This window comes from Ascaphus truei, chromosome 5, assembly GCF_040206685.1.
Source record: "Ascaphus truei isolate aAscTru1 chromosome 5, aAscTru1.hap1, whole genome shotgun sequence".
In the NCBI taxonomy this organism is placed as follows: Eukaryota; Metazoa; Chordata; class Amphibia; order Anura; family Ascaphidae; genus Ascaphus; species Ascaphus truei.
In genome coordinates this window covers 249,793,616-249,865,704 of record NC_134487.1, presented here as the reverse complement: position 1 = coordinate 249,865,704, position 72,089 = coordinate 249,793,616, and the positions used below count along the sequence as shown (strand labels likewise).

At 37.5% G+C, this 72,089-nt stretch overlaps 1 protein-coding gene and 1 long non-coding RNA gene across 3 annotated transcripts in view; both read right to left on the bottom strand.

Moving 5' to 3' along the window:
* Nucleotides 1-28,642: 28,642 nt before the first annotated feature.
* On the bottom strand, nt 28,643-48,726 carry LOC142495857 (uncharacterized). 2 transcript variants are annotated; one of them, XR_012801837.1, is made up of 5 exons: nt 48,583-48,726; nt 43,580-43,745; nt 38,574-38,739; nt 33,571-33,736; nt 28,643-28,733 (listed from the first exon to the last, which is right to left on the bottom strand). XR_012801837.1 is itself a non-coding variant. In XM_075601900.1 (3 exons), exon 3 carries the CDS (start codon nt 37,880-37,882, stop codon nt 36,935-36,937), a length of 948 nt encoding a protein of 315 aa, XP_075458015.1. In that variant the 5' UTR covers nt 37,883-38,739; nt 43,580-43,745; nt 48,583-48,726; the 3' UTR covers nt 36,225-36,934. The 2 variants fall into 2 exon arrangements, 1 of the variants encoding a protein (XP_075458015.1); XM_075601900.1 differs by lacking the exons at nt 28,643-28,733; nt 33,571-33,736 and having other exon boundaries at nt 36,225-38,739.
* Nucleotides 48,727-63,188: 14,462 nt separating this feature from the next.
* Nucleotides 63,189-72,089, bottom strand: part of LOC142494555 (uncharacterized) — a 14,218-nt gene continuing 5,317 nt past the window's right edge. The window contains exons 2-3 of the long non-coding RNA XR_012801528.1: nt 68,598-68,763; nt 63,189-63,760 (exon numbers count right to left, since the gene is read on the bottom strand). This is a non-coding gene — a long non-coding RNA (uncharacterized LOC142494555). The remainder of the gene's footprint in view (nt 63,761-68,597; nt 68,764-72,089) is intronic.

The following is a 72,089-nucleotide window of genomic DNA, read 5'->3' as shown; positions in this document are numbered from 1 at the left end:
GTGGCTGTTAAACATTTTGAGGCTAAATGTGACGTCACAAGCCCTATTTAAGGCCGTGACGCCTCATTTGAGCCCAAGAAGATGACAAGACAACATCGGTTGGGATTTAACATGGGGTTTTTTGGATTGACAGATGAAGATAGACGATAAAGAAGATCAAGAAATGGGGACATATGAAGTTAGAAGAAGGTGATTAAAGAAAGAAAAAAGAAGATTTGGGTACCTGATCCGGATCTTCATGGCAGATGGCATCGGATGCTGTTGGAGGCCTTCAAGGTACGTGAGCTTCCTGTTACCCCGGGAGTCGGAGGGCCACCTCTTCTAATGGTAAGTAATATATTGAATGTTTGTAAATGTCTCTTTTTACAGGTTTCTTCATTGGATGTGTTTTTTGATTTTTTGGGGGAGGCACATTGACTGATAATATATTAATCTGTACCACTTTAGGGTACAGATTAATACATTATTATGACAATATTTGGGGGCATTTGTGGCTTTGTATTGCTGTTGGTTTTTTTAAAGTCAGTTTCTTATGTGGATGTGATTGTTTGTATTTTTCCTGCTTAATGTAATAAAATGTTTGCGATTGGTGTTCGTTTGTAATGTTGTATTATGTTAGCTAATGCGTTTTATGGTTATTTCAGATATTGTTTGAATGTATTTCTTTGTCTTTTAATGATTACATTCATTAATGTTGTAATAATTCATTGGTTTGATTGGTTAGTGTTACTATTCATTTTGAGTTGGTTTAGGAATTATTTGGTTTCATTGGTTAATGGTTTAATTAATTCATTGTTGATGTTGTTACTACTTGTATTCATTGGATTAGCTGGCTACTGTATTTATTTACTTTATTTATGTATGCTAATGCAGTGTTTAATAATGGGCAAATAATCTGTTATCCATATCTGGATAGTAGTTATTTTGCACATTATTGTACTGTATGTGTTAGAGGGGTGTATTTAGTTAGAAATAATGTTTAGTATTTTTGTATGCACAACATTGGTACCGCAGGCCCGCAGGTACCCCGGGACTCCCATGAGGACCCCGGGACGGCCGCAGGGTTATCTGGGGACACCCGCGCGACCCCTGGCCTCCCTTGGGACCTCGCGGGGTCAGCCGGGAACACCCGCTGGCCTGTTGTATGGGTTTTGCGCGTGCCAAAAGGTAAACAAAGAATTTTTTCAAAGTCCTGCTTTTTTTATCACCTGCCTTTAGCTGGTGAGCTGTATTCAGCGCAACTTTCATGTATGATAAGTTTGAGTTGCTTACTGAATCCCGCAGAAGGGCAGGATTCAGCGCAAACAGCTCATCATACGAGCAAAGTTGGACTTTGAAAAATTTCCAGTAAAAAGTCCATTTTAGAGAGCAAAGTGCCTGTTTGCGCGGCTTAATGAATAGTGCTCGGCGGAACTTCACGTTCTAACAGCACTTTGCGCTCTTAAAACGACTTATAACTGCTTAGTGAATAGCCCCCATAGCCTTCAAATTAACACCTTTGTGAAGACTCATGCCATTGATTTACTTGTTTAAATTATGAAATAAGTTTGTTGGCCTGTACTCTAAAAAAAAAAATGTTTTATTAATTAACTAATATACTGTACAAGATTAATATTGTATCTTATGTTGATCTTCCTCAGCAGACCAATTAAGTGATACATCTTTAGCAATACTCACTATCTGTCGCAGCAGTCGGAAAAGCAAATGTCAGAGATAATGTCTGCCACAGTCACACTGGTAATGCTTTGGTGCCATTGCAGCCGCGTTCGTGTGACCGCAGATTTCTGCGGTGCAGGAGAAAATCTCTCTTGCTACATCTCTATATATTTTTTAATCAATAAAACAGAATGAAATGAAAATATATACTGTATTGCTGCACACTAAAGCACACTGCTTGCTTTGACATAAAGACCTGACTGTGCTTTATTTTATTCTTCTCGATGTATTTGTGCTTTGTGTTCTGCTTATAAGTGGTCTCTATTTTCTCTGGGGTCATCTCCCTTATTTTATTCTGTGTTGTACATTATCAGTGAAATCTTCAGTGTGGGAGCAGGAGTCCACATTAAAAAGAGAAAAGATACACATATCGTGCAATATGTAGAGATTGAAATGTTGATAAGTAGTCTAATAAAGGGAAATGGGTACTCACATTTACCCAATTCAATAAAAAATATCAAAGACACTCTCTTTCTCTGATTGGAGCTGGAAATGACTTTTAAGTACTTGATTACAGATGGTAATGGTCCTCAGGAAAATGAAAAGGAGCAATCTATAGTGTAGTATGTCAAAATACACATTTATACCAATAATAACACTCACAATGTACACTCACATTGGGCAAATCTGCATTGTACGAGATGCAGGTAGGACAGGAAGCACTCCACTCCAACACTGGGGAGGAGATTTTAAACTACAGTAGGAATGGGGAGGGGAATGAAACAGATAAACTAAATAGAATACATGAGGAAAATAGGGGTTATGGAGGTAGAATGGGGGCAAGTGCGAGTTTGACAAGCAGCGAGAAACTCATAGTAAATACAGATAATACTAGAAAACTTCTAAAGACTAAACCAAGTTGGCGCAGAAAGGAAGGAGAAGATAAGATAATAGTACAGGCTGAAAAAACCTTAAATGCATGCTTGCTAATTGTAATGGAGTTCTCACCACAAACAAGGAGTGACCGTGATGCCAAGGTGGGAATTTATATATAAACACCAACCATAACCGCATGGGCGTGTCTGCAGTGTAGATAGGTCGAGGTAGCCGGGTCGGGGTTGGAGAGCTATGGATGGTCAGAGATGCTTGCCGAGGTCAGGGTTAGGGAGGTGCGGATCATCGTGGTACTTTGCAGAGGTCGGGGTTGGAGAGGTGCGGATCATCGTTGGTAGCCGGGGTCAGGAGTTTAGAAGAGTGGAGTCCAGGAGAATAGCCGAAGTCAGAAACAGAGGAACTAGGAACCGGAGTACAAAACAAAACTGTGGAGGCAAGGGTAGCAGTGAACACTTCGCACATAGGAAGGTTTATGCTTAGCTGATTTGCCAGTGGGCCGGCTGAGCATATATAGGAGACAGGAACCAATGAGGTAATAGGCTAGAGGATGCGCGTCAGAGAGAATGGATGTGAATGGAGGATACGGTACAGGAGACAAGTGTGAGGAGGATCCCATAGGCGGAGAGATGACGCAGCTCAAGCGTACACTCAACAAGTGCCGCGTGTGCGCGCTATGCACTGCTGATGTTGTCGAATGGGTGGAGTCTGGAGGCTGGACCGGATACGTGGGATGCGTGCACGTGTCTAGCATGGTGGCTGGTCCCAGGAGAAGGAAGAGAAGCATCATGGCTGACAGAAGGAGCGGGGTGCCCGATCACAATTCGGGTAAGTGATGAGTGCGTCGAGCGCATTGCGGATTACGGATCCTGACACTAATGCAAGAAGCCTGACAGATAAAGTGGGGGAGCTTGAATTAATAGCTACAAGGCAGTATGATATCATAGGCATTACTGAAACATGGTGGGATAAAACTCATGACTGGACAGTTCATTTAGAGGGTTATTCCCTCTTTCGGAAGGATCAAGCAAATAGAAGAGGAGGTGGAGTATGCTTATATGTTAAACCGGATCTAAAACCTATTATAAGGGAAGATGTTTATGCAGGGAATTATGAAAATGAAGAGACATTGTGAATCGAAATTAGCAGTGGAGGTAAAAGAAAAAAAAAGAAAATGTGTGTAGGGTTATGCTATAAACCACCAAATATCTATGAGATTGTGGAAGCTAAAATACTTTTGCAAATGGAGAAGGCAACAAAAGTACAGTAGGTCATCTTTGCATAATGGGGGATTTGAATTATCCAGACATAGACTGGGGCAATGAGATTAGCATTACAACAAAAGGAAACAGGTTTTTGGGGATGCTTAAAGACAATTAAATGACCCAAATTGAGGAACCAACCAGGAGAGGGGAAATACTGGATTTGGTAATATCAAACAATGTAGAAGTAATAACAAATATTCAAGTCGAAGAACATTTGGGTAACAGTGATCATGTGGAAAAAAGCACACAAAGTTTTTATATTGTTCTAAAAAAGTAACATCTAGCCATTTCCTAGGGTCTTTAAACAGTAATTTTTCTAATTTAATAAACTATAATTCCACTATGTTGCCCACATTATCATCCACTATTATTTATTCCTCTAATGTCATGTCAAAATTCACATTTCTACGTAATCTTTTAGAAAAAACATTGGAATACCCACTGGAAATTTCCATAACTTAAACACAATAAACAAACAGTAAGCAGCCCAAACACCAGAAAACAGACAAATGTGACAGAGTGATGGTGCAGATCAAGGCGCAAAACACTGAAAGTGAACACTAACTATAAAGTAATATAATAAAAATACAATACCAAACGTGAAAGGGATTTAGGTGAAAAAATATATTTGCCAATTGGTGTGATAAATTGTAACTCCATGCTCAAACCATCTGTCAGGGACTGTCTTCACTGGTCCCCAGAAGGTAGATATGTTTTCTCGGAACCCAGGGGGAGCATGTGGAAAAAAACAACAGAAAACAACCATCTAAATGCAGATGGACAACTTTGTGTGGGTTAATTCACAGGATGTCTTGGCTCATATGTGCAGCCTACTAAAAGATGAAAGTGGTATATGGGCAACAGCTGGTGACTTGAATATGTGTTATCTCCTATTGCCAGGCATTGATACACTCCACCTCAGATGATCAGTGTGATGGTTAAATTCAAAAACAAAAGAACATACAGTACCGGCAGCTTTTATTCGAACAAATGCCGGCGGCATGCCGGGATCTACTCCGGCTGGCGCCAGTCTAGACTGCGTTTCCTCCACGCACCCCCCCTCCACTTCGGGCGCATTTTAGCCCCCCTTCCCGACCCCGAACCCGGCTCCTGCTCTGCCCCTCTGCTTCCCCGCGCCCCCGCTTACCTCACTTTAAACTCCAGGGGTGTCAGGGAAGCCGGAGAAGCCGGGGAAGCCGGGCGTGCACGTGACTGTGACGTCACAGTGCGCCGCAACAAGCCGCGTCACCACGCTTCCCGCACGCATCCTGCCGTGCGCAAAGTGTTCGAATAAAAGCTGCCGGTACTGTATCCATGGTGCAGATCAATGGTATAAAGGTTGGTCTTTTATGTAAGTAATAAAAATGCGCACCTAATTAACTCTATAAACCAGCCCACAAGAGCAGACTATTGATGGGTAAAAAAAGCAAGAATACACTAAAATTACGAAAAAGCAAAAATAGACTAGCATACCAAAAAATATGCCTTTCTATTTATACAATGATGTGGACACATCTGAATACATATACATTTGGATTAACATGACTGAAACAGTACTGGCATTAGTGATTACACAAAAGTGTGGGAAACAATGGGACACAATTCTAATTGTATCTACATTTAGTGGGTAGATGGTACAATATATTACATATCAAAAAATACAGTGTATGATGTAAAAATACATGATGAACATAATATGCATATTCAACTATATTAATGACGACGTGATGATCTCCTAGAAGGAACAGGGATGATTGAAGGAGAAAAAGGAGGCAATGTTAGTGACCATATATGAATGACAGTAATCTTAGATTCACTAGTAATTTCAGTGGTGGTCAAGTCAATTTTCTTAATTTAGTTATTTTCATAGAGGAGAGAATTATCAAAACAAAAAAATATTTCAAAGACACAGATAAAAATATCTATATATTAAGATCAAGCTGTCATCTGCCCAGATGGATGGACAACGTGCCATCTGGGCAGTTTACGCGAATCAAAAGAAACTGTAGTGACAGGGAGACCTTTTTCAAGCAGGCCAATAGACTGAAAGACAGGTTTGTGGAGAAAAATAATAACAAAGGAAGATTAGATGAGGCAATGTCTAGGGTGGATTCGCTTAATAGAGAAGATTTGTTGAAACCCAAAATAAAAGATTCTAAAAGGTAGGATCAATTTGACTTTGCTTTCCTCACAAATTACAATGGGGAAGCAAAGGAAATTAAAAACATTATTAGTAACCACTGGTGTATCCTCAGAAATGACCCTATTTTGGGTGGAATTATACCGGAAAAACCCAATGTGATCTTCAGGAAAGCATGTAATCTCAAAAATAAACTGGCACCTGGTGCATTAAAAAGAGGAACAACAAAACCTATACATTGGTTTCAGCATAGTAAGAGCTTTTTTGGCTGCAGTACTTGCAGAGCATGTCAGTTTAAGTCAATGAATAAAACAGAATCAGTTCCAACTACACAGGGGGGAAATTCCTTATAGAATCCTGTATTACTTGTAGAACAGACCATACCATCTATATGCTCGAGTGCCCATGTAAATTACAATACATAGGAAAAACTGAAAGACCTGTCAGGACAAGAAAAATTGAACATCTAAGCAGCATCAAAAGAAAATTAGTTACAGATAGTGTCTCTAATCACTTCCTGGAAAAGCACCAGGGAAACACTACAAGCCTAACTTACATGGCCATTGAATCTGTGAAACCACATTGGCGAGGGGGGATAGGAATTTAGAATTGATTAAGGGAGAATTCTTTTGGATCCACAGGTTGACAACCCTCACACCAAGGGGTTTAAACATGGAGATAGATGTTGCACCTTTCCTGAGATAAGCATTATGGTCACTAACATTTCCTCCTTTTTCTCCTTCAATCATCCCTGTTCCTTCTAGGAGATCATCACATCGTCATTAATATAGCTGAATATGCATATTATGTTAATTGTGTGTATTTTTACATCATATACTGTATTTTTTGATATGTAATATATTGTACCATCTACCCACTAAATGTAGATACAATTAGAATTGTGTCCCATTGTTTCCCACACTTTTGTGTAATCACTAATGCCAGTACTGTTTCAGTCATGTTAATCCCATTGTAAATGTATTCAGATGTGTCCACATCATTGTATAGATAGAAAGGCATATTTTTTGGTATGCTAGTCTATTTGTGCTTTTTTGTAATTCTAGTGTATTCTCGGTTTTTTAACCATCAATAGTCTGCTCTTGTGGGCTGGTTTATAGAGTTAATTAATTGGTTATTTACACATTTATATTATGCATTTAGCACATATATTTTAATTTTATAAATCATTTTGGAATGCAAATTTGGGGATATTAGACACCCATCCTGCTATAATATTTTTTGTTTTAATGATGTGAACATATCAGTTCTAACGAGTTCTCCATAACTATTGATCAATTAAGGGTCAGGTTCTCTCAATTGTGTCAGATATATAAATGTCTGAAGAGAGAGGGGGCGTCATACTCCTAACGAAGCCATACACTCTTAGTGGTGAAACGCGTAGAGTAATACCACCCAGAGGAAGAGAGGATTGGTGCCGAGTGACTGCCCATCACAGAAGTCCTACCGGAAGTGACATGACGCTCTGGAGAGTGCAACAGAGGGAGTTGCAGGCACTGCAGTGAGCGATCAGGCAGCAGCCAGCTGTATGCGGGAGAGCTGACAGGACACAGAACGGAGGCGGCAGGGTGAGCCACGGCAGTATCCTATCCACACATTTCACTATTATGTGATACACACTGTTTTAATAATATTTTATTTGTAAGTGCCCATTTTTATTACATACATAAAAGACCAACCTTTATACCATTGATCTGCACCATGGACATATTCTTTTGTTTTCTCATTTAACCATCACACTGATCATCTGAGGTGGAGTGTATCAACGCCTGGCTATAGGAGATAACACATATTCAAGTCACCAGCTGTTGCTCATATACCACTTTCATCTTGTGAGTATGCTGCACATATGAGCCAAGATATCCTGTGAATTAACCCACACAAAGTTTTCCATCTGCACTTAGATTGCTGTTTTCTGTTGTTTTTTGTCCACATGCTCCACCTGGGTTCCGAGAAAACGTATCTACCTTCTGGGGTCCAGTAAAGACAGTCCCTGCCAGAGGATTTGAGCAGGGAGTTACAACGTATAATTTATCACGCCAATGGGCAAATATATTTTTTCACCTAAATCACTTTCACGTTTGGTATTGGATTTTTATTATATCACTTTATAGTTAGTGATCACTTTCAGTGTTTAGCACCTTGATTTGCACCATCACTCAGTAACAGTGTTCATAACATGGTCTCAATTGAAATAAATGATCAAAAAACAGATTACTTGGGTTCAACAAAGGTCTTAAACTTTAGAAAGGCAGATTTGAATAAACTGAGGACTAATCTACAAATAATACAATGGGATGATGCTTTTGAATAGAAAATATAGAAGGTATATGGGCAATCTTTAAAACATTGTTAGAAAAGCACACTTATCAGTGTATACCCTTGGGTAATAAGTTTAAAAGAAATAAGTCAAAACCAATGTGGCTAAATAAACAGGTAGGGGAGGAAATGGAAAAGAGGCAGGCGTTTAGATTATTTAAGTCTGAAGGGACGGAGGAGACATTGTATCAGAATTATAAGGAATGTAACAAAAATTGCAAAAGGGCAATCAAATTAGCAAAAATGGATAATGAAAAAAGGAATGCAATAGAAAGTAAGATCAACCCTAAAAAGTACCTTAATAACAAAAAAAATTAGAAAAGAAAATATAGGACCTTTCAGTGTGAGATGGGCACACTTATTGGAAATAAGGAAACAGCAGAGGTATTAAACAAATTATTTGCCTCTGTGTTTACCAGGGAAGAATCAATTTCAATTGTAGTGTCGCAGAAGGAAGCCACAACCTCCATAGTAATGAACAATTGGTTAACTGAGGAAGAAGTTCATAGGCAGCTTGAAAAATTAAAGTAAATAAGGCACCAGGCCCCAAAGGCATACATCCAAGAGTTTTGAAGGAGTTACAGTAAGTTCAATAATAGCCAAACATTCCATTTTATATTCAAGGACTCCATTTCCACAGGCTCCGTATCACAAGATTGGTGTAATGCAGATGTGGTGCCTATATTTAAAAAAGGAGCTATATCACAACCAGGGAATTACAGACCTGTAATCCTGACTTCAATAGTGGGGGAACTACTTGAAGGTGTATAATTCAGGAATACCAAATGGAAAACAAAATTATTATTAATAGTCAGCATGGATTTATGAAGGATAGATAATGCCAAACTAACCTTATTTGTTTCTTTGAGGAAGTAAGTAAGAATTTAGTCCGGGGTAATGCAGTTGATGTGGTCTACTTAGATTTTGCAAAGGCTTTTGATACAGTTCCACACAAGAGGTTAGTGTACAAAATAAAGCAAATTGGACTCAGTAATAATATATACACCTGGATTGAAAACTGGTTGAAGGACAGATAACAGAGGGTTGCCATAAATTTAACTTTTACAGGTTAAGCTAGAGTCAAGAGTGGAGTACCTCAGGTATCGATACTGGGACCATTGCTTATTAACTTGTTTATTAATGACCTTGTGGTGGGCATGGAGAGTAAAGTCTCCATCTTTGCTGATGATACTAACTTGTGTAATGTACTGTAGTAGAAGAAGAGACGGATGTAATTTATTTCCAGAAGGACTTGGAGAGACAGGAAACTTGGGCAGGTAAATGACAGATTGGGTTTAATACAGATACATTTTAACCCTGTTATAGCGCAGTCCACGGGGGCCACCCGCGACCACCGCGTTATAAACGATGTCGCAAAAAAAAATGGCCGTACAAATTTTTAATTTTTTTTAAAGTTTTTTTTTTTTGTGGTGGTACCACGTCCACCGGAGGGGGAAAGCTGACAACTCTCCAAGCATTCCCAGACCCGGTGGGGCAGCAGCAACAGCACGCAGCACTTACCCAGCACCTGGCAGCTCTTCTCCCTGTCTCTGCTTTCTGCTTCCATCTTGCGAGAGCAAGCTCCCTTAAAGAGACAGTGTGTCTCTGTGTGTGTGTGTTTGTGTGTGTATTTGACTGTGTGTGTGTGTCAGTGTGTCAGTGTGTGTGTGTGTGTGTGTGTGTGTGTGTGTGTGTATGTGTGTGTGTGTGTGTGTGTGTGTGTGTGTGTGTGTGTGTGTGTGTGTGTGTGTGTGTGTGTGTGTGTGTGTGTGTGTGTGTGTGTGTGTGTGTGTGTGTGTGTGTGTGTGTGTGTGTGTGTGTGTGTGTGTGTGTGTGTGTGTGTGCAGTGGGCTGTGAGTGTGTGCAGTGTGCTGTGAGTGTATGCAGTGTGCTGTAAGTGTGTGCTGTGAGTGTATGTAGTGTGCTGTGCAGTGTGCAGTGAGTGTGTTCAGTGTGTGTGCAAAAAAAAAAAAAACTTTTTAATTCGGGGTCCACGCCCAAACCGCGATATAGCGGATCCGCGTTATAGCGGATCGCGCTATAACGGGGTTGAGCTGTATATGTATGAATTGTGGATGCAAGAATAAACAGGCGACTTACAAATTAACTGGGGATAAATTGGGGAATCCTTGATGGAGAAGGATTAAGGAGAGCTTGTAGACAGCAGACTTATCAATAGTGCCCAAAGTCATGCAGTAGCTGCAAAGGCAAACAAGGTCTTTTCTTGCCTTAAATGGGCAATGGATGGAACGGAATTAAACACAATTATGCCCCTGTATTAGTAAGACCACATCTTGAATATGAAGTTCAATTTTGAGCACTACTCCTTAGAAAATACATTATGGAACTAGAGAGAGTGCAGAGAAGAGCCACCACATTAATAAAGGGGATAGACAATCTAACTTATGAGGAGAGGCTAGCTAAATTAGATTTATTTACATTAGAAAAGAGGCGTCAAAGAGGGGATATGATAACTATATATAAATATATTCGGGGACAGTACAGGGATCTTTCAAAATAGCTATTCATCCCAAGGGCAGTACAAATGACTCGGGGGCATCCCATTAGGTTGGAGGAAAGGAGATTTCACCAGCAACAAAGGAAAGGGTTCATTACGGTAAGGGCAGTTAAAATGTGGAATTCATGACCCATGGAGACCGTGATGGCAGTTACAGTAGATTTTTTCAAAAAAAGGTTGGACATCTTTTTAGAAAGTAAAAGGTATACAGGAATATACCAAATAAGTAAACATGGGAAGATTGTTGATTCAGGGAATAATCCGATTGCCAATTGTTGGAGTTAGGAAAGAATTTATTTCCCCCTTTAAGAGATATCATTGGATGATATGACACTGGGGTTTTTTTGTTTGCCTTCTCTGGATCAATAAGGAAGTATCCTATATCTATAAAGTATCTGTTGTCTAAATTTAGCATACTGTAGGTTGAACTTGATTTTTCAACCTCATCTACTATGTAACTATATGCAACTGTGAACAGTGTCTTCTCTCTGGTAAGGATGCTACAATGCTTGCCTGGTGTGTAGCACAGCTGTGTTGTGCAAGAGAAGGTTTCCCTTCAAATCACTGGACTTCCTACAGTGTGTCTATAGAATATGTTCCTTATATACGTTTTATATATACTTTTTTTATACACGTTCATTCTTCATGTATATGTATACATATATGCACACACATATATATATATATATATATATATATATATATATATATATGCACACATACACACACATTTGTATTGGTATTAATTATTGTTTATGCTTTATTATCTCTCATGTATAGGATACACCATCGATTCTATTCCCTTTATTACTATGTTATTATATCATTAGATTATTATGGTTTGACATACATGTTGATTATTAGATTTATATATGTAGACATTATGATAAATTCATTCATTTTTTTTAATCTATTTCACCATCCTTTAGACTATTATGTTTTTATGTTTTATGATCCCAGGATTTTTGTCACTATTCGATTTGAGTTGGACTTATATATTTACAGAACCAAATAGTGTTAAATGTTATAATAAATATTGCATTGCAATTGAGATCACATGTGATACTTGGTTTTAAGTGTACTCAGTACCATAGTAATCTCACTAATGGGCCTTTTGGCCATTCATTTTCATTAGTATTTAAAGTTTCTTTATGTTTTTATATGTATCTAATTAAATGCCCACATATATGTCCTATATATAATTATGTTCCAATTGTATTATATTGTATAAATCAATTTTGATCATCCCTACTTGAACTCTTGTTTTAACACAGTGGTGCGCAAACGGGGGGGCGCAAGTTTTGTCTGGGGGGGAACGGGCTGTTGCAGAGGCCCTGCGCTCTTCCCCCAGGCATTTAATTTAATGCCGGGGATCGCACGAGGACTCTGCAACAAGGAAGCTAACCTTGTTTCAGACGCGTCTCCATGGCAACGCGGCATCAAATAACGTTATGTCATACGACCCCAGAGCTTTATTTGACGTATGTGGAAGGTAGGAGAGGGGGCACGAGACCGGGGAGGCCTGGCAGTGGGGAGCAGCTCAAAAAGTTTGCGCTCCTCTGTTTTAATCAATTCGCTTTATTAGACTTGCTGACTCTTTTGTATTTGCACAGAAAGTAAAAAATTGCACAGTTGATCCTTTATTGTATTGCCACAAATGTTCATTAAATGTATTAGGGACACACACACAAACATTTAAAACCAGAGACAGAACATCAATGACACCTATACACGGTACAGTGCCTAAATATATATATAGATATCTTTTGAATAAAATGGCCTTTTAGTTTAACACTTTGGCCAAAGTGTTGTAAGCCCTTGAGCCCCTACATGGCAGACCCCATCTCAAGGGTACCTAACACTAACATAAAATCTTAATATGGAAACAAAGGGGAAAGGGGGAGCACAGGTGGAGATACACTAAATGACAAATTGTACAACTCTGGGATATATGTCCCCAAGTTAGTGAATGGGCTGATGGTAGAGTGTATAATAACAGAATTACTTACATGGCCTTGTGTAAGTGTTATCACATCACGGTTTCTTTTCTTTGCCTTCTTCTTTCTGTACCCTCTTTAAACCGAATTTCTTTTCTTCTTCTAGGATCTTGATGGTAGGTTCTTCTGATAGCCTGCTGCCGTTCACAAGCAAAGTTTCCCTCAAAAAGAATTGATAACACAAAAAGGTTTCAGAGATGGTGCAATTCAATTCCAGAGGGGCCACGATTAATTACAAGGTGGTAACGGGGATATATATACAAATGCAGGAAAAAATACTGCATGCACTCACACAGGCAAATGTGGGTGTAATCTTGAGGAGGGTATCTCTATTCTCTCCACATCCAATAAAAGTAAATAAAAACAGGGAATACTCCAGTAAAAATTAAAGGAGATCAAGGTTAAGGGGAATGGGAAAAAGTAATTGATAATAAAGTACTCACACGGCCACGTGTAAGACCCCACGTGGAATGGTATCTTTTCTTGCTGTCCCAATGCTGTAGCAGTTCTTCCAGATGAAAGAAATGCTTGAAGATCCAAGTTCAAGTGGCAAAAGTGCTTTATTAAAACATATAAAACAAAAAAAACCTTTGGTCTAACACCAAGGGGGTTGGAGATCTAAAACGCCAATCAATCCTTCAGGAGGTTTATATACAGGGCGCGTGGTGCGCAGGCAAACTCAACCCACGTCCGGGTACAGTCCTTTGCTCCTCTGCCCTGCTCCTAGATTGTGGCCTCACTAGTTCAAAATGGCTCAGAGGTTTGAACAAAGCGTTTCGCCCTTTCTTTGGCTTCCTCAGGTTCCGTAGTTGGGAGTGGACAATGTCTTGAATATATACATTTCGGATAGCCAATCCCATACCACCCTCTGAGCATACTCCCTCTTAGAAGCATAAAAACGACTTTCCTGGAGTTTCTAGCTACTGAAGCCCAAATCACCAATTAATACATTACATAATCAAATAAAACTGGATCAATAAAGAATGCTTAAATTGATGTGCAAAACCTAATCTGTAAATGCTAAGTAATTAATAAATAAATCGTGACTTCAATATGTGTTTAAATAAATAAATAAATCCCGTGATGAGACACGTGAATGATAATCAATGATCCTTAAAATCTTCTAAAGGGTAAATGATTGCAAAGAAAAAAGCCTTACTGACCAATGCTGTGACTTAATATGAATATAGATCAAAGTGTTACACGTGAGGGACCCTAAATGCCCTCAAACCTATAGTTAATTTAATATATAAACAAATAGTGGAATACCTTATAAATTAAAGTGTTGTAAGTGGGGGTCCTTAAATGCCCTCATACATATAATCACATTATACACAACAATAATAATAATACATAATTAGTACATAAAGAATGATTTAAAACAGTGATAACATTGTATAAAGCACATATCATTACAATAATATGAATTTAATATGGTTCAAAACCCAATACTGGTTAATAAAGTGATAAGGACATATAAACCCTTACAATAAACCCTCTAAGCTAAAGATAGAAAATAAATTTAATTTACTGTGATTAACAATAAGAAGTATACACACGTGCATAAGTTAATTCAAACAGTGTAGATCTATTGGAAAATAGCCGCAAATTAGTGCGCTAATAAAATCATTAATAATATGAGATTATGTATAAGGAACTGTCTCATAATTTAAAAAAAAATTAAATATTTTTTTTTAAATACTTTTACTTACAATGGTGATTAGAACAGCAACATGATCTTAATGGACAAATGTAACAAGAGAGTGCCAATAAATATAGAAATATATAAACATATGGAACCAATATGTCAGAAGAAACATCTGCAATACAAATGTCGAGGCTTGCTGCACTGTTTTTTTACTGCCTGACCGCAAAGCCGCAAGATCGGCAACATTGTAAAAAAAGAGCAATGAGCGCGCAATTGGCATGGGAACTAGGTCAATTGGCGTGGGAACTTCTGTTCTAGGGCACCTAGAGATAAAATTTTGCCCCTAGATGTTAGGAACCCCCTCACTTCACCCCAACAGGGTCTGAGCAGTAATGGCGATGAGAAAGGGTCACGCCGGAAAGGGTCACGCCTACCATTGAGCGTAATGGCTGAGAAAGCTTTGAACCGGCTAAGTCAGAATGAGCAGAAACCTGGAACACACAACTCCGGTTCTGTTCAACCTAGAGGGCTCAGATTCAGTCACCATGTAGTCCTAGTTGCGGCAGGATTGCATGGCAAATTGCGACCCTCTGGTGGCAACAGAACGGAGTCAGGGTAATGTTAAAGTTCAGGTTTCTGCCATTGACTTGCATGGCAGAAAAAAAGCCACTTTGGTAATGTGCTTTTAAACTGTCTTTTGGTATCTCCGGTTCCGGGGGTCGTGGAAGGCTGATTTTTTGCCACTATGGCAAGGGTCCTTCCGCATGAGGACCAGGCGAATTTCAACCCGCTCAGACCCACAGAACGGTTTATTTAAAATTATATTCGAGCAATTGGCGTGGGAACTACTTAGGGCCTCGGTCAAGTTCACGGCCAATTGGGTTGGGAACTTCTGTTCTAGGGCACCTAGAAATAAAATTATTTTTGCCCATAGATGTTAGGCACTGTATACCACTGTACAGTATACTGTAGAAGACACATAATGAAACGATACTGTACATGTAGAATAAATGCATAGTTTTTTTATTTTTTCGGGTTTATTACACAGTATACTGTACGGCCGGAAAACATCAGCATACAGTACAATATTATCCATTGAAATCCCCCCATTAGCCGTTTTCTTTTCTGAGGAAAAACAAAAAGAAAAGTTTTAATGTACAGTAATGGTAAGCCCCTTAAACAAGTACCCAGCCAGCCCCACCAAAATAATATGGCAACTAAACAGTACTCACCATAGAATTTCCCATTCAGCTGGTCCAGCGATGGTCCACTGCCAGTCCAGTTTTCTTCATCATCCACGTCGATAGTTTGCAGCGGGACTAGTCCACTTGTAGTCAGCATGTGAGGCTGGAAATCGCTTAGGTACATGCAAGCTTCATCAAAACTGCACGACTCAGGCTCAGGGTTGTCACTGACGGTGGGACCATCATTGGAAGCTGGTGCTGGTGCTGGTGCATTGCTTGGCAGCGACTGTCGCTTCTTAGTTGGTTTTAACACGACCCTTCGCCTTTTGCCGCCTCCATGATCATAGATACGGGAAAAATGCGGTGATACACACCAATATCCTCCAACAAATTGGGGCTCAATACGGTGAAAACAGGGATCGCTACATAACCTTTTCCTTACTGCACGCTTCCACGTATGAGGATTTGGCGAAAATTTGTAAAAGTCATAGTTTTCGATAAAATACTGATAAATTTGAGCAACTGTTGCCATCTTATCATCTGTTGCATTAATCGCGGCCCATATCAAATACGCATAACTTCTGTCGGGTTTTTGGAAAGCGGGCTGCACTTGAACACTCATGGCGGGTGGGTCTCTGGAGAAACAAAGTGTCCCAGAATTGCTTCAAGGTATGACCATTGCTACCAAAATTGTGCATACAAAGACACTACAAATAATCCAAACGATATCCGATGGACAAATAATGTAATAAAACGTTCCCGATCAGAGTCCAACTTAGAAGATGATTAGTTAATGTGAGCCCTGTATGTGCTCAGTGTGTTAGTGACTCAGCCACCGGATGGGGTAATCATGTGTAAGGAGGATAGATGCAAACGGCAGCGCCGTGTCTCCAGCCAGGAGACTATGACCGGCAACACACACTGCAATCCTCCGCCACTGCCCTCACAGACCCAGTGTCACACACAGAAAGCAGTCCCACTGCGGGGATGAAGGGTATGTACTCACAGTCTTGACACATCGCATCCGACTCAAATGCTGAGAGAAGTTACTCTGATCCGGGACCGTGATGACGCGTGCTCCAGCCCATGCAGGTAAGATAGTCACAAGGGGGTAATCAGGTGGTGCACAGCTGCCGTCAGGATATGAATCAGGAAGTCCACACGCTTAATATCTAAAAGGCTATATTTAATGAGTGCATAACACAAAAAAACAAACTGCTACAAAAAACTTCTTGACGCGTTTCGTCCTGCTGGGGACTTTGTCAAAAGAGTAACTGGCATTGACCCCCGTGACGCTTATATAGGGAGACAAGAATGTCTATTGGGTGGATGTGATTGAATCAGATGTTAAACACACCAGATGTATAATGAAATAATCATGGTTTAGGTAACATAACCTCTAATTAACCCTCTCACAGATCCTCACTTATAAGACGTCACTCAGGGCCAATCTCATGCAGTAACATACAAAAGTAACAAACAAGTAACCACACAATATTTAAAAACAATCCTTAACACTGCCATCTAGATACAAAGATCTATCTTGCACCAAACAATTGCCAGTGGTAATGTAGCAGAAACAGCAACATATATCATATAACATGTATGGTAAAGAATGGACAAAATCACAATTCATGTAAAGCTATTATAGTACACTATGGACTTTGTATAGAATATGTTGAGTCATATCTCTGAAAACATGAATAATGTCTACTCTAATCTAATCACACAATAGAATATATTTATATTTAATAATATTAAATCATACAATTTTATAATAATCATTATACCGCTAGATATAAAAATAAAAATATACACCACTATAAATCTAATAGTGCTTCTACATAATATCACATTAGCAACAACACTATCTAAAAATTATTCAAAGATCATATATAAAGGAACTTATACAAAAACCTTAAATGTATATCAAACTAAAAAGTGCTTGAGATCCCACTCTACATTAATTCCTGTGGGGTGTAATGTGTTCATGGCATGTATCCAATACATCTCCCCTGTATTAAGTTTGTTAATTCTATCTCCCCCTCTAGGATGGATACCTACATGTTCAAGAGCTGAGAAAGAAAATGTGGAAATATCTCCTAGACTACACATTGAAAAATGTCAAGACACTGGATGTAACATATCCTTCTTTAGAATATGTCTAATGTGTTCTTGAATCCTTACTCTCACCGGTCTAATGGTACGGCCAATATAAGACATTTTACACCCACATTGTAAATGATAGATCACGTAACTGGAGTGACAATTCATAAATTTACCAATACGATGAATACCCTCACATGTGGGAACACTTTTTTTAGCTTGAGCATATTTACAAACTGAGCACCGCCCACATGGGAAAAAACCTCTTGGTATATTACTAAACTGTGATCTTTGGGGATTGGCATTAAATAGACTTGGTGAGAGGTGAGAACCTAAAGTTTTAGTTTTTTTATAGATAAACCTTGGTCCTCCCTGTACCAGGGGTGCTATGTCCTTGTCTAGAGTAAGTATTTTCCAATGCTTGTGAAATATATCTCTGATCGCTTTAGCTTGTCTACTATAGACTGAAATAAAGGATGGACACATAGAGTCATTTTCATAATTGTATCGTCTCTTGTTCTTATTATATTTTTTAGATTTAATAACTTCTTCTCTATCAAGAGTGTCTGCATATTCAAATGCTTTAATAATATCAACATCTTTGTATCCTCTTTCTTTAAAACTATTTGCCATTTCAAGGGAATGATTCAGAAACATATCATTATTCGAACAGAGTCTTTTTAAACGAATAAACTGAGCCTTTGGTATACTCCTAATCAGAGCTGGAGGGTGACAACTGGTCGCACATAAAAGAGCATTTTTGGACATGGGTTTCCGAAAGATATCTGTCTGTATCTTTTTATTAGTATCTATAAAAAGTGTGATATCTAAGTAATCTATATGGTGAATGTTTTCTGTGTGTGTAAATTTTAAATTATAATCATTAGTGTTAAGTGTATTAATGAAAGTGGAAAGTGAGTCAGAATCCCCATCCCACACCAAAATAAGATCATCAATGAAGCGTTTGTAAAAGATGATGTGACTACGAAATAAATTAGAATCGTGATAAATGTGACGTGACTCCCAAAGACCCATAAAAAGATTCGCATAAGAAGGAGCGAAAGAAGAACCCATAGCTGTGCCTAATTTTTGTAAATAATATTGTGAATCAAACATAAAATAATTGTGTGTTAATAAAAAAGTGACTGATTCCAATAAAAAAGTGCTCAAAGTGACTGATAATTCTGATAAATCCCGAAAATGTTGAAGTGCATATATGCCCTGTTCGTGTGAAATGATGGAATACAGGGAAGCCACATGAAGTGTGACCCACCTGTATCCCCGCTTCCATTCCAAGTCCCTTATGGACCTAATTAGATCTGAAGTATCTTTAATGTAAGATGGTAATTGATATACCAATGGTTGAAGAAACCTATCCACATACCGCGACAACCCATCTCCCAAAGATCCAATACTCGCCACAATGGGTCGACCAGGAGGGTCAACCAGCGACTTATGGATCTTTGGGAGATGATGGAATATAGGTGTCACGGGATGTGGGCAGGCCAAGTACTCTAATTCTTTCTGATTTATAACATTAAAAATCTTTCCCATGTCCAAAAGCTCCATATATTGTTTAAGATAGTCATTAGTCGGATTTGACTTAAGTTGTTGATAAAGGGTTACATCCTTTAATTGCCTATAGGCCTCTTTCACATATTGATCAGAAGATAGGATCACTAGGGCCCCTCCCTTATCTGCCTTTTTAAAAATCAATCTCTGGTCACGTTTTAGAACCTCCAGCTGTTGGACTTCTGAAATTGTAAGGTTGTTATTCCCAACATTTGAAAAAGAAAAACCTTTATTCAACAACTTAATATCCCGTTCTACCAGTTTCTCAAAGGTCATAATGAACGGTCCTCTTTGAGAACTTGGACAAAAAATAGATTTTTTCCTAAACCCAGAATCTTGATAATCAAAAAATGATTGTGTAGACGTGCTAAGCGATTCTCCTTGTTGTTCCAACATATCTTCCATATCGGATAAGAGACATTGATCTTTAAAGTCAAACAATACATGATCATCATTACATACATTATCAGCCATTGAACCTTCTACATTTTTATTAGAGGATATTTGTTTACCCCTTTGAGTAAAAAAAAATTTCAGGGATAATTTTCTGGTGAATTTCTGTAAATCAATTACAGTTTCAAATAATTGAAAATTGCCAGTGGGTGCAAATCCTAACCCACGGTTAAGTAGGGATAACTGATCAATAGTTAACTCAATCCCTGAGAGATTGATCACATTATCTATTGATTCATTCAAGTGTATTTTTTCCTTTTCGTTCTGCCTCTTGTTTCCCCGTTTCCTCTTTGATCTTCGTGTTCTACTGAGTTTTTTGATATACTATTGGAAACCAATTTAGAGTCTGATTTAAGTGGTCTGGAAAACATAAAGGCAGTTGACGTAGATGGTTTAGGGAACACACAAGATGGCGCTCAATACCTAAACACAGTGAATAATATAATATATAAACACTTAATGGAAAAACTATGTATATAAATGTGAAGGTAAACACAAAATACAATGTAAAAATAAAGACACTCAAACCCTTAGACGGACTGTTTCAAGGTCCACACGAAACATAGGAAGAAAAAACCAGGGGAGCGTAGATACCTTTAAAAAGAAAAAAAGACAAACATAGTGCAACCTGTAGCAAAATATGTTATAAGGAGCTCCCAGCTGGACACCACATACTAAGGCCAATGCCTAATAGGATATATCAGCAGGAACAATTCGGAGGAGATAATCTTTAGAAAAGAGAAGCACACATGCAGTATCCAATAAAATACAGTTTATCCAAAAATGATAAAAGTGGAGGCTTACAGAATCCCAATGGGAAAACAGCATTGACGGTGGTGATCTCAAGACCACATCACAGCGTCTCTGTGTCAGCAAACCGCCACGGTACACTTCAGCCTGGAGCCGTCTCGTCACTTCCGGTCTTGGGGCCGTCACGTCACTTCCGGTTGCGCCGCCGGTAGGAAAACAGCTACGGATACCCAGGCACTCTCTCCTTCTTGATTAAGAGGTCACGCTCAACGCGTTTCGCCGTTCTTGCAGACGGCTTCGTCAGGAGTAGCAGTGACCTGTCCTGGGTGTCTTATTTATACCCATACTGCTATCAAACTCCCCTCCTCCATAGGATGATTGATAGAACATCCCCCAAAGTCACGGGCCAATTACATGCATGTGACCGCACACAGGGAAATACATATACTTAAAAACAGTGATAAACATTTAATTATACAATTATAATAAAATAGTTTAATAGTACCAAAGCATATTTTAAAAACATATTAAAAATAATAATAATCCTAACTCATAATAAAATACACATTAAAGTATATAAAAAACACATCAGCTATCCTACTCTTTCTTAGTCATATTGAGCAGACGATAGATGAATCTTAAAAAGACAAAGAAATTAGGTTAGAGTACAACATCAAATTCCAATAATCTTATGAAATGAGGCATAGTTATAAGGACATCTTGACTATTTTAGACATAGATCGGACCACAAAGACTGAACACCAGTCAATAAAAAATGCTCTCAAAAATTATATAAAAGGTGCAATCCCATCTAAATCCTATAAAAATATGAAATTTACAGAAAAAATAGAAAAAACACCAGATTAAAGAAAAACACCAAATTTAAAGAAAAACACCAAGTTCAAAGTCCACATTCAGGCCTTGTGGCACTAAGGTTTTGAGAGAAAAGATCCAAAAACTCTCTCTTTTCTTCAGTGCAACATTTCTGTCCCCACCTCTCCAGTGGGGCAGAACATGTTCAAGCACTGTAAACCTTAGTCCTGAAGTGTCACCTTGGTGTATATTGATGAAGTGATTGGATAAAAAGTGATGTGTTTTTTATATACTTTAATGTGTATTTTATTATGAGTTAGGATTATTATTATTTTTAATATGTTTTTAAAATATGCTTTGGTACTATTAAACTATTTTATTATAATTGTATAATTAAATGTTTATCACTGTTTTTAAGTATATGTATTTCCCTGTGTGCGGTCACATGCATGTAATTGGCCCGTGACTTTGGGGGATGTTCTATCAATCATCCTATGGAGGAGGGGAGTTTGATAGCAGTATGGGTATAAATAAGACACCCAGGACAGGTCACTGCTACTCCTGACGAAGCCGTCTGCAAGAACGGCGAAACGCATTGAGCGTGACCTCTTAATCAAGAAGGAGAGAGTGCCTGGGTATCCGTAGCTGTTTTCCTACCGGCGGCGCAACCGGAAGTGACGTGACGGCCCCAAGACCGGAAGTGACGAGACGGCTCCAGGCTGAAGTGTACCGTGGCGGTTTGCTGACACAGAGACGCTGTGATGTGGTCTTGAGATCACCACCGTCAATGCTGTTTTCCCATTGGGATTCTGTAAGCCTCCACTTTTATCATTTTTGGATAAACTGTATTTTATTGGATACTGCATGTGTGCTTCTCTTTTCTAAAGATTATCTCCTCCGAATTGTTCCTGCTGATATATCCTATTAGGCATTGGCCTTCGTATGTGGTGTCCAGCTGGGAGCTCCTTATAACATATTTTGCTACAGGTTGCACTATGTTTGTCTTTTTTTCTTTTTAAAGGTATCTACGCTCCCCTGGTTTTTTCTTCCTATGTTTCGTGTGGACCTTGAAACAGTCCGTCTAAGGGTTTGAGTGTCTTTATTTTTACATTGTATTTTGTGTTTACCTTCACATTTATATACATAGTTTTTCCATTAAGTGTTTATATATTATATTATTCACTGTGTTTAGGTATTGAGCGCCATCTTGTGTGTTCCATATATCTGTTTTTGTTTTATTAAGATAGGCTGCACTATTTTTCACAATGGAAGATATAGAAATAGATAACAACTGCTCCAATATTTTCACTAGAAGACACACGAGATCTGTGGACTTCAATAGTATTCTGAAATTAGATTTGGATAAAGCCCCTATTATAGGGGAAGCAAATATCCTTGCATCAGAATTTGATAAATTGGAGAAGTTGTTAACTAAAGATATTAAGAAATTTTGGGATTACACCTTTTTAGAGCAATATGTTTTAAGTGGAAGAGTCCCAAGAGGCCTTAGAATTAATAAGGATCCATCCATGGATTTGGAAGATGAAAGCTTCCTTGACAAGTGGTATGGTCTTTTAGAGAAATGTTCTAATGACCTAATGGGTTTAGTTATAGAACAACAGAAACATCATGTGTCACAAATTGACATAGAGGTGAAAGAAATTGAAGAGAGAATTGGTACTTTAGATCAGACCGCTCTCTTCAAAGAAAAAGATGCACAACTGCAAAAGAAATTAGATAAATTATGGAAAGAAACAATTACAAAGAAAGTAAAGAAATTTTTAAGAGATGAGGAGGACTATAAAGACGGGCCCCCTAGAAAACTTGAGAAAATTGAATCCAGTGCTGTTAAAATAGTGGATAAAACCATTCTAAAATCTAAAATAACCCCAAAAAAACCCTCACCAAAAAAGGACATATCTAAGGGAAAGAAAAAACCTAGAAAATACACCCCTAAAAAAACTAGGAAAAGTCCAGAAAGGGAAAATTGGAGGACAAAACCATATAGAACCCCACACCAACAGGGTAATAAATATGCTAAAACACAAGTAAGCATAGAATTAACCCCGAAAAGATCTATGAGTATAGATTATGACTCAGAAGGGGAAATTAGTATATATAATAGAAAAGAACAACGAGAAACCCAAAGAGATAAAATGTTTCAGAAAGGTGGCCTTAAGTTTAACAACAAGAAGGATTTTTTAGGGGAGGGGGGGTCAACTTCTTTTCAGGGAATAAATTCATATGCCCCACTGATGAGAAGGGATCACTCCTCGGAAAAAAGGAAAAGGGAAAAAACCGACGAAAACGGGGAAGGGGACAGAAAGAAATACCAAAAGAAACCCAAGAAATAGGTAAAAACATATTCAACTTGAGCTCTAGGGTATTAACCAAACCCGAAGAGTCCCTTATTTCCAAAGGTTTAAAGTTCGCCCCCACTGTAAGCTCTAGTAATTTTGGCCTTTTTTTGGATGCCCAAAGATTTTTAAGGAAACTAACTATCAAAAGATTCTTTAGGCAGAAGGAGGTTGAGCTTAGAACCAGTGAAAACTCGAAAATAGATTCTAAGATAGATCCTAAAGAAGTTGACACTCAACCTAAAAGAGATATGACACTATCACAAGAAAATGCACATATTGTGATACATTCAGGTCTAAAACCATCCTCTACCTTTTACCCAAAACATATGAAAGGTAAAAACCTAGATGTCTTTACACAACTAGTTCAGAAAGATTTCGAAAAGCTAGCTAGTTCTGATCAGAAATTTGAGAATAATTTGAGTAAAAACGAAAGAGATGCCCTCAAAATCCTGCAGAAAGACACTAGCATTGTAATTAAACAAGCTGACAAGGGAGGAGGAGTGGCCATTCTCAACAGGGAAGACTATATATCTGAGGCACATCGGATTTTAGGTGATAAAAATACTTACACACCTCTAAAAAAGGACCCAACCTCAGACTTTCTGTGTAAATTAAAAACTTTGCTGGACAAGGGGAAACAAGATGGAGTCATAAATGAGAGCGAATACAAGTTTTTGCATAAAGAACATCCTATTAAACCCATCTTTTACTATCTCCCTAAACTCCATAAGAGTTTAGTAAATCCCCCAGGAAGACCAATAATAGCAGGTATAGATTCCCTGACGTCAAACTTGTCGGCATACATAGACACGTATCTGCAGAAATATGTGAAAGAACTTCCGTCATATCTGAAAGACACTACAGATATTCTGCAAGTTATAAATAACCAAAGATGGGAAGAAGGATGGTTTCTTGCCACATGTGATATAACTTCGTTATATACGTGTATTAGTCATAAAGATGGACATGATGCCATAGACAGAGCGTTATCTAAGGATACAAATATGCCTCCTGAACAGGCAAACTTTATCCTAGACGGGATAAAATTTATCCTAGAGCACAACTATTTCCTGTTTGAAGGAGTATACTACCTTCAGAAGTGTGGTACCGCCATGGGCACGAAATTTGCACCCAGCTATGCAAATCTTCTCATGGGTGCATGGGAGGAAGACCATATTTGGTCTATTGCAGAGCTGGGTGTGGATTTGTGCCTGTGGCGGAGATATATCGACGATATATTCTTTATTTGGAGAGGGGACGAGGAAAGTCTCAAAAGATTTATAAACTATCTTAATGATAACTTACTCAACCTCAAATTCAACTGTGAGTACAGTCGGGAAAGGGTTAACTTCCTGGACCTGACTGTACTCATAGAAGAGGGAGAGATTAGGACTCAAACCTTCTTCAAAGACGTCGATATCAATAACTTTATCACACCCTCCAGTTGCCATCACCCGAAATGGCTACAAAATGTACCATATGGTCAAATACGAAGGGTCAAGAGGAACTGTTCGAATGATGACGTGTTTAATACACAATCTCAATTTATGCAAGAAAGGTTTAGGGAAAAGAAATATGAAGAGCAAGTTATTCAAGATGCAGTAGAAAAAGTAGGATGTCTAGAAAGGAAAGATCTTATAAAAAACACAGAAAAAGTTAAAACTAAAAAGAACTTTGACTTCTCTTTTCTCACAAACTATAATAGACAATCCGAAAAAATAACTAAAATAATACGCAAACACTGGCATATTGTCCAAAATGACACTATCCTAGGTGAAATAGTACCTGAAAGACCGACAGTCATTTTTAAAAAAGCTAATTCACTAAAAAATGCACTTGCACCTAGTGCTTTACAAAAGGTTTGTAAAGAGAGTAATAGGTGGTTACCCCAAATAAAGGGGTTTTTTGGGTGTACCACATGCCTGGCATGTAGACATAGATCGGACGATAAGTTTGGATTCCAGTCTAATATTACCAAAGAAAAGTTTTTCATAAAACAACACATTACGTGTAGATCAGAATACGTGGTTTACCTAATACAGTGCCCTTGTGGGCTTCAATACGTAGGCCAGACCACTAGGCCAGTTAAAACACGTATTCTGGAACACATTGGTAATGTGCGTAGAGGTGTCACTACTCACTTTTTATCCAATCACTTCATCAATATACACCAAGGTGACACTTCAGGACTAAGGTTTACAGTGCTTGAACATGTTCTGCCCCACTGGAGAGGTGGGGACAGAAATGTTGCACTGAAGAAAAGAGAGAGTTTTTGGATCTTTTCTCTCAAAACCTTAGTGCCACAAGGCCTGAATGTGGACTTTGAACTTGGTGTTTTTCTTTAAATTTGGTGTTTTTCTTTAATCTGGTGTTTTTTCTATTTTTTCTGTAAATTTCATATTTTTATAGGATTTAGATGGGATTGCACCTTTTATATAATTTTTGAGAGCATTTTTTATTGACTGGTGTTCAGTCTTTGTGGTCCGATCTATGTCTAAAATAGTCAAGATGTCCTTATAACTATGCCTCATTTCATAAGATTATTGGAATTTGATGTTGTACTCTAACCTAATTTCTTTGTCTTTTTAAGATTCATCTATCGTCTGCTCAATATGACTAAGAAAGAGTAGGATAGCTGATGTGTTTTTTATATACTTTAATGTGTATTTTATTATGAGTTAGGATTATTATTATTTTTAATATGTTTTTAAAATATGCTTTGGTACTATTAAACTATTTTATTATAATTGTATAATTAAATGTTTATCACTGTTTTTAAGTATATGTATTTCCCTGTGTGCGGTCACATGCATGTAATTGGCCCGTGACTTTGGGGGATGTTCTATCAATCATCCTATGGAGGAGGGGAGTTTGATAGCAGTATGGGTATAAATAAGACACCCAGGACAGGTCACTGCTACTCCTGACGAAGCCGTCTGCAAGAACGGCGAAACGCGTTGAGCGTGACCTCTTAATCAAGAAGGAGAGAGTGCCTGGGTATCCGTAGCTGTTTTCCTACCGGCGGCGCAACCGGAAGTGACGTGACGGCCCCAAGACCGGAAGTGACGAGACGGCTCCAGGCTGAAGTGTACCGTGGCGGTTTGCTGACACAGAGACGCTGTGATGTGGTCTTGAGATCACCACCGTCAATGCTGTTTTCCCATTGGGATTCTGTAAGCCTCCACTTTTATCATTTTTGGATAAACTGTATTTTATTGGATACTGCATGTGTGCTTCTCTTTTCTAAAGATTATCTCCTCCGAATTGTTCCTGCTGATATATCCTATTAGGCATTGGCCTTAGTATGTGGTGTCCAGCTGGGAGCTCAATATAACATATTTTGCTACAGGTTGCACTATGTTTGTCTTTTTTTCTTTTTAAACGTAGATGGTTTAGGATCTGATCTACGGGTATCATTATGTTCCCTCCCATAGTCATCTGACCTATCGAATGATACTGAATGTGATCTAGTTTCATTCTCAGAGTGATCAGAGTCGAAGCTAGATGTGTCTACCCTTTTACTTTTTAATATAGATTTATTGGGTACACGATTATCTCTTCCCTTCTCAAAATATTTTTTAGGGGTTCTAGATCGTGATCCTTCTCTCTGAGGGGTTTTTTGCCAGCAATAGATATGGCCCCTACTATAATCCGCCTTATCTCTTTCATATTTAATTTGTTTTTTTTCACTAATCCCCTCCTCAATTATTTCTAAGTTCTCCAAAAGGGTAACATCATTCTTAATAAATTGGTCCCTTGTTTCAAAGGGTTTCAGTTTATTCTGAAAGGCAGTAATCTCTACATTTAACACATCTTTTTCATGAATTTTCTGTTGAATAATCAACTCCATCAATCTAACTGAACATTTATCTAAGATCTTAATCCAGTCCTGTTCGAACTGGCGATTGGCAAACCCAAATGTTGGCACTTTCTTGACGCGGAGGCCTCTGGGGATCCTATTGGTGTTAATATAGTTTTCAAGAGTAGTAATGTCCCACCAGAGTCTTATGTCCTCAACCAACAATTTTTCCAATTTCACAAAGTGATTAGTTAAATCAGAAGGCTCCTCACATGTCAGTTCTTTCTCCTCCCCAAACACATGGGAGGCTTTCTTAGCCCGTTTGCTGTTATTAACTGCTTCATAAGTATAAATCCGCTGCTTAGGTTGATGTGCAGAATCATTCATACAGTATCATCCATAGTGTAAGAGGTATATCAAAATCACCACACTTGATGTCTGTTATCAGTGGATCACTGAAAAAACTTAGATATAAGGGACATTCAAAAAAACGGATCCCAATATATGCTCAATAAAAATCCTCAATAAGAATATTGCATGTGTATGCACTCTATGGTGTATTGTGTAAACAATAAAAGTCTCTAATAACCCGATAGCGTGTTCATATCCACAACGGAAAAAACTTGGCAATATATATATTGAAAACACATTTCATTCCAAGTTCTTGATTGTAGAGATGTGCCTCAATGAGCAAACAGTCTATTCAACATAGATACAATGTGTCCCAGAATTGCTTCAAGGTATGACCGTTGCTACCAAAATTGTGCACACAAAGACACTACAAATAATCCAAACGATATCCGATGGACAAATAATGTAATAAAAAGTTCCCGATCAGAGTCCAACTTAGAAGATGATTAGTAAATGTGAGCCCTGTATGTGCTCAGTGTGTTAGTGACTCAGCCACCGGACGGGGTAATCATGTGGTAAGGAGGATAGATGCAAACGGCGGCACCGTGTCTCCAGCCAGGAGACTATGACCGGCAACACACACCGCAATCCTCCGCCACTGCCCTCACAGACCCAGTGTCACACATAGAAAGCAGTCCCACTGCGGGGATGAAGGGTATGTACTCACAGTCTTGACACATCGCATCCGACTCAAATGCTGAGAGAAGTTACTCTGATCCGGTACCGTGATGACGCATGCTCCAGCCCATGTAGGTAAGATAGTCACAAGGGGGTAATCAGGTGGTGCACAGCTGCCGTCAGGATATGAATCAGGAAGTCCACACGCTTAATATCTAAAAGGCTATATTTAATGAGTGCATAACACAAAAAAACAAACTGCTACAAAAAACTTCTTGACGCGTTTCGTCCTGCTGGGGACTTTGTCAAAAGAGTAACTGGCATTGACCCCCGTGACGCTTATATAGGGAGACAAGAATGTCTATTGGGTGGATGTGATTGAATCAGATGTTAAACACACCAGATGTATAATGAAATAATCATGGTTTAGGTAACATAACCTCTAATTAACCCTCTCACAGATCCTCACTTATAAGACGTCACTCAGGGCCAATCTCATGCAGTAACATACAAAAGTAACAAACAAGTAACCACACAATATTTAAAAACAATCCTTAACACTGCCATCTAGATACAAAGATCTATCTTGCACCAAACAATTGCCAGTGGTAATGTAGCAGAAACAGCAACATATATCATATAACATGTATGGTAATGAATGGACAAAATCACAATTCATGTAAAGCTATTATAGTACACTATGGACTTTGTATAGAATATGTAGAGTCATATCTCTGAAAACATGAATAATGTCTACTCTAATCTAATCACACAATAGAATATATTTATATTTAATAATATTAAATCATACAATTTTATAATAATCATTATACCGCTAGATATAAAAATAAAAATATACACCACTATAAATCTAATAGTGCTTCTACATAATATCACATTAGCAACAACACTATCTAAAAATTATTCAAAGATCATATATAAAGGAACTTATACAAAAACCTTAAATGTATATCAAACTAAAAAGTGCTTGAGATCCCACTCTACATTAATTCCTGTGGGGTGTAATGTGTTCATGGCATGTATCCAATACATCTCCCCTGTATTAAGTTTGTTAATTCTATCTCCCCCTCTAGGATGGATACCTACATGTTCAAGAGCTGAGAAAGAAAATGTGGAAATATCTCCTAGACTACACATTGAAAAATGTCAAGACACTGGATGTAACATATCCTTCTTTAGAATATGTCTAATGTGTTCTTGAATCCTTACTCTCACCGGTCTAATGGTACGGCCAATATAAGACATTTTACACCCACATTGTAAATGATAGATCACGTAACTGGAGTGACAATTCATAAATTTACCAATACGATGAATACCCTCACATGTGGGAACACTTTTTTTAGCTCGAGCATATTTACAAACTGAGCACCGCCCACATGGGAAAAAACCTCTTGGTATATTACTAAACTGTGATCTTTGGGGATTGGCATTAAATAGACTTGGTGAGAGGTGAGAACCTAAAGTTTTAGTTTTTTTATAGATAAACCTTGGTCCTCCCTGTACCAGGGGTGCTATGTCCTTGTCTAGAGTAAGTATTTTCCAATGCTTGTGAAATATATCTCTGATCGCTTTAGCTTGTCTACTATAGACTGAAATAAAGGATGGACACATAGAGTCATTTTCATAATTGTATCGTCTCTTGTTCTTATTATATTTTTTAGATTTAATAACTTCTTCTCTATCAAGAGTGTCTGCATATTCAAATGCTTTAATAATATCAACATCTTTGTATCCTCTTTCTTTAAAACTATTTGCCATTTCAAGGGAATGATTCAGAAACATATCATTATTCGAACAGAGTCTTTTTAAACGAATAAACTGAGCCTTTGGTATACTCCTAATCAGAGCTGGAGGGTGACAACTGGTCGCACATAAAAGAGCATTTTTGGACATGGGTTTCCGAAAGATATCTGTCTGTATCTTTTTATTAGTATCTATAAAAAGTGTGATATCTAAGTAATCTATATGGTGAATGTTTTCTGTGTGTGTAAATTTTAAATTATAATCATTAGTGTTAAGTGTATTAATGAAAGTGGAAAGTGAGTCAGAATCCCCATCCCACACCAAAATAAGATCATCAATGAAGCGTTTGTAAAAGATGATGTGACTACGAAATAAATTAGAATCGTGATAAATGTGACGTGACTCCCAAAGACCCATAAAAAGATTCGCATAAGAAGGAGCGAAAGAAGAACCCATAGCTGTGCCTAATTTTTGTAAATAATATTGTGAATCAAACATAAAATAATTGTGTGTTAATAAAAAAGTGACTGATTCCAATAAAAAAGTGCTCAAAGTGACCGATAATTCTGATAAATCCCGAAAATGTTGAAGTGCATATATGCCCTGTTCGTGTGAAATGATGGAATACAGGGAAGCCACATGAAGTGTGACCCACCTGTATCCCCGCTTCCATTCCAAGTCCCTTATGGACCTAATTAGATCTGAAGTATCTTTAATGTAAGATGGTAATTGATATACCAATGGTTGAAGAAACCTATCCACATACCGCGACAACCCATCTCCCAAAGATCCAATACTCGCCACAATGGGTCGACCAGGAGGGTCAACCAGCGACTTATGGATCTTTGGGAGATGATGGAATATAGGTGTCACGGGATGTGGGCAGGCCAAGAACTCTAATTCTTTCTGATTTATAACATTAAAAATCTTTCCCATGTCCAAAAGCTCCATATATTGTTTAAGATAGTCATTAGTCAGATTTGACTTAAGTTGTTGATAAAGGGTTACATCCTTTAATTGCCTATAGGCCTCTTTCACATATTGATCAGAAGATAGGATCACTAGGGCCCCTCCCTTATCTGCCTTTTTAAAAATCAATCTCTGGTCACGTTTTAGAACCTCCAGCTGTTGGACTTCTGAAATTGTAAGGTTGTTATTCCCAACATTTGAAAAAGAAAAACCTTTATTCAACAACTTAATATCCCGTTCTACCAGTTTCTCAAAGGTCATAATGAACGGTCCTCTTTGAGAACTTGGACAAAAAATAGATTTTTTCCTAAACCCAGAATCTTGATAATCAAAAAATGATTGTGTAGACGTGCTAAGCGATTCTCCTTGTTGTTCCAACATATCTTCCATATCGGATAAGAGACATTGATCTTTAAAGTCAAACAATACATGATCATCATTACATACATTATCAGCCATTGAACCTTCTACATTTTTATTAGAGGATATTTGTTTACCCCTTTGAGTAAAAAAAAAATTCAGGGATAATTTTCTGGTGAATTTCTGTAAATCAATTACAGTTTCAAATAATTGAAAATTGCCAGTGGGTGCAAATCCTAACCCACGGTTAAGTAGGGATAACTGATCAATAGTTAACTCAATCCCTGAGAGATTGATCACATTATCTATTGATTCATTCAAGTGTATTTTTTCCTTTTCGTTCTGCCTCTTGTTTCCCCGTTTCCTCTTTGATCTTCGTGTTCTACTGAGTTTTTTGATATACTATTGGAAACCAATTTAGAGTCTGATTTAAGTGGTCTGGAAAACATAAAGGCAGTTGACGTAGATGGTTTAGGATCTGATCTACGGGTATCATTATGTTCCCTCCCATAGTCATCTGACCTATCGAATGATACTGAATGTGATCTAGTTTCATTCTCAGAGTGATCAGAGTCGAAGCTAGATGTGTCTACCCTTTTACTTTTTAATATAGATTTATTGGGTACACGATTATCTCTTCCCTTCTCAAAATATTTTTTAGGGGTTCTAGATCGTGATCCTTCTCTCTGAGGGGGTTTTTGCCAGCAATAGATATGGCCCCTACTATAATCCGCCTTATCTCTTTCATATTTAATTTGTTTTTTTTCACTAATCCCCTCCTCAATTATTTCTAAGTTCTCCAAAAGGGTAACATCATTCTTAATAAATTGGTCCCTTGTTTCAAAGGGTTTCAGTTTATTCTGAAAGGCAGTAATCTCTACATTTAACACATCTTTTTCATGAATTTTCTGTTGAATAATCAACTCCATCAATCTAACTGAACATTAATCTAAGATCTTAATCCAGTCCTGTTCGAACTGGCGATTGGCAAACCCAAATGTTGGCACTTTCTTGACGCGGAGGCCTCTGGGGATCCAATTGGTGTTAATATAGTTTTCAAGAGTAGTAATGTCCCACCAGAGTCTTATGTCCTCAACCAACAATTTTTCCAATTTCACAAAGTGATTAGTTAAATCAGAAGGCTCCTCACATGTCAGTTCTTTCTCCTCCCCAAACACATGGGAGGCTTTCTTAGCCCGTTTGCTGTTATTAACTGCTTCATAAGTATAAATCCGCTGCTTAGGTTGATGTGCAGAATCATTCATACAGTATCATCCATAGTGTAAGAGGTATATCAAAATCACCACACTTGATGTCTGTTATCAGTGGATCACTGAAAAAACTTAGATATAAGGGACATTCAAAAAAACGGATCCCAATATATGCTCAATAAAAATCCTCAATAAGAATATTGCATGTGTATGCACTCTATGGTGTATTGTGTAAACAATAAAAGTCTCTAATAACCCGATAGCGTGTTCATATCCACAACGGAAAAAACTTGGCAATATATATATTGAAAACACATTTCATTCCAAGTTCTTGATTGTAGAGATGTGCCTCAATGAGCAAACAGTCTATTCAACATAGATACAATGTGTCCCAGAATTGCTTCAAGGTATGACCGTTGCTAACAAAATTGTGCACACAAAGACACTACAAATAATCCAAACGATATCCGATGGACAAATAATGTAATAAAAAGTTCCCGATCAGAGTCCAACTTAGAAGATGATTAGTAAATGTGAGCCCTGTATGTGCTCAGTGTGTTAGTGACTCAGCCACCGGACGGGGTAATCATGTGGTAAGGAGGATAGATGCAAACGGCGGCACCGTGTCTCCAGCCAGGAGACTATGACCGGCAACACACACCGCAATCCTCCGCCACTGCCCTCACAGACCCAGTGTCACACACAGAAAGCAGTCCCACTGCGGGGATGAAGGGTATGTACTCACAGTCTTGACACATCGCATCCGACTCAAATGCTGAGAGAAGTTACTCTGATCCGGGACCGTGATGACGCATGCTCCAGCCCATGTAGGTAAGATAGTCACAAGGGGGTAATCAGGTGGTGCACAGCTGCCGTCAGGATATGAATCAGGAAGTCCACACGCTTAATATCTAAAAGGCTATATTTAATGAGTGCATAACACAAAAAAACAAACTGCTACAAAAAACTTCTTGACGCGTTTCGTCCTGCTGGGGACTTTGTCAAAAGAGTAACTGGCATTGACCCCCGTGACGCTTATATAGGGAGACAAGAATGTCTATTGGGTGGATGTGATTGAATCAGATGTTAAACACACCAGATGTATAATGAAATAATCATGGTTTAGGTAACATAACCTCTAATTAACCCTCTCACAGATCCTCACTTATAAGACGTCACTCAGGGCCAATCTCATGCAGTAACATACAAAAGTAACAAACAAGTAACCACACAATATTTAAAAACAATCCTTAACACTGCCATCTAGATACAAAGATCTATCTTGCACCAAACAATTGCCAGTGGTAATGTAGCAGAAACAGCAACATATATCATATAACATGTATGGTAATGAATGGACAAAATCACAATTCATGTAAAGCTATTATAGTACACTATGGACTTTGTATAGAATATGTAGAGTCATATCTCTGAAAACATGAATAATGTCTACTCTAATCTAATCACACAATAGAATATATTTATATTTAATAATATTAAATCATACAATTTTATAATAATCATTATACCGCTAGATATAAAAATAAAAATATACACCACTATAAATCTAATAGTGCTTCTACATAATATCACATTAGCAACAACACTATCTAAAAATTATTCAAAGATCATATATAAAGGAACTTATACAAAAACCTTAAATGTATATCAAACTAAAAAGTGCTTAAGATCCCACTCTACATTAATTCCTGTGGGGTGTAATGTGTTCATGGCATGTATCCAATACATCTCCCCTGTATTAAGTTTGTTAATTCTATCTCCCCCTCTAGGATGGATACCTACATGTTCAAGAGCTGAGAAAGAAAATGTGGAAATATCTCCTAGACTACACATTGAAAAATGTCAAGACACTGGATGTAACATATCCTTCTTTAGAATATGTCTAATGTGTTCTTGAATCCTTACTCTCACCGGTCTAATGGTACGGCCAATATAAGACATTTTACACCCACATTGTAAATGATAGATCACGTAACTGGAGTGACAATTCATAAATTTACCAATACGATGAATACCCTCACATGTGGGAACACTTTTTTTAGCTCGAGCATATTTACAAACTGAGCACCGCCCACATGGGAAAAAACCTCTTGGTATATTACTAAACTGTGATCTTTGGGGATTGGCATTAAATAGACTTGGTGAGAGGTGAGAACCTAAAGTTTTAGTTTTTTTATAGATAAACCTTGGTCCTCCCTGTACCAGGGGTGCTATGTCCTTGTCTAGAGTAAGTATTTTCCAATGCTTGTGAAATATATCTCTGATCGCTTTAGCTTGTCTACTATAGACTGAAATAAAGGATGGACACATAGAGTCATTTTCATAATTGTATCGTCTCTTGTTCTTATTATATTTTTTAGATTTAATAACTTCTTCTCTATCAAGAGTGTCTGCATATTCAAATGCTTTAATAATATCAACATCTTTGTATCCTCTTTCTTTAAAACTATTTGCCATTTCAAGGGAATGATTCAGAAACATATCATTATTCGAACAGAGTCTTTTTAAACGAATAAACTGAGCCTTTGGTATACTCCTAATCAGAGCTGGAGGGTGACAACTGGTCGCACATAAAAGAGCATTTTTGGACATGGGTTTCCGAAAGATATCTGTCTGTATCTTTTTATTAGTATCTATAAAAAGTGTGATATCTAAGTAATCTATATGGTGAATGTTTTCTGTGTGTGTAAATTTTAAATTATAATCATTAGTGTTAAGTGTATTAATGAAAGTGGAAAGTGAGTCAGAATCCCCATCCCACACCAAAATAAGATCATCAATGAAGCGTTTGTAAAAGATGATGTGACTACGAAATAAATTAGAATCGTGATAAATGTGACGTGACTCCCAAAGACCCATAAAAAGATTCGCATAAGAAGGAGCGAAAGAAGAACCCATAGCTGTGCCTAATTTTTGTAAATAATATTGTGAATCAAACATAAAATAATTGTGTGTTAATAAAAAAGTGACTGATTCCAATAAAAAAGTGCTCAAAGTGACCGATAATTCTGATAAATCCCGAAAATGTTGAAGTGCATATATGCCCTGTTCGTGTGAAATGATGGAATACAGGGAAGCCACATGAAGTGTGACCCACCTGTATCCCCGCTTCCATTCCAAGTCCCTTATGGACCTAATTAGATCTGAAGTATCTTTAATGTAAGATGGTAATTGATATACCAATGGTTGAAGAAACCTATCCACATACCGCGACAACCCATCTCCCAAAGATCCAATACTCGCCACAATGGGTCGACCAGGAGGGTCAACCAGCGACTTATGGATCTTTGGGAGATGATGGAATATAGGTGTCACGGGATGTGGGCAGGCCAAGTACTCTAATTCTTTCTGATTTATAACATTAAAAATCTTTCCCATGTCCAAAAGCTCCATATATTGTTTAAGATAGTCATTAGTCGGATTTGACTTAAGTTGTTGATAAAGGGTTACATCCTTTAATTGCCTATAGGCCTCTTTCACATATTGATCAGAAGATAGGATCACTAGGGCCCCTCCCTTATCTGCCTTTTTAAAAATCAATCTCTGGTCACGTTTTAGAACCTCCAGCTGTTGGACTTCTGAAATTGTAAGGTTGTTATTCCCAACATTTGAAAAAGAAAAACCTTTATTCAACAACTTAATATCCCGTTCTACCAGTTTCTCAAAGGTCATAATGAACGGTCCTCTTTGAGAACTTGGACAAAAAATAGATTTTTTCCTAAACCCAGAATCTTGATAATCAAAAAATGATTGTGTAGACGTGCTAAGCGATTCTCCTTGTTGTTCCAACATATCTTCCATATCGGATAAGAGACATTGATCTTTAAAGTCAAACAATACATGATCATCATTACATACATTATCAGCCATTGAACCTTCTACATTTTTATTAGAGGATATTTGTTTACCCCTTTGAGTAAAAAAAAATTTCAGGGATAATTTTCTGGTGAATTTCTGTAAATCAATTACAGTTTCAAATAATTGAAAATTGCCAGTGGGTGCAAATCCTAACCCACGGTTAAGTAGGGATAACTGATCAATAGTTAACTCAATCCCTGAGAGATTGATCACATTATCTATTGATTCATTCAAGTGTATTTTTTCCTTTTCGTTCTGCCTCTTGTTTCCCCGTTTCCTCTTTGATCTTCGTGTTCTACTGAGTTTTTTGATATACTATTGGAAACCAATTTAGAGTCTGATTTAAGTGGTCTGGAAAACATAAAGGCAGTTGACGTAGATGGTTTAGGATCTGATCTACGGGTATCATTATGTTCCCTCCCATAGTCATCTGACCTATCGAATGATACTGAATGTGATCTAGTTTCATTCTCAGAGTGATCAGAGTCGAAGCTAGATGTGTCTACCCTTTTACTTTTTAATATAGATTTATTGGGTACACGATTATCTCTTCCCTTCTCAAAATATTTTTTAGGGGTTCTAGATCGTGATCCTTCTCTCTGAGGGGGTTTTTGCCAGCAATAGATATGGCCCCTACTATAATCCGCCTTATCTCTTTCATATTTAATTTGTTTTTTTTCACTAATCCCCTCCTCAATTATTTCTAAGTTCTCCAAAAGGGTAACATCATTCTTAATAAATTGGTCCCTTGTTTCAAAGGGTTTCAGTTTATTCTGAAAGGCAGTAATCTCTACATTTAACACATCTTTTTCATGAATTTTCTGTTGAATAATCAACTCCATCAATCTAACTGAACATTTATCTAAGATCTTAATCCAGTCCTGTTCGAACTGGCGATTGGCAAACCCAAATGTTGGCACTTTCTTGACGCGGAGGCCTCTGGGGATCCTATTGGTGTTAATATAGTTTTCAAGAGTAGTAATGTCCCACCAGAGTCTTATGTCCTCAACCAACAATTTTTCCAATTTCACAAAGTGATTAGTTAAATCAGAAGGCTCCTCACATGTCAGTTCTTTCTCCTCCCCAAACACATGGGAGGCTTTCTTAGCCCGTTTGCTGTTATTAACTGCTTCATAAGTATAAATCCGCTGCTTAGGTTGATGTGCAGAATCATTCATACAGTATCATCCATAGTGTAAGAGGTATATCAAAATCACCACACTTGATGTCTGTTATCAGTGGATCACTGAAAAAACTTAGATATAAGGGACATTCAAAAAAACGGATCCCAATATATGCTCAATAAAAATCCTCAATAAGAATATTGCATGTGTATGCACTCTATGGTGTATTGTGTAAACAATAAAAGTCTCTAATAACCCGATAGCGTGTTCATATCCACAACGGAAAAAACTTGGCAATATATATATTGAAAACACATTTCATTCCAAGTTCTTGATTGTAGAGATGTGCCTCAATGAGCAAACAGTCTATTCAACATAGATACAATGTGTCCCAGAATTGCTTCAAGGTATGACCGTTGCTACCAAAATTGTGCACACAAAGACACTACAAATAATCCAAACGATATCCGATGGACAAATAATGTAATAAAAAGTTCCCGATCAGAGTCCAACTTAGAAGATGATTAGTAAATGTGAGCCCTGTATGTGCTCAGTGTGTTAGTGACTCAGCCACCGGACGGGGTAATCATGTGGTAAGGAGGATAGATGCAAACGGCGGCACCGTGTCTCCAGCCAGGAGACTATGACCGGCAACACACACCGCAATCCTCCGCCACTGCCCTCACAGACCCAGTGTCACACACAGAAAGCAGTCCCACTGCGGGGATGAAGGGTATGTACTCACAGTCTTGACACATCGCATCCGACTCAAATGCTGAGAGAAGTTACTCTGATCCGGGACCGTGATGACGCATGCTCCAGCCCATGTAGGTAAGATAGTCACAAGGGGGTAATCAGGTGGTGCACAGCTGCCGTCAGGATATGAATCAGGAAGTCCACACGCTTAATATCTAAAAGGCTATATTTAATGAGTGCATAACACAAAAAAACAAACTGCTACAAAAAACTTCTTGACGCGTTTCGTCCTGCTGGGGACTTTGTCAAAAGAGTAACTGGCATTGACCCCCGTGACGCTTATATAGGGAGACAAGAATGTCTATTGGGTGGATGTGATTGAATCAGATGTTAAACACACCAGATGTATAATGAAATAATCATGGTTTAGGTAACATAACCTCTAATTAACCCTCTCACAGATCCTCACTTATAAGACGTCACTCAGGGCCAATCTCATGCAGTAACATACAAAAGTAACAAACAAGTAACCACACAATATTTAAAAACAATCCTTAACACTGCCATCTAGATACAAAGATCTATCTTGCACCAAACAATTGCCAGTGGTAATGTAGCAGAAACAGCAACATATATCATATAACATGTATGGTAATGAATGGACAAAATCACAATTCATGTAAAGCTATTATAGTACACTATGGACTTTGTATAGAATATGTAGAGTCATATCTCTGAAAACATGAATAATGTCTACTCTAATCTAATCACACAATAGAATATATTTATATTTAATAATATTAAATCATACAATTTTATAATAATCATTATACCGCTAGATATAAAAATAAAAATATACACCACTATAAATCTAATAGTGCTTCTACATAATATCACATTAGCAACAACACTATCTAAAAATTATTCAAAGATCATATATAAAGGAACTTATACAAAAACCTTAAATGTATATCAAACTAAAAAGTGCTTAAGATCCCACTCTACATTAATTCCTGTGGGGTGTAATGTGTTCATGGCATGTATCCAATACATCTCCCCTGTATTAAGTTTGTTAATTCTATCTCCCCCTCTAGGATGGATACCTACATGTTCAAGAGCTGAGAAAGAAAATGTGGAAATATCTCCTAGACTACACATTGAAAAATGTCAAGACACTGGATGTAACATATCCTTCTTTAGAATATGTCTAATGTGTTCTTGAATCCTTACTCTCACCGGTCTAATGGTACGGCCAATATAAGACATTTTACACCCACATTGTAAATGATAGATCACGTAACTGGAGTGACAATTCATAAATTTACCAATACGATGAATACCCTCACATGTGGGAACACTTTTTTTAGCTCGAGCATATTTACAAACTGAGCACCGCCCACATGGGAAAAAACCTCTTGGTATATTACTAAACTGTGATCTTTGGGGATTGGCATTAAATAGACTTGGTGAGAGGTGAGAACCTAAAGTTTTAGTTTTTTTATAGATAAACCTTGGTCCTCCCTGTACCAGGGGTGCTATGTCCTTGTCTAGAGTAAGTATTTTCCAATGCTTGTGAAATATATCTCTGATCGCTTTAGCTTGTCTACTATAGACTGAAATAAAGGATGGACACATAGAGTCATTTTCATAATTGTATCGTCTCTTGTTCTTATTATATTTTTTAGATTTAATAACTTCTTCTCTATCAAGAGTGTCTGCATATTCAAATGCTTTAATAATATCAACATCTTTGTATCCTCTTTCTTTAAAACTATTTGCCATTTCAAGGGAATGATTCAGAAACATATCATTATTCGAACAGAGTCTTTTTAAACGAATAAACTGAGCCTTTGGTATACTCCTAATCAGAGCTGGAGGGTGACAACTGGTCGCACATAAAAGAGCATTTTTGGACATGGGTTTCCGAAAGATATCTGTCTGTATCTTTTTATTAGTATCTATAAAAAGTGTGATATCTAAGTAATCTATATGGTGAATGTTTTCTGTGTGTGTAAATTTTAAATTATAATCATTAGTGTTAAGTGTATTAATGAAAGTGGAAAGTGAGTCAGAATCCCCATCCCACACCAAAATAAGATCATCAATGAAGCGTTTGTAAAAGATGATGTGACTACGAAATAAATTAGAATCGTGATAAATGTGACGTGACTCCCAAAGACCCATAAAAAGATTCGCATAAGAAGGAGCGAAAGAAGAACCCATAGCTGTGCCTAATTTTTGTAAATAATATTGTGAATCAAACATAAAATAATTGTGTGTTAATAAAAAAGTGACTGATTCCAATAAAAAAGTGCTCAAAGTGACCGATAATTCTGATAAATCCCGAAAATGTTGAAGTGCATATATGCCCTGTTCGTGTGAAATGATGGAATACAGGGAAGCCACATGAAGTGTGACCCACCTGTATCCCCGCTTCCATTCCAAGTCCCTTATGGACCTAATTAGATCTGAAGTATCTTTAATGTAAGATGGTAATTGATATACCAATGGTTGAAGAAACCTATCCACATACCGCGACAACCCATCTCCCAAAGATCCAATACTCGCCACAATGGGTCGACCAGGAGGGTCAACCAGCGACTTATGGATCTTTGGGAGATGATGGAATATAGGTGTCACGGGATGTGGGCAGGCCAAGTACTCTAATTCTTTCTGATTTATAACATTAAAAATCTTTCCCATGTCCAAAAGCTCCATATATTGTTTAAGATAGTCATTAGTCGGATTTGACTTAAGTTGTTGATAAAGGGTTACATCCTTTAATTGCCTATAGGCCTCTTTCACATATTGATCAGAAGATAGGATCACTAGGGCCCCTCCCTTATCTGCCTTTTTAAAAATCAATCTCTGGTCACGTTTTAGAACCTCCAGCTGTTGGACTTCTGAAATTGTAAGGTTGTTATTCCCAACATTTGAAAAAGAAAAACCTTTATTCAACAACTTAATATCCCGTTCTACCAGTTTCTCAAAGGTCATAATGAACGGTCCTCTTTGAGAACTTGGACAAAAAATAGATTTTTTCCTAAACCCAGAATCTTGATAATCAAAAAATGATTGTGTAGACGTGCTAAGCGATTCTCCTTGTTGTTCCAACATATCTTCCATATCGGATAAGAGACATTGATCTTTAAAGTCAAACAATACATGATCATCATTACATACATTATCAGCCATTGAACCTTCTACATTTTTATTAGAGGATATTTGTTTACCCCTTTGAGTAAAAAAAAATTTCAGGGATAATTTTCTGGTGAATTTCTGTAAATCAATTACAGTTTCAAATAATTGAAAATTGCCAGTGGGTGCAAATCCTAACCCACGGTTAAGTAGGGATAACTGATCAATAGTTAACTCAATCCCTGAGAGATTGATCACATTATCTATTGATTCATTCAAGTGTATTTTTTCCTTTTCGTTCTGCCTCTTGTTTCCCCGTTTCCTCTTTGATCTTCGTGTTCTACTGAGTTTTTTGATATACTATTGGAAACCAATTTAGAGTCTGATTTAAGTGGTCTGGAAAACATAAAGGCAGTTGACGTAGATGGTTTAGGATCTGATCTACGGGTATCATTATGTTCCCTCCCATAGTCATCTGACCTATCGAATGATACTGAATGTGATCTAGTTTCATTCTCAGAGTGATCAGAGTCGAAGCTAGATGTGTCTACCCTTTTACTTTTTAATATAGATTTATTGGGTACACGATTATCTCTTCCCTTCTCAAAATATTTTTTAGGGGTTCTAGATCGTGATCCTTCTCTCTGAGGGGGTTTTTGCCAGCAATAGATATGGCCCCTACTATAATCCGCCTTATCTCTTTCATATTTAATTTGTTTTTTTTCACTAATCCCCTCCTCAATTATTTCTAAGTTCTCCAAAAGGGTAACATCATTCTTAATAAATTGGTCCCTTGTTTCAAAGGGTTTCAGTTTATTCTGAAAGGCAGTAATCTCTACATTTAACACATCTTTTTCATGAATTTTCTGTTGAATAATCAACTCCATCAATCTAACTGAACATTTATCTAAGATCTTAATCCAGTCCTGTTCGAACTGGCGATTGGCAAACCCAAATGTTGGCACTTTCTTGACGCGGAGGCCTCTGGGGATCCTATTGGTGTTAATATAGTTTTCAAGAGTAGTAATGTCCCACCAGAGTCTTATGTCCTCAACCAACAATTTTTCCAATTTCACAAAGTGATTAGTTAAATCAGAAGGCTCCTCACATGTCAGTTCTTTCTCCTCCCCAAACACATGGGAGGCTTTCTTAGCCCGTTTGCTGTTATTAACTGCTTCATAAGTATAAATCCGCTGCTTAGGTTGATGTGCAGAATCATTCATACAGTATCATCCATAGTGTAAGAGGTATATCAAAATCACCACACTTGATGTCTGTTATCAGTGGATCACTGAAAAAACTTAGATATAAGGGACATTCAAAAAAACGGATCCCAATATATGCTCAATAAAAATCCTCAATAAGAATATTGCATGTGTATGCACTCTATGGTGTATTGTGTAAACAATAAAAGTCTCTAATAACCCGATAGCGTGTTCATATCCACAACAGAAAAAACTTGGCAATATATATTATATTGAAAACACATTTCATTCCAAGTTCTTGATTGTAGAGATGTGCCTCAATGAGCAAACAGTCTATTCAACATAGATACAATGTGTTCCAGAATTGCTTCAAGGTATGACCGTTGCTACCAAAATTGTGCACACAAAGACACTACAAATAATCCAAACGATATCCGATGGACAAATAATGTAATAAAAAGTTCCCGATCAGAGTCCAACTTAGAAGATGATTAGTAAATGTGAGCCCTGTATGTGCTCAGTGTGTTAGTGACTCAGCCACCGGACGGGGTAATCATGTGGTAAGGAGGATAGATGCAAACGGCGGCACCGTGTCTCCAGCCAGGAGACTATGACTGGCAACACACACCGCAATCCTCCGCCACTGCCCTCACAGACCCAGTGTCACACACAGAAAGCAGTCCCACTGCGGGGATGAAGGGTATGTACTCACAGTCTTGACACATCGCATCCGACTCAAATGCTGAGAGAAGTTACTCTGATCCGGGACCGTGATGACGCATGCTCCAGCCCATGTAGGTAAGATAGTCACAAGGGGGTAATCAGGTGGTGCACAGCTGCCGTCAGGATATGAATCAGGAAGTCCACACGCTTAATATCTAAAAGGCTATATTTAATGAGTGCATAACACAAAAAAACAAACTGCTACAAAAAACTTCTTGACGCGTTTCGTCCTGCTGGGGACTTTGTCAAAAGAGTAACTGGCATTGACCCCCGTGACGCTTATATAGGGAGACAAGAATGTCTATTGGGTGGATGTGATTGAATCAGATGTTAAACACACCAGATGTATAATGAAATAATCATGGTTTAGGTAACATAACCTCTAATTAACCCTCTCACAGATCCTCACTTATAAGACGTCACTCAGGGCCAATCTCATGCAGTAACATACAAAAGTAACAAACAAGTAACCACTCAATATTTAAAAACAATCCTTAACACTGCCATCTAGATACAAAGATCTATCTTGCACCAAACAATTGCCAGTGGTAATGTAGCAGAAACAGCAACATATATCATATAACATGTATGGTAATGAATGGACAAAATCACAATTCATGTAAAGCTATTATAGTACACTATGGACTTTGTATAGAATATGTAGAGTCATATCTCTGAAAACATGAATAATGTCTACTCTAATCTAATCACACAATAGAATATATTTATATTTAATAATATTAAATCATACAATTTTATAATAATCATTATACCGCTAGATATAAAAATAAAAATATACACCACTATAAATCTAATAGTGCTTCTACATAATATCACATTAGCAACAACACTATCTAAAAATTATTCAAAGATCATATATAAAGGAACTTATACAAAAACCTTAAATGTATATCAAACTAAAAAGTGCTTGAGATCCCACTCTACATTAATTCCTGTGGGGTGTAATGTGTTCATGGCATGTATCCAATACATCTCCCCTGTATTAAGTTTGTTAATTCTATCTCCCCCTCTAGGATGGATACCTACATGTTCAAGAGCTGAGAAAGAAAATGTGGAAATATCTCCTAGACTACACATTGAAAAATGTCAAGACACTGGATGTAACATATCCTTCTTTAGAATATGTCTAATGTTTTCTTGAATCCTTACTCTCACCGGTCTAATGGTACGGCCAATATAAGACATTTTACACCCACATTGTAAATGATAGATCACGTAACTGGAGTGACAATTCATAAATTTACCAATACGATGAATACCCTCACATGTGGGAACACTTTTTTTAGCTCGAGCATATTTACAAACTGAGCACCGCCAACATGGGAAAAAACCTCTTGGTATATTACTAAACTGTGATCTTTGGGGATTGGCATTAAATAGACTTGGTGAGAGGTGAGAACCTAAAGTTTTAGTTTTTTTATAGATAAACCTTGGTCCTCCCTGTACCAGGGGTGCTATGTCCTTGTCTAGAGTAAGTATTTTCCAATGCTTGTGAAATATATCTCTGATCGCTTTAGCTTGTCTACTATAGACTGAAATAAAGGATGGACACATAGAGTCATTTTCATAATTGTATCGTCTCTTGTTCTTATTATATTTTTTAGATTTAATAACTTCTTCTCTATCAAGAGTGTCTGCATATTCAAATGCTTTAATAATATCAACATCTTTGTATCCTCTTTCTTTAAAACTATTTGCCATTTCAAGGGAATGATTCAGAAACATATCATTATTCGAACAGAGTCTTTTTAAACGAATAAACTGAGCCTTTGGTATACTCCTAATCAGAGCTGGAGGGTGACAACTGGTCGCACATAAAAGAGCATTTTTGGACATGGGTTTCCGAAAGATATCTGTCTGTATCTTTTTATTAGTATCTATAAAAAGTGTGATATCTAAGTAATCTATATGGTGAATGTTTTCTGTGTGTGTAAATTTTAAATTATAATCATTAGTGTTAAGTGTATTAATGAAAGTGGAAAGTGAGTCAGAATCCCCATCCCTCACCAAAATAAGATCATCAATGAAGCGTTTGTAAAAGATGATGTGACTACGAAATAAATTAGAATCGTGATAAATGTGACGTGACTCCCAAAGACCCATAAAAAGATTCGCATAAGAAGGAGCGAAAGAAGAACCCATAGCTGTGCCTAATTTTTGTAAATAATATTGTGAATCAAACATAAAATAATTGTGTGTTAATAAAAAAGTGACTGATTCCAATAAAAAAGTGCTCAAAGTGACCGATAATTCTGATAAATCCCGAAAATGTTGAAGTGCATATATGCCCTGTTCGTGTGAAATGATGGAATACAGGGAAGCCACATGAAGTGTGACCCACCTGTATCCCCGCTTCCATTCCAAGTCCCTTATGGACCTAATTAGATCTGAAGTATCTTTAATGTAAGATGGTAATTGATATACCAATGGTTGAAGAAACCTATCCACATACCGCGACAACCCATCTCCCAAAGATCCAATACTCGCCACAATGGGTCGACCAGGAGGGTCAACCAGCGACTTATGGATCTTTGGGAGATGATGGAATATAGGTGTCACGGGATGTGGGCAGGCCAAGAACTCTAATTCTTTCTGATTTATAACATTAAAAATCTTTCCCATGTCCAAAAGCTCCATATATTGTTTAAGATAGTCATTAGTCGGATTTGACTTAAGTTGTTGATAAAGGGTTACATCCTTTAATTGCCTATAGGCCTCTTTCACATATTGATCAGAAGATAGGATCACTAGGGCCCCTCCCTTATCTGCCTTTTTAAAAATCAATCTCTGGTCACGTTTTAGAACCTCCAGCTGTTGGACTTCTGAAATTGTAAGGTTGTTATTCCCAACATTTGAAAAAGAAAAACCTTTATTCAACAACTTAATATCCCGTTCTACCAGTTTCTCAAAGGTCATAATGAACGGTCCTCTTTGAGAACTTGGACAAAAAATAGATTTTTTCCTAAACCCAGAATCTTGATAATCAAAAAATGATTGTGTAGACGTGCTAAGCGATTCTCCTTGTTGTTCCAACATATCTTCCATATCGGATAAGAGACATTGATCTTTAAAGTCAAACAATACATGATCATCATTACATACATTATCAGCCATTGAACCTTCTACATTTTTATTAGAGGATATTTGTTTACCCCTTTGAGTAAAAAAAAATTTCAGGGATAATTTTCTGGTGAATTTCTGTAAATCAATTACAGTTTCAAATAATTGAAAATTGCCAGTGGGTGCAAATCCTAACCCACGGTTAAGTAGGGATAACTGATCAATAGTTAACTCAATCCCTGAGAGATTGATCACATTATCTATTGATTCATTCAAGTGTATTTTTTCCTTTTCGTTCTGCCTCTTGTTTCCCCGTTTCCTCTTTGATCTTCGTGTTCTACTGAGTTTTTTGATATACTATTGGAAACCAATTTAGAGTCTGATTTAAGTGGTCTGGAAAACATAAAGGCAGTTGACGTAGATGGTTTAGGATCTGATCTACGGGTATCATTATGTTCCCTCCCATAGTCATCTGACCTATCGAATGATACTGAATGTGATCTAGTTTCATTCTCAGAGTGATCAGAGTCGAAGCTAGATGTGTCTACCCTTTTACTTTTTAATATAGATTTATTGGGTACACGATTATCTCTTCCCTTCTCAAAATATTTTTTAGGGGTTCTAGATCGTGATCCTTCTCTCTGAGGGTTTTTTTGCCAGCAATAGATATGGCCCCTACTATAATCCGCCTTATCTCTTTCATATTTAATTTGTTTTTTTTCACTAATCCCCTCCTCAATTATTTCTAAGTTCTCCAAAAGGGTAACATCATTCTTAATAAATTGGTCCCTTGTTTCAAAGGGTTTCAGTTTATTCTGAAAGGCAGTAATCTCTACATTTAACACATCTTTTTCATGAATTTTCTGTTGAATAATCAACTCCATCAATCTAACTGAACATTTATCTAAGATCTTAATCCAGTCCTGTTCGAACTGGCGATTGGCAAACCCAAATGTTGGCACTTTCTTGACGCGGAGGCCTCTGGGGATCCTATTGGTGTTAATATAGTTTTCAAGAGTAGTAATGTCCCACCAGAGTCTTATGTCCTCAACCAACAATTTTTCCAATTTCACAAAGTGATTAGTTAAATCAGAAGGCTCCTCACATGTCAGTTCTTTCTCCTCCCCAAACACATGGGAGGCTTTCTTAGCCCGTTTGCTGTTATTAACTGCTTCATAAGTATAAATCCGCTGCTTAGGTTGATGTGCAGAATCATTCATACAGTATCATCCATAGTGTAAGAGGTATATCAAAATCACCACACTTGATGTCTGTTATCAGTGGATCACTGAAAAAACTTAGATATAAGGGACATTCAAAAAAACGGATCCCAATATATGCTCAATAAAAATCCTCAATAAGAATATTGCATGTGTATGCACTCTATGGTGTATTGTGTAAACAATAAAAGTCTCTAATAACCCGATAGCGTGTTCATATCCACAACGGAAAAAACTTGGCAATATATATATTGAAAACACATTTCATTCCAAGTTCTTGATTGTAGAGATGTGCCTCAATGAGCAAACAGTCTATTCAACATAGATACAATGTGTCCCAGAATTGCTTCAAGGTATGACCGTTGCTACCAAAATTGTGCACACAAAGACACTACAAATAATCCAAACGATATCCGATGGACAAATAATGTAATAAAAAGTTCCCGATCAGAGTCCAACTTAGAAGATGATTAGTAAATGTGAGCCCTGTATGTGCTCAGTGTGTTAGTGACTCAGCCACCGGACGGGGTAATCATGTGGTAAGGAGGATAGATGCAAACGGCGGCACCGTGTCTCCAGCCAGGAGACTATGACCGGCAACACACACCGCAATCCTCCGCCACTGCCCTCACAGACCCAGTGTCACACACAGAAAGCAGTCCCACTGCGGGGATGAAGGGTATGTACTCACAGTCTTGACACATCGCATCCGACTCAAATGCTGAGAGAAGTTACTCTGATCCGGGACCGTGATGACGCATGCTCCAGCCCATGTAGGTCAGATAGTCACAAGGGGGTAATCAGGTGGTGCACAGCTGCCGTCAGGATATGAATCAGGAAGTCCACACGCTTAATATCTAAAAGGCTATATTTAATGAGTGCATAACACAAAAAAACAAACTGCTACAAAAAACTTCTTGACGCGTTTCGTCCTGCTGGGGACTTTGTCAAAAGAGTAACTGGCATTGACCCCCGTGACGCTTATATAGGGAGACAAGAATGTCTATTGGGTGGATGTGATTGAATCAGATGTTAAACACACCAGATGTATAATGAAATAATCATGGTTTAGGTAACATAACCTCTAATTAACCCTCTCACAGATCCTCACTTATAAGACGTCACTCAGGGCCAATCTTATGCAGTAACATACAAAAGTAACAAACAAGTAACCACACAATATTTAAAAACAATCCTTAACACTGCCATCTAGATACAAAGATCTATCTTGCACCAAACAATTGCCAGTGGTAATGTAGCAGAAACAGCAACATATATCATATAACATGTATGGTAATGAATGGACAAAATCACAATTCATGTAAAGCTATTATAGTACACTATGGACTTTGTATAGAATATGTAGAGTCATATCTCTGAAAACATGAATAATGTCTACTCTAATCTAATCACACAATAGAATATATTTATATTTAATAATATTAAATCATACAATTTTATAATAATCATTATACCGCTAGATATAAAAATAAAAATATACACCACTATAAATCTAATAGTGCTTCTACATAATATCACATTAGCAACAACACTATCTAAAAATTATTCAAAGATCATATATAAAGGAACTTATACAAAAACCTTAAATGTATATCAAACTAAAAAGTGCTTAAGATCCCACTCTACATTAATTCCTGTGGGGTGTAATGTGTTCATGGCATGTATCCAATACATCTCCCCTGTATTAAGTTTGTTAATTCTATCTCCCCCTCTAGGATGGATACCTACATGTTCAAGAGCTGAGAAAGAAAATGTGGAAATATCTCCTAGACTACACATTGAAAAATGTCAAGACACTGGATGTAACATATCCTTCTTTAGAATATGTCTAATGTGTTCTTGAATCCTTACTCTCACCGGTCTAATGGTACGGCCAATATAAGACATTTTACACCCACATTGTAAATGATAGATCACGTAACTGGAGTGACAATTCATAAATTTACCAATACGATGAATACCCTCACATGTGGGAACACTTTTTTTAGCTCGAGCATATTTACAAACTGAGCACCGCCCACATGGGAAAAAACCTCTTGGTATATTACTAAACTGTGATCTTTGGGGATTGGCATTAAATAGACTTGGTGAGAGGTGAGAACCTAAAGTTTTAGTTTTTTTATAGATAAACCTTGGTCCTCCCTGTACCAGGGGTGCTATGTCCTTGTCTAGAGTAAGTATTTTCCAATGCTTGTGAAATATATCTCTGATCGCTTTAGCTTGTCTACTATAGACTGAAATAAAGGATGGACACATAGAGTCATTTTCATAATTGTATCGTCTCTTGTTCTTATTATATTTTTTAGATTTAATAACTTCTTCTCTATCAAGAGTGTCTGCATATTAAAATGCTTTAATAATATCAACATCTTTGTATCCTCTTTCTTTAAAACTATTTGCCATTTCAAGGGAATGATTCAGAAACATATCATTATTCGAACAGAGTCTTTTTAAACGAATAAACTGAGCCTTTGGTATACTCCTAATCAGAGCTGGAGGGTGACAACTGGTCGCACATAAAAGAGCATTTTTGGACATGGGTTTCCGAAAGATATCTGTCTGTATCTTTTTATTAGTATCTATAAAAAGTGTGATATCTAAGTAATCTATATGGTGAATGTTTTCTGTGTGTGTAAATTTTAAATTATAATCATTAGTGTTAAGTGTATTAATGAAAGTGGAAAGTGAGTCAGAATCCCCATCCCACACCAAAATAAGATCATCAATGAAGCGTTTGTAAAAGATGATGTGACTACGAAATAAATTAGAATCGTGATAAATGTGACGTGACTCCCAAAGACCCATAAAAAGATTCGCATAAGAAGGAGCGAAAGAAGAACCCATAGCTGTGCCTAATTTTTGTAAATAATATTGTGAATCAAACATAAAATAATTGTGTGTTAATAAAAAAGTGACTGATTCCAATAAAAAAGTGCTCAAAGTGACCGATAATTCTGATAAATCCCGAAAATGTTGAAGTGCATATATGCCCTGTTCGTGTGAAATGATGGAATACAGGGAAGCCACATGAAGTGTGACCCACCTGTATCCCCGCTTCCATTCCAAGTCCCTTATGGACCTAATTAGATCTGAAGTATCTTTAATGTAAGATGGTAATTGATATACCAATGGTTGAAGAAACCTATCCACATACCGCGACAACCCATCTCCCAAAGATCCAATACTCGCCACAATGGGTCGACCAGGAGGGTCAACCAGCGACTTATGGATCTTTGGGAGATGATGGAATATAGGTGTCACGGGATGTGGGCAGGCCAAGAACTCTAATTCTTTCTGATTTATAACATTAAAAATCTTTCCCATGTCCAAAAGCTCCATATATTGTTTAAGATAGTCATTAGTCGGATTTGACTTAAGTTGTTGATAAAGGGTTACATCCTTTAATTGCCTATAGGCCTCTTTCACATATTGATCAGAAGATAGGATCACTAGGGCCCCTCCCTTATCTGCCTTTTTAAAAATCAATCTCTGGTCACGTTTTAGAACCTCCAGCTGTTGGACTTCTGAAATTGTAAGGTTGTTATTCCCAACATTTGAAAAAGAAAAACCTTTATTCAACAACTTAATATCCCGTTCTACCAGTTTCTCAAAGGTCATAATGAACGGTCCTCTTTGAGAACTTGGACAAAAAATAGATTTTTTCCTAAACCCAGAATCTTGATAATCAAAAAATGATTGTGTAGACGTGCTAAGCGATTCTCCTTGTTGTTCCAACATATCTTCCATATCGGATAAGAGACATTGATCTTTAAAGTCAAACAATACATGATCATCATTACATACATTATCAGCCATTGAACCTTCTACATTTTTATTAGAGGATATTTGTTTACCCCTTTGAGTAAAAAAAAATTTCAGGGATAATTTTCTGGTGAATTTCTGTAAATCAATTACAGTTTCAAATAATTGAAAATTGCCAGTGGGTGCAAATCCTAACCCACGGTTAAGTAGGGATAACTGATCAATAGTTAACTCAATCCCTGAGAGATTGATCACATTATCTATTGATTCATTCAAGTGTATTTTTTCCTTTTCGTTCTGCCTCTTGTTTCCCCGTTTCCTCTTTGATCTTCGTGTTCTACTGAGTTTTTTGATATACTATTGGAAACCAATTTAGAGTCTGATTTAAGTGGTCTGGAAAACATAAAGGCAGTTGACGTAGATGGTTTAGGATCTGATCTACGGGTATCATTATGTTCCCTCCCATAGTCATCTGACCTATCGAATGATACTGAATGTGATCTAGTTTCATTCTCAGAGTGATCAGAGTCGAAGCTAGATGTGTCTACCCTTTTACTTTTTAATATAGATTTATTGGGTACACGATTATCTCTTCCCTTCTCAAAATATTTTTTAGGGGTTCTAGATCGTGATCCTTCTCTCTGAGGGTTTTTTTGCCAGCAATAGATATGGCCCCTACTATAATCCGCCTTATCTCTTTCATATTTAATTTGTTTTTTTTCACTAATCCCCTCCTCAATTATTTCTAAGTTCTCCAAAAGGGTAACATCATTCTTAATAAATTGGTCCCTTGTTTCAAAGGGTTTCAGTTTATTCTGAAAGGCAGTAATCTCTACATTTAACACATCTTTTTCATGAATTTTCTGTTGAATAATCAACTCCATCAATCTAACTGAACATTTATCTAAGATCTTAATCCAGTCCTGTTCGAACTGGCGATTGGCAAACCCAAATGTTGGCACTTTCTTGACGCGGAGGCCTCTGGGGATCCTATTGGTGTTAATATAGTTTTCAAGAGTAGTAATGTCCCACCAGAGTCTTATGTCCTCAACCAACAATTTTTCCAATTTCACAAAGTGATTAGTTAAATCAGAAGGCTCCTCACATGTCAGTTCTTTCTCCTCCCCAAACACATGGGAGGCTTTCTTAGCCCGTTTGCTGTTATTAACTGCTTCATAAGTATAAATCCGCTGCTTAGGTTGATGTGCAGAATCATTCATACAGTATCATCCATAGTGTAAGAGGTATATCAAAATCACCACACTTGATGTCTGTTATCAGTGGATCACTGAAAAAACTTAGATATAAGGGACATTCAAAAAAACGGATCCCAATATATGCTCAATAAAAATCCTCAATAAGAATATTGCATGTGTATGCACTCTATGGTGTATTGTGTAAACAATAAAAGTCTCTAATAACCCGATAGCGTGTTCATATCCACAACGGAAAAAACTTGGCAATATATATATTGAAAACACATTTCATTCCAAGTTCTTGATTGTAGAGATGTGCCTCAATGAGCAAACAGTCTATTCAACATAGATACAATGTGTCCCAGAATTGCTTCAAGGTATGACCGTTGCTACCAAAATTGTGCACACAAAGACACTACAAATAATCCAAACGATATCCGATGGACAAATAATGTAATAAAAAGTTCCCGATCAGAGTCCAACTTAGAAGATGATTAGTAAATGTGAGCCCTGTATGTGCTCAGTGTGTTAGTGACTCAGCCACCGGACGGGGTAATCATGTGGTAAGGAGGATAGATGCAAACGGCGGCACCGTGTCTCCAGCCAGGAGACTATGACCGGCAGCACACACCGCAATCCTCCGCCACTGCCCTCACAGACCCAGTGTCACACACAGAAAGCAGTCCCACTGCGGGGATGAAGGGTATGTACTCACAGTCTTGACACATCGCATCCGACTCAAATGCTGAGAGAAGTTACTCTGATCCGGGACCGTGATGACGCATGCTCCAGCCCATGTAGGTAAGATAGTCACAAGGGGGTAATCAGGTGGTGCACAGCTGCCGTCAGGATATGAATCAGGAAGTCCACACGCTTAATATCTAAAAGGCTATATTTAATGAGTGCATAACACAAAAAAACAAACTGCTACAAAAAACTTCTTGACGCGTTTCGTCCTGCTGGGGACTTTGTCAAAAGAGTAACTGGCATTGACCCCCGTGACGCTTATATAGGGAGACAAGAATGTCTATTGGGTGGATGTGATTGAATCAGATGTTAAACACACCAGATGTATAATGAAATAATCATGGTTTAGGTAACATAACCTCTAATTAACCCTCTCACAGATCCTCACTTATAAGACGTCACTCAGGGCCAATCTCATGCAGTAACATACAAAAGTAACAAACAAGTAACCACACAATATTTAAAAACAATCCTTAACACTGCCATCTAGATACAAAGATCTATCTTGCACCAAACAATTGCCAGTGGTAATGTAGCAGAAACAGCAACATATATCATATAACATGTATGGTAATGAATGGACAAAATCACAATTCATGTAAAGCTATTATAGTACACTATGGACTTTGTATAGAATATGTAGAGTCATATCTCTGAAAACATGAATAATGTCTACTCTAATCTAATCACACAATAGAATATATTTATATTTAATAATATTAAATCATACAATTTTATAATAATCATTATACCGCTAGATATAAAAATAAAAATATACACCACTATAAATCTAATAGTGCTTCTACATAATATCACATTAGCAACAACACTATCTAAAAATTATTCAAAGATCATATATAAAGGAACTTATACAAAAACCTTAAATGTATATCAAACTAAAAAGTGCTTGAGATCCCACTCTACATTAATTCCTGTGGGGTGTAATGTGTTCATGGCATGTATCCAATACATCTCCCCTGTATTAAGTTTGTTAATTCTATCTCCCCCTCTAGGATGGATACCTACATGTTCAAGAGCTGAGAAAGAAAATGTGGAAATATCTCCTAGACTACACATTGAAAAATGTCAAGACACTGGATGTAACATATCCTTCTTTAGAATATGTCTAATGTGTTCTTGAATCCTTACTCTCACCGGTCTAATGGTACGGCCAATATAAGACATTTTACACCCACATTGTAAATGATAGATCACGTAACTGGAGTGACAATTCATAAATTTACCAATACGATGAATACCCTCACATGTGGGAACACTTTTTTTAGCTCGAGCATATTTACAAACTGAGCACCGCCCACATGGGAAAAAACCTCTTGGTATATTACTAAACTGTGATCTTTGGGGATTGGCATTAAATAGACTTGGTGATAGGTGAGAACCTAAAGTTTTAGTTTTTTTATAGATAAACCTTGGTCCTCCCTGTACCAGGGGTGCTATGTCCTTGTCTAGAGTAAGTATTTTCCAATGCTTGTGAAATATATCTCTGATCGCTTTAGCTTGTCTACTATAGACTGAAATAAAGGATGGACACATAGAGTCATTTTCATAATTGTATCGTCTCTTGTTCTTATTATATTTTTTAGATTTAATAACTTCTTCTCTATCAAGAGTGTCTGCATATTCAAATGCTTTAATAATATCAACATCTTTGTATCCTCTTTCTTTAAAACTATTTGCCATTTCAAGGGAATGATTCAGAAACATATCATTATTCGAACAGAGTCTTTTTAAACGAATAAACTGAGCCTTTGGTATACTCCTAATCAGAGCTGGAGGGTGACAACTGGTCGCACATAAAAGAGCATTTTTGGACATGGGTTTCCGAAAGATATCTGTCTGTATCTTTTTATTAGTATCTATAAAAAGTGTGATATCTAAGTAATCTATATGGTGAATGTTTTCTGTGTGTGTAAATTTTAAATTATAATCATTAGTGTTAAGTGTATTAATGAAAGTGGAAAGTGAGTCAGAATCCCCATCCCACACCAAAATAAGATCATCAATGAAGCGTTTGTAAAAGATGATGTGACTACGAAATAAATTAGAATCGTGATAAATGTGACGTGACTCCCAAAGACCCATAAAAAGATTCGCATAAGAAGGAGCGAAAGAAGAACCCATAGCTGTGCCTAATTTTTGTAAATAATATTGTGAATCAAACATAAAATAATTGTGTGTTAATAAAAAAGTGACTGATTCCAATAAAAAAGTGCTCAAAGTGACCGATAATTCTGATAAATCCCGAAAATGTTGAAGTGCATATATGCCCTGTTCGTGTGAAATGATGGAATACAGGGAAGCCACATGAAGTGTGACCCACCTGTATCCCCGCTTCCATTCCAAGTCCCTTATGGACCTAATTAGATCTGAAGTATCTTTAATGTAAGATGGTAATTGATATACCAATGGTTGAAGAAACCTATCCACATACCGCGACAACCCATCTCCCAAAGATCCAATACTCGCCACAATGGGTCGACCAGGAGGGTCAACCAGCGACTTATGGATCTTTGGGAGATGATGGAATATAGGTGTCACGGGATGTGGGCAGGCCAAGAACTCTAATTCTTTCTGATTTATAACATTAAAAATCTTTCCCATGTCCAAAAGCTCCATATATTGTTTAAGATAGTCATTAGTCGGATTTGACTTAAGTTGTTGATAAAGGGTTACATCCTTTAATTGCCTATAGGCCTCTTTCACATATTGATCAGAAGATAGGATCACTAGGGCCCCTCCCTTATCTGCCTTTTTAAAAATCAATCTCTGGTCACGTTTTAGAACCTCCAGCTGTTGGACTTCTGAAATTGTAAGGTTGTTATTCCCAACATTTGAAAAAGAAAAACCTTTATTCAACAACTTAATATCCCGTTCTACCAGTTTCTCAAAGGTCATAATGAACGGTCCTCTTTGAGAACTTGGACAAAAAATAGATTTTTTCCTAAACCCAGAATCTTGATAATCAAAAAATGATTGTGTAGACGTGCTAAGCGATTCTCCTTGTTGTTCCAACATATCTTCCATATCGGATAAGAGACATTGATCTTTAAAGTCAAACAATACATGATCATCATTACATACATTATCAGCCATTGAACCTTCTACATTTTTATTAGAGGATATTTGTTTACCCCTTTGAGTAAAAAAAAAATTCAGGGATAATTTTCTGGTGAATTTCTGTAAATCAATTACAGTTTCAAATAATTGAAAATTGCCAGTGGGTGCAAATCCTAACCCACGGTTAAGTAGGGATAACTGATCAATAGTTAACTCAATCCCTGAGAGATTGATCACATTATCTATTGATTCATTCAAGTGTATTTTTTCCTTTTCGTTCTGCCTCTTGTTTCCCCGTTTCCTCTTTGATCTTCGTGTTCTACTGAGTTTTTTGATATACTATTGGAAACCAATTTAGAGTCTGATTTAAGTGGTCTGGAAAACATAAAGGCAGTTGACGTAGATGGTTTAGGATCTGATCTACGGGTATCATTATGTTCCCTCCCATAGTCATCTGACCTATCGAATGATACTGAATGTGATCTAGTTTCATTCTCAGAGTGATCAGAGTCGAAGCTAGATGTGTCTACCCTTTTACTTTTTAATATAGATTTATTGGGTACACGATTATCTCTTCCCTTCTCAAAATATTTTTTAGGGGTTCTAGATCGTGATCCTTCTCTCTGAGGGTTTTTTTGCCAGCAATAGATATGGCCCCTACTATAATCCGCCTTATCTCTTTCATATTTAATTTGTTTTTTTTCACTAATCCCCTCCTCAATTATTTCTAAGTTCTCCAAAAGGGTAACATCATTCTTAATAAATTGGTCCCTTGTTTCAAAGGGTTTCAGTTTATTCTGAAAGGCAGTAATCTCTACATTTAACACATCTTTTTCATGAATTTTCTGTTGAATAATCAACTCCATCAATCTAACTGAACATTTATCTAAGATCTTAATCCAGTCCTGTTCGAACTGGCGATTGGCAAACCCAAATGTTGGCACTTTCTTGACGCGGAGGCCTCTGGGGATCCTATTGGTGTTAATATAGTTTTCAAGAGTAGTAATGTCCCACCAGAGTCTTATGTCCTCAACCAACAATTTTTCCAATTTCACAAAGTGATTAGTTAAATCAGAAGGCTCCTCACATGTCAGTTCTTTCTCCTCCCCAAACACATGGGAGGCTTTCTTAGCCCGTTTGCTGTTATTAACTGCTTCATAAGTATAAATCCGCTGCTTAGGTTGATGTGCAGAATCATTCATACAGTATCATCCATAGTGTAAGAGGTATATCAAAATCACCACACTTGATGTCTGTTATCAGTGGATCACTGAAAAAACTTAGATATAAGGGACATTCAAAAAAACGGATCCCAATATATGCTCAATAAAAATCCTCAATAAGAATATTGCATGTGTATGCACTCTATGGTGTATTGTGTAAACAATAAAAGTCTCTAATAACCCGATAGCGTGTTCATATCCACAACGGAAAAAACTTGGCAATATATATATTGAAAACACATTTCATTCCAAGTTCTTGATTGTAGAGATGTGCCTCAATGAGCAAACAGTCTATTCAACATAGATACAATGTGTCCCAGAATTGCTTCAAGGTATGACCGTTGCTACCAAAATTGTGCACACAAAGACACTACAAATAATCCAAACGATATCCGATGGACAAATAATGTAATAAAAAGTTCCCGATCAGAGTCCAACTTAGAAGATGATTAGTAAATGTGAGCCCTGTATGTGCTCAGTGTGTTAGTGACTCAGCCACCGGACGGGGTAATCATGTGGTAAGGAGGATAGATGCAAACGGCGGCACCGTGTCTCCAGCCAGGAGACTATGACCGGCAACACACACCGCAATCCTCCGCCACTGCCCTCACAGACCCAGTGTCACACACAGAAAGCAGTCCCACTGCGGGGATGAAGGGTATGTACTCACAGTCTTGACACATCGCATCCGACTCAAATGCTGAGAGAAGTTACTCTGATCCGGGACCGTGATGACGCATGCTCCAGCCCATGTAGGTCAGATAGTCACAAGGGGGTAATCAGGTGGTGCACAGCTGCCGTCAGGATATGAATCAGGAAGTCCACACGCTTAATATCTAAAAGGCTATATTTAATGAGTGCATAACACAAAAAAACAAACTGCTACAAAAAACTTCTTGACGCGTTTCGTCCTGCTGGGGACTTTGTCAAAAGAGTAACTGGCATTGACCCCCGTGACGCTTATATAGGGAGACAAGAATGTCTATTGGGTGGATGTGATTGAATCAGATGTTAAACACACCAGATGTATAATGAAATAATCATGGTTTAGGTAACATAACCTCTAATTAACCCTCTCACAGATCCTCACTTATAAGACGTCACTCAGGGCCAATCTCATGCAGTAACATACAAAAGTAACAAACAAGTAACCACACAATATTTAAAAACAATCCTTAACACTGCCATCTAGATACAAAGATCTATCTTGCACCAAACAATTGCCAGTGGTAATGTAGCAGAAACAGCAACATATATCATATAACATGTATGGTAATGAATGGACAAAATCACAATTCATGTAAAGCTATTATAGTACACTATGGACTTTGTATAGAATATGTAGAGTCATATCTCTGAAAACATGAATAATGTCTACTCTAATCTAATCACACAATAGAATATATTTATATTTAATAATATTAAATCATACAATTTTATAATAATCATTATACCGCTAGATATAAAAATAAAAATATACACCACTATAAATCTAATAGTGCTTCTACATAATATCACATTAGCAACAACACTATCTAAAAATTATTCAAAGATCATATATAAAGGAACTTATACAAAAACCTTAAATGTATATCAAACTAAAAAGTGCTTGAGATCCCACTCTACATTAATTCCTGTGGGGTGTAATGTGTTCATGGCATGTATCCAATACATCTCCCCTGTATTAAGTTTGTTAATTCTATCTCCCCCTCTAGGATGGATACCTACATGTTCAAGAGCTGAGAAAGAAAATGTGGAAATATCTCCTAGACTACACATTGAAAAATGTCAAGACACTGGATGTAACATATCCTTCTTTAGAATATGTCTAATGTGTTCTTGAATCCTTACTCTCACCGGTCTAATGGTACGGCCAATATAAGACATTTTACACCCACATTGTAAATGATAGATCACGTAACGGGAGTGACAATTCATAAATTTACCAATACGATGAATACCCTCACATGTGGGAACACTTTTTTTAGCTCGAGCATATTTACAAACTGAGCACCGCCCACATGGGAAAAAACCTCTTGGTATATTACTAAACTGTGATCTTTGGGGATTGGCATTAAATAGACTTGGTGAGAGGTGAGAACCTAAAGTTTTAGTTTTTTTATAGATAAACCTTGGTCCTCCCTGTACCAGGGGTGCTATGTCCTTGTCTAGAGTAAGTATTTTCCAATGCTTGTGAAATATATCTCTGATCGCTTTAGCTTGTCTACTATAGACTGAAATAAAGGATGGACACATAGAGTCATTTTCATAATTGTATCGTCTCTTGTTCTTATTATATTTTTTAGATTTAATAACTTCTTCTCTATCAAGAGTGTCTGCATATTCAAATGCTTTAATAATATCAACATCTTTGTATCCTCTTTCTTTAAAACTATTTGCCATTTCAAGGGAATGATTCAGAAACATATCATTATTCGAACAGAGTCTTTTTAAACGAATAAACTGAGCCTTTGGTATACTCCTAATCAGAGCTGGAGGGTGACAACTGGTCGCACATAAAAGAGCATTTTTGGACATGGGTTTCCGAAAGATATCTGTCTGTATCTTTTTATTAGTATCTATAAAAAGTGTGATATCTAAGTAATCTATATGGTGAATGTTTTCTGTGTGTGTAAATTTTAAATTATAATCATTAGTGTTAAGTGTATTAATGAAAGTGGAAAGTGAGTCAGAATCCCCATCCCACACCAAAATAAGATCATCAATGAAGCGTTTGTAAAAGATGATGTGACTACGAAATAAATTAGAATCGTGATAAATGTGACGTGACTCCCAAAGACCCATAAAAAGATTCGCATAAGAAGGAGCGAAAGAAGAACCCATAGCTGTGCCTAATTTTTGTAAATAATATTGTGAATCAAACATAAAATAATTGTGTGTTAATAAAAAAGTGACTGATTCCAATAAAAAAGTGCTCAAAGTGACCGATAATTCTGATAAATCCCGAAAATGTTGAAGTGCATATATGCCCTGTTCGTGTGAAATGATGGAATACAGGGAAGCCACATGAAGTGTGACCCACCTGTATCCCCGCTTCCATTCCAAGTCCCTTATGGACCTAATTAGATCTGAAGTATCTTTAATGTAAGATGGTAATTGATATACCAATGGTTGAAGAAACCTATCCACATACCGCGACAACCCATCTCCCAAAGATCCAATACTCGCCACAATGGGTCGACCAGGAGGGTCAACCAGCGACTTATGGATCTTTGGGAGATGATGGAATATAGGTGTCACGGGATGTGGGCAGGCCAAGTACTCTAATTCTTTCTGATTTATAACATTAAAAATCTTTCCCATGTCCAAAAGCTCCATATATTGTTTAAGATAGTCATTAGTCGGATTTGACTTAAGTTGTTGATAAAGGGTTACATCCTTTAATTGCCTATAGGCCTCTTTCACATATTGATCAGAAGATAGGATCACTAGGGCCCCTCCCTTATCTGCCTTTTTAAAAATCAATCTCTGGTCACGTTTTAGAACCTCCAGCTGTTGGACTTCTGAAATTGTAAGGTTGTTATTCCCAACATTTGAAAAAGAAAAACCTTTATTCAACAACTTAATATCCCGTTCTACCAGTTTCTCAAAGGTCATAATGAACGGTCCTCTTTGAGAACTTGGACAAAAAATAGATTTTTTCCTAAACCCAGAATCTTGATAATCAAAAAATGATTGTGTAGACGTGCTAAGCGATTCTCCTTGTTGTTCCAACATATCTTCCATATCGGATAAGAGACATTGATCTTTAAAGTCAAACAATACATGATCATCATTACATACATTATCAGCCATTGAACCTTCTACATTTTTATTAGAGGATATTTGTTTACCCCTTTGAGTAAAAAAAATTTTCAGGGATAATTTTCTGGTGAATTTCTGTAAATCAATTACAGTTTCAAATAATTGAAAATTGCCAGTGGGTGCAAATCCTAACCCACGGTTAAGTAGGGATAACTGATCAATAGTTAACTCAATCCCTGAGAGATTGATCACATTATCTATTGATTCATTCAAGTGTATTTTTTCCTTTTCGTTCTGCCTCTTGTTTCCCCGTTTCCTCTTTGATCTTCGTGTTCTACTGAGTTTTTTGATATACTATTGGAAACCAATTTAGAGTCTGATTTAAGTGGTCTGGAAAACATAAAGGCAGTTGACGTAGATGGTTTAGGATCTGATCTACGGGTATCATTATGTTCCCTCCCATAGTCATCTGACCTATCGAATGATACTGAATGTGATCTAGTTTCATTCTCAGAGTGATCAGAGTCGAAGCTAGATGTGTCTACCCTTTTACTTTTTAATATAGATTTATTGGGTACACGATTATCTCTTCCCTTCTCAAAATATTTTTTAGGGGTTCTAGATCGTGATCCTTCTCTCTGAGGGGTTTTTTGCCAGCAATAGATATGGCCCCTACTATAATCCGCCTTATCTCTTTCATATTTAATTTGTTTTTTTTCACTAATCCCCTCCTCAATTATTTCTAAGTTCTCCAAAAGGGTAACATCATTCTTAATAAATTGGTCCCTTGTTTCAAAGGGTTTCAGTTTATTCTGAAAGGCAGTAATCTCTACATTTAACACATCTTTTTCATGAATTTTCTGTTGAATAATCAACTCCATCAATCTAACTGAACATTTATCTAAGATCTTAATCCAGTCCTGTTCGAACTGGCGATTGGCAAACCCAAATGTTGGCACTTTCTTGACGCGGAGGCCTCTGGGGATCCTATTGGTGTTAATATAGTTTTCAAGAGTAGTAATGTCCCACCAGAGTCTTATGTCCTCAACCAACAATTTTTCCAATTTCACAAAGTGATTAGTTAAATCAGAAGGCTCCTCACATGTCAGTTCTTTCTCCTCCCCAAACACATGGGAGGCTTTCTTAGCCCGTTTGCTGTTATTAACTGCTTCATAAGTATAAATCCGCTGCTTAGGTTGATGTGCAGAATCATTCATACAGTATCATCCATAGTGTAAGAGGTATATCAAAATCACCACACTTGATGTCTGTTATCAGTGGATCACTGAAAAAACTTAGATATAAGGGACATTCAAAAAAACGGATCCCAATATATGCTCAATAAAAATCCTCAATAAGAATATTGCATGTGTATGCACTCTATGGTGTATTGTGTAAACAATAAAAGTCTCTAATAACCCGATAGCGTGTTCATATCCACAACAGAAAAAACTTGGCAATATATATTATATTGAAAACACATTTCATTCCAAGTTCTTGATTGTAGAGATGTGCCTCAATGAGCAAACAGTCTATTCAACATAGATACAATGTGTCCCAGAATTGCTTCAAGGTATGACCGTTGCTACCAAAATTGTGCACACAAAGACACTACAAATAATCCAAACGATATCCGATGGACAAATAATGTAATAAAAAGTTCCCGATCAGAGTCCAACTTAGAAGATGATTAGTAAATGTGAGCCCTGTATGTGCTCAGTGTGTTAGTGACTCAGCCACCGGACGGGGTAATCATGTGGTAAGGAGGATAGATGCAAACGGCGGCACCGTGTCTCCAGCCAGGAGACTATGACCGGCAACACACACCGCAATCCTCCGCCACTGCCCTCACAGACCCAGTGTCACACACAGAAAGCAGTCCCACTGCGGGGATGAAGGGTATGTACTCACAGTCTTGACACATCGCATCCGACTCAAATGCTGAGAGAAGTTACTCTGATCCGGGACCGTGATGACGCATGCTCCAGCCCATGTAGGTAAGATAGTCACAAGGGGGTAATCAGGTGGTGCACAGCTGCCGTCAGGATATGAATCAGGAAGTCCACACGCTTAATATCTAAAAGGCTATATTTAATGAGTGCATAACACAAAAAAACAAACTGCTACAAAAAACTTCTTGACGCGTTTCGTCCTGCTGGGGACTTTGTCAAAAGAGTAACTGGCATTGACCCCCGTGACGCTTATATAGGGAGACAAGAATGTCTATTGGGTGGATGTGATTGAATCAGATGTTAAACACACCAGATGTATAATGAAATAATCATGGTTTAGGTAACATAACCTCTAATTAACCCTCTCACAGATCCTCACTTATAAGACGTCACTCAGGGCCAATCTCATGCAGTAACATACAAAAGTAACAAACAAGTAACCACACAATATTTAAAAACAATCCTTAACACTGCCATCTAGATACAAAGATCTATCTTGCACCAAACAATTGCCAGTGGTAATGTAGCAGAAACAGCAACATATATCATATAACATGTATGGTAATGAATGGACAAAATCACAATTCATGTAAAGCTATTATAGTACACTATGGACTTTGTATAGAATATGTAGAGTCATATCTCTGAAAACATGAATAATGTCTACTCTAATCTAATCACACAATAGAATATATTTATATTTAATAATATTAAATCATACAATTTTATAATAATCATTATACCGCTAGATATAAAAATAAAAATATACACCACTATAAATCTAATAGTGCTTCTACATAATATCACATTAGCAACAACACTATCTAAAAATTATTCAAAGATCATATATAAAGGAACTTATACAAAAACCTTAAATGTATATCAAACTAAAAAGTGCTTAAGATCCCACTCTACATTAATTCCTGTGGGGTGTAATGTGTTCATGGCATGTATCCAATACATCTCCCCTGTATTAAGTTTGTTAATTCTATCTCCCCCTCTAGGATGGATACCTACATGTTCAAGAGCTGAGAAAGAAAATGTGGAAATATCTCCTAGACTACACATTGAAAAATGTCAAGACACTGGATGTAACATATCCTTCTTTAGAATATGTCTAATGTGTTCTTGAATCCTTACTCTCACCGGTCTAATGGTACGGCCAATATAAGACATTTTACACCCACATTGTAAATGATAGATCACGTAACTGGAGTGACAATTCATAAATTTACCAATACGATGAATACCCTCACATGTGGGAACACTTTTTTTAGCTCGAGCATATTTACAAACTGAGCACCGCCCACATGGGAAAAAACCTCTTGGTATATTACTAAACTGTGATCTTTGGGGATTGGCATTAAATAGACTTGGTGAGAGGTGAGAACCTAAAGTTTTAGTTTTTTTATAGATAAACCTTGGTCCTCCCTGTACCAGGGGTGCTATGTCCTTGTCTAGAGTAAGTATTTTCCAATGCTTGTGAAATAAATCTCTGATCGCTTTAGCTTGTCTACTATAGACTGAAATAAAGGATGGACACATAGAGTCATTTTCATAATTGTATCGTCTCTTGTTCTTATTATATTTTTTAGATTTAATAACTTCTTCTCTATCAAGAGTGTCTGCATATTCAAATGCTTTAATAATATCAACATCTTTGTATCCTCTTTCTTTAAAACTATTTGCCATTTCAAGGGAATGATTCAGAAACATATCATTATTCGAACAGAGTCTTTTTAAACGAATAAACTGAGCCTTTGGTATACTCCTAATCAGAGCTGGAGGGTGACAACTGGTCGCACATAAAAGAGCATTTTTGGACATGGGTTTCCGAAAGATATCTGTCTGTATCTTTTTATTAGTATCTATAAAAAGTGTGATATCTAAGTAATCTATATGGTGAATGTTTTCTGTGTGTGTAAATTTTAAATTATAATCATTAGTGTTAAGTGTATTAATGAAAGTGGAAAGTGAGTCAGAATCCCCATCCCACACCAAAATAAGATCATCAATGAAGCGTTTGTAAAAGATGATGTGACTACGAAATAAATTAGAATCGTGATAAATGTGACGTGACTCCCAAAGACCCATAAAAAGATTCGCATAAGAAGGAGCGAAAGAAGAACCCATAGCTGTGCCTAATTTTTGTAAATAATATTGTGAATCAAACATAAAATAATTGTGTGTTAATAAAAAAGTGACTGATTCCAATAAAAAAGTGCTCAAAGTGACCGATAATTCTGATAAATCCCGAAAATGTTGAAGTGCATATATGCCCTGTTCGTGTGAAATGATGGAATACAGGGAAGCCACATGAAGTGTGACCCACCTGTATCCCCGCTTCCATTCCAAGTCCCTTATGGACCTAATTAGATCTGAAGTATCTTTAATGTAAGATGGTAATTGATATACCAATGGTTGAAGAAACCTATCCACATACCGCGACAACCCATCTCCCAAAGATCCAATACTCGCCACAATGGGTCGACCAGGAGGGTCAACCAGCGACTTATGGATCTTTGGGAGATGATGGAATATAGGTGTCACGGGATGTGGGCAGGCCAAGAACTCTAATTCTTTCTGATTTATAACATTAAAAATCTTTCCCATGTCCAAAAGCTCCATATATTGTTTAAGATAGTCATTAGTCGGATTTGACTTAAGTTGTTGATAAAGGGTTACATCCTTTAATTGCCTATAGGCCTCTTTCACATATTGATCAGAAGATAGGATCACTAGGGCCCCTCCCTTATCTGCCTTTTTAAAAATCAATCTCTGGTCACGTTTTAGAACCTCCAGCTGTTGGACTTCTGAAATTGTAAGGTTGTTATTCCCAACATTTGAAAAAGAAAAACCTTTATTCAACAACTTAATATCCCGTTCTACCAGTTTCTCAAAGGTCATAATGAACGGTCCTCTTTGAGAACTTGGACAAAAAATAGATTTTTTCCTAAACCCAGAATCTTGATAATCAAAAAATGATTGTGTAGACGTGCTAAGCGATTCTCCTTGTTGTTCCAACATATCTTCCATATCGGATAAGAGACATTGATCTTTAAAGTCAAACAATACATGATCATCATTACATACATTATCAGCCATTGAACCTTCTACATTTTTATTAGAGGATATTTGTTTACCCCTTTGAGTAAAAAAAAAATTCAGGGATAATTTTCTGGTGAATTTCTGTAAATCAATTACAGTTTCAAATAATTGAAAATTGCCAGTGGGTGCAAATCCTAACCCACGGTTAAGTAGGGATAACTGATCAATAGTTAACTCAATCCCTGAGAGATTGATCACATTATCTATTGATTCATTCAAGTGTATTTTTTCCTTTTCGTTCTGCCTCTTGTTTCCCCGTTTCCTCTTTGATCTTCGTGTTCTACTGAGTTTTTTGATATACTATTGGAAACCAATTTAGAGTCTGATTTAAGTGGTCTGGAAAACATAAAGGCAGTTGACGTAGATGGTTTAGGATCTGATCTACGGGTATCATTATGTTCCCTCCCATAGTCATCTGACCTATCGAATGATACTGAATGTGATCTAGTTTCATTCTCAGAGTGATCAGAGTCGAAGCTAGATGTGTCTACCCTTTTACTTTTTAATATAGATTTATTGGGTACACGATTATCTCTTCCCTTCTCAAAATATTTTTTAGGGGTTCTAGATCGTGATCCTTCTCTCTGAGGGTTTTTTTGCCAGCAATAGATATGGCCCCTACTATAATCCGCCTTATCTCTTTCATATTTAATTTGTTTTTTTTCACTAATCCCCTCCTCAATTATTTCTAAGTTCTCCAAAAGGGTAACATCATTCTTAATAAATTGGTCCCTTGTTTCAAAGGGTTTCAGTTTATTCTGAAAGGCAGTAATCTCTACATTTAACACATCTTTTTCATGAATTTTCTGTTGAATAATCAACTCCATCAATCTAACTGAACATTTATCTAAGATCTTAATCCAGTCCTGTTCGAACTGGCGATTGGCAAACCCAAATGTTGGCACTTTCTTGACGCGGAGGCCTCTGGGGATCCTATTGGTGTTAATATAGTTTTCAAGAGTAGTAATGTCCCACCAGAGTCTTATGTCCTCAACCAACAATTTTTCCAATTTCACAAAGTGATTAGTTAAATCAGAAGGCTCCTCACATGTCAGTTCTTTCTCCTCCCCAAACACATGGGAGGCTTTCTTAGCCCGTTTGCTGTTATTAACTGCTTCATAAGTATAAATCCGCTGCTTAGGTTGATGTGCAGAATCATTCATACAGTATCATCCATAGTGTAAGAGGTATATCAAAATCACCATACTTGATGTCTGTTATCAGTGGATCACTGAAAAAACTTAGATATAAGGGACATTCAAAAAAACGGATCCCAATATATGCTCAATAAAAATCCTCAATAAGAATATTGCATGTGTATGCACTCTATGGTGTATTGTGTAAACAATAAAAGTCTCTAATAACCCGATAGCGTGTTCATATCCACAACGGAAAAAACTTGGCAATATATATATTGAAAACACATTTCATTCCAAGTTCTTGATTGTAGAGATGTGCCTCAATGAGCAAACAGTCTATTCAACATAGACACAATGTGTCCCAGAATTGCTTCAAGGTATGACCGTTGCTACCAAAATTGTGCACACAAAGACACTACAAATAATCCAAACGATATCCGATGGACAAATAATGTAATAAAAAGTTCCCGATCAGAGTCCAACTTAGAAGATGATTAGTAAATGTGAGCCCTGTATGTGCTCAGTGTGTTAGTGACTCAGCCACCGGACGGGGTAATCATGTGGTAAGGAGGATAGATGCAAACGGCGGCACCGTGTCTCCAGCCAGGAGACTATGACCGGCAACACACACCGCAATCCTCCGCCACTGCCCTCACAGACCCAGTGTCACACACAGAAAGCAGTCCCACTGCGGGGATGAAGGGTATGTACTCACAGTCTTGACACATCGCATCCGACTCAAATGCTGAGAGAAGTTACTCTGATCCGGGACCGTGATGACGCATGCTCCAGCCCATGTAGGTAAGATAGTCACAAGGGGGTAATCAGGTGGTGCACAGCTGCCGTCAGGATATGAATCAGGAAGTCCACACGCTTAATATCTAAAAGGCTATATTTAATGAGTGCATAACACAAAAAAACAAACTGCTACAAAAAACTTCTTGACGCGTTTCGTCCTGCTGGGGACTTTGTCAAAAGAGTAACTGGCATTGACCCCCGTGACGCTTATATAGGGAGACAAGAATGTCTATTGGGTGGATGTGATTGAATCAGATGTTAAACACACCAGATGTATAATGAAATAATCATGGTTTAGGTAACATAACCTCTAATTAACCCTCTCACAGATCCTCACTTATAAGACGTCACTCAGGGCCAATCTCATGCAGTAACATACAAAAGTAACAAACAAGTAACCACACAATATTTAAAAACAATCCTTAACACTGCCATCTAGATACAAAGATCTATCTTGCACCAAACAATTGCCAGTGGTAATGTAGCAGAAACAGCAACATATATCATATAACATGTATGGTAATGAATGGACAAAATCACAATTCATGTAAAGCTATTATAGTACACTATGGACTTTGTATAGAATATGTAGAGTCATATCTCTGAAAACATGAATAATGTCTACTCTAATCTAATCACACAATAGAATATATTTATATTTAATAATATTAAATCATACAATTTTATAATAATCATTATACCGCTAGATATAAAAATAAAAATATACACCACTATAAATCTAATAGTGCTTCTACATAATATCACATTAGCAACAACACTATCTAAAAATTATTCAAAGATCATATACAGTATAAAGGAACTTAAACAAAAACCTTAAATGTATATCAAACTAAAAAGTGCTTGAGATCCCACTCTACATTAATTCCTGTGGGGTGTAATGTGTTCATGGCATGTATCCAATACATCTCCCCTGTATTAAGTTTGTTAATTCTATCTCCCCCTCTAGGATGGATACCTACATGTTCAAGAGCTGAGAAAGAAAATGTGGAAATATCTCCTAGACTACACATTGAAAAATGTCAAGAAACTGGATGTAACATATCCTTCTTTAGAATATGTCTAATGTGTTCTTGAATCCTTACTCTCACCGGTCTAATGGTACGGCCAATATAAGACATTTTACACCCACATTGTAAATGATAGATCACGTAACTGGAGTGACAATTCATAAATTTACCAATATGTGGGAACACTTGTATACCTCACATGTGGGAACACTTTTTTTAGCTCGAGCATATTTACAAACTGAGCACCGCCCATATGGGAAAAAACCTCTAAGATTGGTAAAAGCTATCCCTGCTTCATTTTTGCATAGCCAGTATAACCAACCCCACACTGATGAGACCCACTAAGTTCGAAACGGCTGTCTGCTGGTGGGTTTACTGGCTATGCATCTTAACCCTGGCTGTACTCAAAGTTGTGACCATGTAGCAAGCTTAAGCCTATAGAGAACCATGTTAATAGTTTTGAAGCAAAAGGTGGCACTGAGTGCTCATTTGCATGTTATTTCCAAGAATCCCTTGCTGCAGTGGAAGTGCTGTGTGCTGGGTGATAATGGTGAAATGTGGGGTTGCAGACCTGTCTAAGACATGCAAATGAGCATTCAGTAATATTTCCATTTGCTATATGCTTTGCTGTGGAGGGTTTTTGTCACTTTTTTCACACACCATATCTTAGCTAAGTATGGTAAAACCTATCCTTGCTTCATTTTTGCATAGCCAGTATAACCAACCCCACACTGATGAGACCCTATATGGTCAAAACGGCTGTCTGTCTGTGGGTGGGTTTACTGGCTATGCATCTTAATCCTGGCTGTGCTCAAAGCTGTGACCATGCAGCAAGCTTAAGCCTATAGGGAACCATGTTAATAGTTTTGAAGCAAAAGGTGGCACCTACCATATCTTAACTAAGTATATATATATATATATATATATATATATATATATATATATATATATATATATATACTTAGTTAAGATATATATATATATATATATATATAAAACAAGAAGAGAATACAGCGCAAAACCTCATAGTGTAGTAAAATATAAATTATATTGGTATATCAGCGGGTGAGTTTTACACGTACATCAATCAAATCATATATTAGCATGACATGTTTGGGACATAGACAGCTGAACACCGTTATTATGTGGTGCTCAGGGTCCACAGAATGAGATCGTGTTATAACTGGGAACGCTATGAAATATAATTTTTTTTTACATGGCTGCCGCGATCAGGGGATCCATGTCCGCCAGAGGGGGAGAGCTTGGATGACTCTCCCAGCTCTCCCTGAAGCCGGCGTCGTAACGGCACCCCAAAGCAGGACTTACCCAGCAGCTCATCTGTGTCCTGTGTAGGAGAAGCTGGTGAGTCTGCAAGTGGGGGGGGAGGGGGGCAGCGAGAGGATCTCACGGAGTCTTGCGAAGCCGGGATGTCAGCTGACTATGTGAGTCCCTGTGATGGTGATGAGGTACCCAGGCCAATAATAAAGGTATTATACCCAGCCGGGTGCCCCTGAGCCATATTGGGGAGTTTGAAGTGACAGCTATGCAACCCTGTTATGGCATGTACACTGTATTGTAATAAAGATGTATGTGTATGTTTTTCTGTTTTAGGAGGGTCAACCAGTGGAGATTCACAGGGCATGAGTTTCGGGGTTGATTTTACGGTAAAATGTGTTGTCAGGGTGTGGTTGGGTAGAAGGGGGCAAGACTTGCTGGTTACCCCAAAACATGTACTCAGGAATCCTACCAGATTCCTGGGGAAATTAAGACACAGACCACCGGACAAAATCCTCCCAAGGAAGCAGTTTGCAGCTTATTGCCAGATCTCCCTGCATTACCACAGACCAAAACAGTAATCCAGGCAGGGGAAAATCACATTCCAGGGTGCCTTGGTATATACCCAAACCCCCAGAATTCAGTATAGAGGTCCAGTGTCTTTCCCACCAGGTATAAGTTGGCGAGAGGAAACATGTTTTAAAAACTCAGTGCTTGAGGAATAAAAGCGCCTGTGTGCTAACTTTGGTTAGAAAGCCCCCAGCGCACTTAAATTTGCTGTGCACGTAGTTCAGGGAGAAACATGAAAAACACCCATAGCGTAATTTTTATAAGTTTGGATAAAAATTGATGAATGAAAGTCCCCCTCAAATAGTGTATCAAACATGTTAGACAATTGTGGGCTTTAATTCAGACTACCGGGGACCGGGAGTTACTCATTTATTGTAGCTCCCACTTGGTATGCGTCTAGTGACTCATTAAAGCAGATAAGAATGTGCAGCTCCAGACTTCTAAGACATCCCACTGGCTTGGTGCCCTGATGTCTGTTAAAGCCCAGAGTTGAAAGGGCTCAGTGTCCCCAAGCTGTTAGTTGGGGAGGGAATCCT

Coding starts and splice junctions, on each gene's coding strand:
- LOC142495857 (XM_075601900.1), bottom strand. CDS start 37,882: ATGAATGATTCTGCACATCAACCTAAGCAGCGGATTTATACTTATGAA.